Genomic DNA, 71,933 nt, shown 5'->3' on the forward strand with positions numbered 1-71,933 from the left:
TGTAGAGGGAAAATGGCTCGAAAAACACCTATAAACAGCTAGAAAAGCGAGAAACCGAATCGATTTGAACGTATCCAAACACGAGCTGTTGATTTAGGTCATGTGACCCCAAGGTCTGAGCCCATGGTGTCTCAAAACCGCAAATATTGTAACAGCTGCTCCATGGACCAACGAAGTGAAATTAAGTTTCTAACGCCAAATTACAACTGAATAAATATGGTCTATTTCGTATTCAAAGGGTTAATAATAGTAGAAGTTTGGACACTGTCGTGATGTGAAAAAGCGAGTTTTACAATAATATTCGCTCCTGAGATGAAAGACAATTTTGCATTACCTTTGAAACATAATAATGATCATTCTCCGAAGTGGAGAAAGATATCTCGCACCCCTTCCACTGACACTGAGGTGAATAAGTTTTTCTAGCTTATATCACATAGACACTTAAAATAAATAAGTTTTTCAATATACCGGAAAATTGTCGGAAATCAAATTCTAGGAGCGCGAATTTGTCTCATAGGCTGCTCGGGGGTACGCTACTTGCTGTTCATTTCCGAACTAGCCAATCAGTGCGCACGAAAAGAAGTTTCCACTTGCATGTGTGGTATATACTAATAAAGTTTACTATTAGCCAGTCCTGTTCTAAGGCTTTCGATGTACCGCATCGCTGATTAAAAAAGCACTTTTAATTAAATTAATTGGCATTTTAACTTTGAAAAAAGCCAATACTTGGAAAAATTCAATACTTTATGTTCCAGATTCTGCTCGGACACTCTGTCTTGCCGTTGACTGTAACCCATCGTCCAGCAGGTATCCACCTTTTGAAGTAAAACGTATACAGAGGCGAGTGGTTGAAACGCACGGTGGTCTAGAGAAAACAGATAAACATAAATTTTCATAGTCAGTGATACTCTCTCCCCATTCACGCCTTAATTTTGATCAAGCAACTGTTCAATGGATGTGGTGTGGTTATAGCACCACACCGCTCAAGATCACGAGTTTATTTTCCTTAATCAATGGAGTAAATATACAAGATTCGCAAAGTCCTTTCCTAGTCTTTCTACGAACATCCTTTATCTGTAAATTTCCATTTGACGGTAAAGTCGTTGAAATGTAGTAAAGCTGCGTGACACAGCTGCTCCTCAAAATTTTCTACTTAATCTGGGCTCGGCAAATACGTTCTCCTATATTTATACTGGGCCGAGAAAGATTTTTAGTCTGCACTAATAAAAAGAGTCTCAAGTTATCTGGGAAATTCCGTAATAACTCCAAACAGCTCACCCGAGCTACTTTCCAAGCGGGTAAAAATTCTGAGTCGTCACGATGCACTTTGATAGCCTTCAGATGTCCCACTGGGCTTGAATCTCGATAAAAAGTGCCCTTTCTAGAAAATAAAAGAAAACATATAAATGATTTATTGCTTTGGTAAAGGTATCACGGAAGCTAGTCAGGGCTTTAACACCTCCGCATATTACTAATCATTCATCCTACAATCTGAGTTAATGTTCTCAGCACCCAACTATACACATTCTTTACTTTCGTCTGCTGTGGCAAAATGATATTTAATCTTTTACAACTTTGTTCGCATTTTTAGCTATTCCTTTTCAATCGGGTATCATCAACTAAAACCACAATAGTGGCAACGAACTATTAGAGGGAAGGAAATCACCTATACGAATCACTAAGAACTCAAAGTAAAACCAAGGAATCCGCCCAAAGCACCAGAAAACGCGCATGACCAAGTCGTGATTGGGTTTTAGGTTCTGCATCTGATCGATAGAGAGACTGGTACGAGTTTTTTTGGACAAATCATCAAGCAAAGTAAAGCAAAACCAGTGCAATTCCAGATACCTTTAGACACTCGATTACAAATTCTTCTAATAAGCTTTTGTGACTTACATGCAGCTCCTTTAACTATTAACGAATTTTATGGAGGAAAACAAAGAAAATATTTAAAATGCCAGAAAAGACTAATTTAGCTGTCTACTGTCTACCTTCGAGATACGTGATGGAGTACATGAAAGACAAATTGACGAAAATTGCCTAAAAAAAATACACACAAAGTATGAAATTGGATATTTTTGGATCAGGATTGAGTCATTAGACTCTCCGATTACCATTTTTGCCCTTCCTTGCCGAGCTATATCAAGTCCATGGCGAGACCCGACAGACCATATACTCCACATAATTTAAGTATCCTGTGTGTTCCTATGCAGCCAGTACTTTACCTTCCCCTGTCGAAGTCCTGAGCTGACTTATGCAAGTTTATGGAGCCAGTCGAAGCACCATTCACTCCAATTAGAATAACGTGCACACTTGCATTAGTACCAGCAAATATGTCGTCCGATGTCGTCACCTTTATCTCATGTTCTGTAGGCAAAAGAGATTCCTAGCCCCCTTTGTACGCGAATATTACGATCCTTGATTACGAAGGAAACCCACAGGAACTTAGCGGAAAGGGCATTGTCTTTAAACTTCCCTTTACTGGGATTTTCTTTTCAACAATAATGTAGCATTGGCAAGATTAGTAACGAGCATAATTCATGACCAAAACATTTTGAATGAAACATGAATTCGCTTTTAACATTAATGTTGAGACGTGCCGGCCGCACTGAGCCTCCAATATCCCAGTATTTCGTCTATACATTGTATACATTGGCTAAGTATGCATAGGCTAAGCGAGGTCTTAGACCTGTGGAGCTCAGCCTGCTTCTTCATAAGTTCAATTACAGAAGTGAAGCTCTTTTGAACAAAAACCTTACTTGGAGGAGCCAGTCAGTGTACAAATGGAAAATTCTACTTTTTTTGATACTCCCTCATATTTTCAAGACCCATTTTCAATTCAAATGAAGAAGGCCAGTAAGACTCACTAGTCACGCCGTAGACTTGAGATCCAGTTAAAATCATTAGCAGTGGCAGAAATCGAAGCAACAACATTCCGTAGTCAGCAGCCCGTTGTCGGACTGTTTCAGTGAACATCACAATAAATCGACTCACTCTCGATATGCTGAGAACTTCTATCTTTGAGGGAGAGGCAATCTGTAAGCTATGACTAGGAATTTGCGTAGCTGGATGGAATGTTTATGCAATAGTTCTCTTCAATATAAAAATTGATTTGCTTTCACATGGCACTGGTAATATGGGCTGCTGTTAAAATATTGAAATAGCTGAAAATTATTATCACTACCTCGGTAGCAGCTGGAAAATCTGTCTTATAAAGATGATACAACGACATTCTAAACTAACAAAAACGGCCTTTAAATTGAAAAATTTTCACAGCATAATTTCTCGAAATTTTGGATCAAAATTACTAAGTTTACATTTGTGCTTCATATAACCTATTCGCTAATTTGAGTTCTCATACTGTTTTACGAATGCATGTGGCGAATTTCCTTGTTGATGTTTATTAATTTGATGTATTAATTTTGTTTAAATATCATTTTCTATGGATGTTAATCAGAACCTTGTTTTAGTCAACTCTAATTTATTTAGCTAATCCAATAATGACTGAGCTGATACAAATTTTCTAAACTTTTGTTATGTAGTCTTCCCAACAACCATCACATGAAATATATAGTTGGAAGGTCAAAGCTCTGTATGTATAATCTTAATGGAACACTAAATAAGGCAGTTCTACTTTGTGACACTCAGACTTGTTTTTTTTTTTTTTTAATCCATTTCAACATTTTTTGAAATACCATGAAAACGAAAAGCAACGACATGATACATACACATGCATTTGTTCGTTTCCATAGTAACAGGCGGCTTTTCCTGATCTGCAACCATGCAGCTATTCTTTCCTTATTGGCTTTTTTGATACAGGCGGGCGTAGGGCTCATAAATAGGGCAAGCTCAACCTTTAATAATTTCTAAAGATCTGTGTTTCCTTTGAGGATCTGTCCCTTTGAGGATCTGTTATATGAGAAACAAATAAAACCTCCAACTTTACGAGCAACAAGTAAGAGAAAATTAATCGGATTTTTTAAGACTGTCCTGATTTCACACTTCATCCTAAAGATACCATGAATGCCTCTATCCTTCACTCGTATAACGTTTTCAACCTAACCGCTACACTATAGACACAATCGTTTGTTCATAGTCCGTATTCACCTGAAATCTGTAATTTTCTGACCTTCATCGGATTTTTCCCAGGGTACATGGGAAATTGGAAAAGCATTAAGGGAAAGAGATAAGAACTTTTCGTTTTCGACCCAAAATATTCATCCTTCTATTGTAAACCAAATAATTCTGATCTCGTTTGCCATTTTCCTTCTTACCCTAAAATTGACAAATTATCACATAGAGCTAAAGAGGATTTTCTTTGAGAATCTCTTGATCAGGTGTAAAAATGGAAATAAAAGGATTTAAAGCTAAATACGTCTCCTCTGGATAGAATGAAAGAGCCTTTATAACGGAATGGAAAAGAATAGAATGAGTTTCTTGCATTACAACAACTCTATCCAGGTATTAGAAACTGGGTGATTTGACACAATCGTAATTATGAAATTTTAACGTGAGCGAATTTTGGTCAGGTTAAACCTTTGAATTTTCAAGCGGATACAAGAAAGCGGTTCATTAATATGATGACTTTAATTAGCAATTACATCAAAGGTTCTTGGAAACTACGCCTGACGCCACTGAGTTTAATAGTATTCGAAGAAAATTCTGTATCCGTTGTAAATTGCCAAAGAACTTTCTCTTAGTTGAGCAATCGCTCTCGGAAATGTCCCTCGATCCAAGTGACCACTCATTCTAAATTTCGGGTAGTTCGTACTGAAGAAAAGCCAGCCCGTATTTCGTAGCACACTGCCACTCAACTACTGATGATTAATAGCCAAACACAGTTGCAAAAGCAAGAAAGTGCTCTTGACCATGACATTGTGTTTGTGCACAATGGCTTTCTTCCAACGAACTCCAGACACTTTTAAACTCTCCAGTTCACGTGGGTGAAAACTGATAATTCACTCAATTAAGGAATCGTCTTCTGCCTAGTAATGAAAGCATAGAAATTAATCCATTAACATGAACCTCAAAATTCTGGGGTTTTCCGAGTATGTCTCACATGACAATAGACCATTTCCGAAATGCTTCACGCCTTTAAGCCTTTAAGACCTTTTAAATGAAAATATTCCTTTTAGAGTTCATGCCACTACAACTCATTGTCACAAGGAGGTTCTTGCACATGGTCTCATTTAAAATTGAGAGAGGTTTCAGAACTCGGAACTAGAACAATTGAAGTCATCATGAGAGACCTAAGTCTTAAAGGAAGAGTCAAAATTTACATCGCATATGTATATCTCCATATTTATTTTTGCAAACTTTTGAGAAAAATTTACAAATGAATTTTTATCTTTACAAATAGTCTTACTTCGTAAAACATTAACTTACCCAGCGGTCTTTAATTTATTGCGCAAACATATTCCTAACGCAATTTCTTAAGTGGAAAACGCTTTGGCAGTAAATTTCAAGGCGCTTCTACCAACCTCTAGGGATCCTGAACAACGAAAAATTTTAAAAAATGCCTAACCCTGCGGACATAATAACGACGTGAACACATTCATTAAGAAAAACCTGATGGAGCCGTTAGCAACGTTTCGTGCTCTTTGCAAGACGTGTAAAATACTGTCTTCGTTGTGACGACAAGGTAGACTCCCATATTGAACACATTGGAACGGATACTGTAATTGATGGACCAATACCTATTATCAGGCAAACAGGACCCCACAAGCAGTCACAAAAAACAAGATTTGGCCGCCAATTTGAATTCACTTTTTACGAGGGTCTTGGCGAATAAAAGAAGGCAGGTGGAGAGAGAGCTTATACGTCAAAAGAGATTGCTGACACTGAGACAGTTCCGTTTAAGGGCACTGAGGGAGGAAGACAGTGTTAAAAATTCAAATTGAAAAAGGTGCGAGGACCAAGAATGGCTGATCCAATTGAAAGATACTTTTTGGTGAAAGATAAAAGTCCTGAAATCATCGTTATCCTAAACAGTGTTCTCAATGCACCACTCATGCTTATTTCCATAATTGGCAACACTTTGGTGCTCGTCGCTATATTGAGAACCCCTTGGATCCGTTCGCCAAGCACAATTTTTCTCTGCAGTTTGGCTGTGTCCGACCTTCTCGTTGGCTTGGCAATTCAACCACTCTACCTTGCTTCTTTCTTAACGAGAAATCATTCTACACTTAATGCATCAAGAACAATGTCTTTCATTGCAAGTGGCGCTTCTCTGTTCACTATGACAGCTATAGCAGTAGATCGGTTCTTAGCGCTTCATTATCACATGCGATATGCAGTGTTGATGACCACGAGCCGTGCCATATATTCTCTCGCAACCATTTGGACAGTTGCCGTCTTGTTGTCAATCTCAGGTTTCCTGAATAGGAGGGTCTACGAATACATTATCGCCATTTCAATCGCTATTTCCCTTTTTATTAGCACCATTTGCTACATCAAAATCTATAGCATTACTCGACGGCATCAAATACAGATTCAACTTCAACAACGTGCAGTGGAAAGAATGAATATCCAACGGTCGAAAAAAAGGGCCAAGAACACGTTTATCTATTACATTGTGATGATTCTGTGTTACTTTCCTTTATTCATTAACATGTCACTCTCATCTGAGCTGCAAGGGTTGGAGTGGATCCTAGCAGATACCTTAGTGTTTTTAAACTCGTCTATTAATCCATTTCTATACTGCTGGCGTTTCCGCGAGTTTCGAGCAGCTGTGATACAGACAACAAAGACGTGTTTCTGTATACCGACAGAACAAAACTAGTACATTTGTTATATAGGTGGGAAAAACATTGAAAAGCCTTGCAGACGGTGAAACTGAATGGGAACTCACTATGATAACCATAATTATTTTTTTATACCTCCCACCAACGCAACACCTTTATTATTTTGTCAGAAACAGTTTTTTTGTTTTTGGTCCTAAGTCAATTGAAGAACTGCTCACAGATCATTCCATCACCAAAAAGCAGCGTTGTATCACTAGGTTCACAAATGAAACTAGAAATAATCTCTGTTCTTCAGTTTTCTAGGAAGGTATTGTAAATTTTCTTTAGGAGCATTGTCGGTAATGATTATATTGTACTTTTTGAGACTAACTACAATACGTCACCAAGTGATGTATTGCAAGGAAGCACGATAATATAATAGAGGTTTCCCTTTTTCTCTTACAATTATACTCAATTCTAGGGTCTATTGTTGTTTAAGTAAAACAAATAGAACCAATATGAATAAAAGTAAAAGAAAAGAGGGTGGTCAAAATTAGCAAACTAGTGCTTTCATTGCAAGTCATATATTATGAATGATTTTGAGGCCTTTGATGTAATGATCTCTATCATAGGTAAAGTAATACTAATGCAGGTAGTGAAGAGTAACTGACGTATTTCGAATGATTTTTTTTTAAAGTCCCTGTTCACCCCCAAAGGTTTAAATACTGATTGCGATTCTTCGCGTCATCAGGATTAATCTCCAAACAATTTTTTGCGATTCATTAAATATTTCCCTAGATATGCCGCCTCAAAGTTACTCTTTTGGCGACGCCCTTTTGACTTGGTCAGGAGAGAATTACTGGGCCGAGTCTCGGACCTACTACCTCTCTAACATTCAGTGACGTCACAGCAAGAACGAATGTTAACTTCTTGTATAAGAACATGTGTCTTGCTGTAAAATGATGTGAAAATGCCGACTCGTTGCGTGGTCGCTGGTTGCTCAAATACACCAGATTCGTCTCAAATAATGTAGCTTCGCGTAGTCAAGTGAATGTAGGCACATCGATCGAAAGACGTTCTGACTGTGACCTCATGAGCGACTTTTAGTTACCAGTATTAACTTCGCCCGACCAAATCAAAGGACGAACTTTGAGGAGGCATATCTCGGCAAATATTTAATCAATCAAAAAAAAATTTTTTTGCGATTAATCCTGATAACGCAAAGAATGGAATTATATATATACCTCTGGGGGTGAATAGGGACTTTTAATCATAAATAATAAAATAAGGTAATCTGTAATAAATTGCGAATATGCACTCAAATTACGAATAGGGGGATTCACAAGGCTCGTGGTCTTTTGTTTAGGTGTTATCTACTTTTTGATATGAAATCGATTTCAATCTTCAAGTAAATTAAAAATCGTTTTAACTACAAAACTATCCCAATTGACCTCCATTTTGAAAGTGGGAGTTTTTTCAAAATCTGGAATTACCTGTTCAAATGAATATAGTGAAACATGGACATGCTTTCAAATAACGAGCTGCAGCTTTTCAGAGAGACAAATCCCGCAATTGCCTGAACAACACGACAATAATCTACACATCTAATAATAAAAAGCAAAGGCAATTTTTTTATAAATGCTCTGTTTATAAAATTCCCAGTCTAACCTTTGGTCAATACGCATTCCAATCGATTTCGCCGATGGAAGCTGCATCACTGGTTGGTTGTTTACCATGAGAGGTGGACTTTCTGAAAGAGTAGATAGCCTCTGGCTCGACGTAGTTAACCTACACTGATCTAAACTGGGTTTCGCTGAAAGGGACAGTGTCGCGGTTGGGCATGCGCATATCACATCATGAGGGCTCACTCTACTTTGAGAAACTAAACGAAATGAAACCAGACGAGATATGACAAAACCAAAGAAATGAAGCGGTATATTATCGTATAAGGTAAAGATAACCTTTAAAAAGATTTTGGAGTAATTTTCAATCCATAAGAAGGATATTTATTCATTTCGCAAAGAAGGAAGAGTTACTTCTATAAGTGGCACATTTAAATTTTGTTTCATTTATTCGTGTTTGAGCTCCTTGTCAATAAAGTGATGAAATGACTTTTCGCCGTCATGTAAGTAGAAATTAAGACATAAATGGATTAAAAACATCTTTATGGACATTTAACAAAATCAAACTTAACCAAAAGGATCTCTTATACTTCCATCTGGATCAGAAAGATCCCAAAAAATTTTACTGCTGATTTGTGCATGATCTTCATATAACGATTTTTTTCCCCAAAAGGGAACGTAGAAGAAGGTATCCACGAGCAAAGGCAACCGATGAGTCTAAATTAAAAAAATAAGAGAAACAGAGACAGCATTTACTGTTTTGCTCTGGAAGTTAATATCTTTCCTTTGTTTTAATGATAACTTAAGGTCTCATAGAATTTGTTGCATTGTTTGTGGTTTTCTGATCTGGTTCATTTTTTTTTTCTACTTCTTTTAATCGATCATACAACCTTTTCCTTAAATGGGGACGTAAAAGATATTCCTACATATTCGTGTAAGTTAGCGTTTTCGGCCTCGAAAGCACAATAAGAATAATAATTATGCCTTTTATTATGAAAAAGGTTTATTATTAGATAAAGGGCTCTTAGTAATAACAGTTTTTACTTTGTAAGATCTTGTAAGCACCGAAAGTGACACCATAATAGAATGAAATGTACCATACCTTAAAAAAATTCAACCAATCAGAATACAGAAACTCAAACATATATCTGATGCTTTAATTTGGATATATCAACAAAGTTGAAATGGTAATTGGCCACCGTAACGATTACAAAAGCTGACGTTTCGAGCGTTAGCCCTTCGTCTGAGCGAAAGACGAAGGGCTAACGCTCGAAATGTCAGCTTTTGTAATCGTTACGGTGGCCAATTTACCATTTCAACTTTGTTGATATATCCAAATTATTTCGTTACCCCCACCGACGCAGCTCCAAACAGTTTCTTTCGAAACTATCAGCCTTTATTCTATTGTACATAATTACCCATCGAATATCAACTGCTTCATCTCAACCATTTTAGTTTTTGGATGCCTGTCAGTTACTCGTGACGTGAATATGCATCGTCGAGCTTTTCACAATCCAATGCAGTTAGTATAGGTAAGCACATGATTTCGAGTGCAATTTGGAATAAATAAGCATGAGTAAATTTTTTCAAAGACTAACAAAATTGCATGAGCCCGTAGGGCGAGTGCAATTTGTGGTCTTTGAAAAAATTACAAGTGCTCATTTATTTCAAATTGCACGATAAAATCATGTGATTTATCTGTTAATAATATACATGAAAAAATACGAGGTAGCTTTTCAAAACTACGCAGAAGAAAAGCGCGCGCATCATGTGCAAAAATAATTTATTCAAACCCTACAAGTGACATTGACCTTGACATTGACATTGACCAATCATTCTGACCAATCCAGAATGTCTGGTTTGTTTCTTTCTTTGCATTGAATTAACCCTCTTCTGCACTGAACTAACTCTCTTCTGCACTGAACTAACTGAAAACTGCATTCATCTTAACCAATCAGAACTGAGAAATTTTTTCATGTATATTATTATGAGTGGTAACGACAAAATATTTCATCAGAAACATGAACTCGTTGCGGATCAAAGCCAACAACATCACAATTTTGTATCAATAGTGTTTTTCTGTATTTCTTTTGTTTTCAAAGAAACGTATGCTTATTTGGTAAATTAAGTGAAATGCTCAGTTCATCATTCCACTGAAAGCGAGACACGTTCATGGACAAATCAATACCCGTACATGGTAATGATTTTTTTATCACGCTAACTTCACCCAATCACGCTAACTTCACCCAATCAGAAAGCACAACGCGAGCTCATTGGTCATTGGTATCAAGTTTATCAAGCTTTTTGAAGTTGAAAAATAGTTGAAAAACAAAAAAAAAAAAAACAGGTTTAATATAGGGTAGCTTTTTTTTCCCCCTCGCTATTTATTGAAGACATAAGGTGACACATTTAAGTTAAATTACATTTGTTTGTGTTTGGCTTCTCCATCAATAAAATGACAAACGATAACACATTAATAAAGTAATAATGTCGTTCACTAAGTTATGTATCTAGACATAAGGCCATTATAATTACAAGAAGAGTTCAAAATAAAGCGAAAGGATCTCATTTACTTCCAAACGGATAATAGGGATATCAAAATGTTTCTCTGCTGATCTGTTCGTGATCTGCATATATCGACTTTTTACCCAAGAGGAGCCTTATACGCTTTTTGTTTTAACATTTCTCTGATTACTTGTAAACGTTTTTAAGGCTTCATAGAGTTGGTGGCATCGTTCGCAGTTTTCTGGTTATTTTTTGTTTTCTATTTCCTTTTAAAGAATTGCAATTATAAGATAAATAGCTATTGATAATAACAATTTTTACACCGTAAGTGTCGGAAGGGAAGCCATGACATTGGAAAAGAAATATTCACACCTTACCATATCATACAGGAAATCAGTTGTATATTAGACGGTATTGCACCCACCCCTCCCATCTTCCCCTGCGATCTTATTCACAACCTTATTTCTTCATATTAGTAAGGCCCACTCCCTTGACCAAACCAAATTTAGATCGCTTCTCTTTTATACTGAACCATAGTATTTCGCCATTAAATATCATAACAGCACGTAGCTTCGCTTATTTACAATTTATAGTAGCACTCACTTTGCATTGAAGAGAACACCAAGAAATTAGCAGGTTACCTGCCGCTACAATTTTAGCCGAAATTATGCAGAAAACACTCGTTCGTTTCACTTATTTTTAAATTAAGTAAGCTACTTCCGAATACAATTCTGGCTAAATAGGTAGAAAACACCCGCCCTGACTTGCCACCAGGCCCTGTTTAAGTCCAAGATGCCGTATGAAAATGAATAATCATTATCCATGCATAAGATGTTCCATCAAACGCCAAACAAAACCGTCAACTAACGAAAAGATAAAACGCACAATGATGACGAGCAAATTCGAATCAAAGCATTCCACTAACACAGAAACTAGCCCTAAAAATGGTTTAGAGACAGTGGTGATTGCAGATTGCATCCTCAATGCACCTCTGATGTTTCTTTCCATCCTTAGTAATGCTCTTGTGTTAGTCACCATATTGAGGACACCATCGTTTCGTTCACCGTCTGTCATTTTTCTCGAAAATTTGGCTGTTTTAGATCTTCTTGTTGGTGTGGTGGTACAACCAGTTTATATAGCTTCTGAAATAAAAACAAACGCTTTCCTTTACCAAGCACTGAGGGGCAAAGGCATTTGTTGGATGCAGTGTCTCTCTGTCGACAATGACAGCCATAACACTGGATCGTTTCTTACTTCACTGTCACCTGCAGTACCCAAATTTAATGAAAGCAAGCCGGGAAACACATTCATTAATAACTATATGGTGTAGAAATACATTATTCTCTTTTTCAATTCTTTTCCGAGAAGAGATGTTTATCATTTCCATACAGTTTTTTGGATCACAGTTTGCCTTTCAGTTTGTTTTGTTTGTTTCATCAAGATTTACCGAATTGTTCGTCGGCATCAGTTGCAAATTCATGTTCAACAACAAGCAGTGGAAAATTCAACTGATACAAATAACCTGCACATCCGACAATCTAATAGGAGTGCAAAAAGTATTTTTATATATTTCCTCGCGATGATTTTATGCTACTCTCCATCGTTTGTATTACTAGCGTAGATTCAAGAATTCTACCGACGTTTCCACTTACTTTGACCTTTAAAAACTCGTCTATTAATCCATTTTTATATTGCCGCTGGCGTATTCCTAAGCTCCGAGCGGCAGTGTTTAAAACAGCAAAGCCTTTAATGTCGAGAAACGGAAGAAAGTGCTCTAACCTAAAATACGAGTTATTGTACGAAATGTAATGGTGCCGGAGAGGCATTCCAACTGATTCGAACTGAAAGGCAAACTGTGATCCAAAAAACTGTATGGAAATGATAAACATCTCTTCTCGGAAAAGAATTGAAAAAGAGAATAATGTATTTCTACACCATATAGTTATTAATGAATGTGTTTCCCGGCTTGTTTTCATTAAATTTGGGTACTGCAGGTGACAGTGAAGTAAGAAACGATCCAGTGTTATGGCTGTCATTGTCGAGAGAGAGACACTGCATCCAACAAATGCCATTGCCCCTCAGTGCTTGGTAAAGGAAAGCGTTTGTTTTTATTTCAGAAGCTACATAAACTGGTCGTACCACCACTCCTACAAGAAGATCTAAAACATCCAAATTTTCGAGAAAAATGACAGACGGTGAAAGAAACGATGGTGTCCTCAATATGGTTAAAATCGATTCAAAGGATCACCTGAAAACTTTCAGGTGACCCTTTGAATCGATTTTAGCCAAACATCTGTGCATTACCGACAAAGAAAGAAGGACCAGAAATGTGGTGAACTATAGTTCCTTTAGACAATGAAGGAGAACCTGGATTATGGAACGTGGAAAGTAACAATTTAATTTTCTGCTTTGTAATGATATGATGTTCTAGAAATATTTATCTATTTTTAGCCTAAATATTATTGTGGAGGACACTGAATGTTTCTCAAATAATATATTGTATATAAATATGACACTAGTAAAGCCTGCATCAAATTACTTTATGAGGTGTGATAAAACAAAATCAGTTAACATGAACAAACCCTACAAACATCCAGTTAAGCGGTGAGCAATCAGTTTCATTGAGAAAAATCTTCTCGTGAAAATTGCTGTTTCCTTTTGCTATCGTTCTAGAAAATAAAAAGAAACCCACGCTGCATCATGGCAGCTGGACAACACATTATTCGCCATGTCTTATTTTGAAACATTTAAAACAGACATTAAAAACTCTGGATATCGACAACAGAAGATTGATATTCGCAAATTCGGTCCGTCAACTGCTCTTCATCATATTTCTATTACTTTCTTCCATCGAACTCCAATCATTTTTAGCATCACCTAACCATGCTGACGACAACCTGACTTACAATTGAGATAGCGTCCTCCACTTGTTAATGAATGCATAGTAATTAAGCCAAAGATAACTTGGCCAGATGCTGCATGAAACGAAAATGTTGAATTTGTGTCTCAGAACTCCATCAACTCGTTCACCAGCCATGCCTTACATCAGCAATTTAATCCAGTCGGACCTTGTTGCAGTGTTTGCGCAAATAACTGATTCGCCGATCTCTGTTCTACATAAATGGCCATCAGTTATCTATTCCTTTATCTCGACGGTTTTAATTTCAATATGCCTGTCAGTTTCTCGTGAATATGCATGGTCGAGCCTTTCTACATCTAACATAATATGTATGGTAACAACAAAATACTTCTTAGAGGCATGAACTTGACCCAATTGTAAAAAAAATCCTTTAAATTCACGTAAATTAAACCTACCGGCCGCGACAGCATAAAAGAATAATAATTATGCCCGCTATTATGAAAGACTACTATTAGATAAAAAACTTTTGATGATGACAGTTTTTACAACTGTACGTTGTCAGTGCCGAAAGGGACGCCATGTTGAAATAACGTACAATAGAAAATACAGTTAATCAGAATTCAGGAAATCGGTTGTGAGCTATTGGATATCGTCCAATGATAGTATAGTACGAAGCACCGTTAGATACTCATTAACTTTGTCCAGATCACGTGCACTCTTTTCTTATTCCGTAATATCACTTTTAGTTCGCTTTCAACCTGAGAACTCCACTTTGTCATTTGCCCACCCTTTTCCACCCACAGGCTGCATCAGGGAAAAATGGCCACGGACTTATCTCACCCTTGATGGGGCTTTGCTTTTTCCAGCAAACAACTAACCATAATCGTTTCATTTTGCGCGTTCCTGGGCTGTACTTGTAAAGACAAGAGCTCATAAAACTATTGTCTGTAGGTAAGACGTCACTTCTACATATATAAGGAGACGGTTTTCTTAACAACATCTTCGTGAGACACTCAAGCCTCAGACCCAAAAACTAAGGATTTCAGCGTAAGAAAAAAATTTGTGCACGTATGAATGCTGGGATATCTTCAGAAGTTTAGTTTTATCAATGGTACCAAGTCTCTTCTTCTTCTGTTCTTTGTTCTTCGTTCTTTGTTCTTCTGTTATTTTTCCTTCGCTTCATTGTCTATCAGAATGTCACACTATACTACCGGCCTCAATTCTACATCAGCAGGTTGTTCGTCTTGATCAGCCCTAGTACCACTAGAAAAGCAGCTGAGGATATTCTTAAGACCCTGGCGATAATTCCCACTGAAAGTAAAACAGATGCAAGGATTTATAGCACAGTTCGAGCGAGCTAAAAAAAGAGAGAACCATGCAAACTGTGCCAAGCGACATGACTGCAGCATGACCACGTCTGCTGAGAAGAAGACGAGACAAAAGTAGATGGTCATGGGCAGAAAACATACCGCAAACATAGACATGATGGCGATGGCCATTTTCAACACGTTTCGCTCCCTTTTTAAACGTTGTTGCTCAGCGTTGACCGATGTTGCACAGCCCGGGACGATCTGTGTTTTGAGCTTGAGAACGATGATCGTGTAAAGAACGATGATCAACACCACTGGAACATAATAGAGTATTACGATATTACTAAGGCCGTAACCTTTAACGAAGGAGGCATCTCCGAATTCTTTTTCCCAACGATTCAAACACATAAGACTTGCTGAGGGAGGCTGAACAAGTCCAGGAGCAATAGAAAATGGGGACTGAATGGCAACAGCGAAGATCCAAGTGGCGAGGATAAAGAAGGGGCACCGCCTCGAATTGATGACCGGAGAGCGGAGGGGAAATACAACAGCTCCAAATCGATCCACTGCTATTAGGACCAGGCTCTGAATAGACACAGCAGCGGAAACTTCCGGTAAAAAGGTCACCAGTTTACACAAAACTTCACCAAAAGAACCACTGATTAGCCAAGAGTTGGTTTGCATTTGTGTTATCACCCGAGAAAATACAAACAGCGGATACAGAAGATCAAACATGGCCATGTTCACAATTAAAAGGTTGATGGGTTTCCTCATGGTTTTCGTTTTGTAAACAACCACTCCGAGGAATATATTCCCAACCAGAGAAACCACAAATATGAGACAGTAAGCAAAGGTGTATCCTATTCTCCGTGCACCTTTAAACTGCTTTTCAAAGCAGTTTGTAAGCTGGGTGTTATTTATGGCTGTACTTACGTTTGCCGACATTTTGGAGTTACCTAAGAAGTTCAGTTTTAAAGCTAGTTTGGTGACCTGGCTTGGACAAAACACTGCCTCATTCGCATAACGAGCGTCCTTGTGTTCGAACAGATGTATGTTTTGATACGACTGTTAGCTTTTGGTGATTATTGGAAAAAATTAATCAAAGTTAGCCCACTGAAAGCTTAACACTGAGATAAGCCTTACGGGGCCACATCAATCAAGAAAGCAGTGCGAATTATCATATATATATATATAACCATGCTAGACATTTATGTACTTTATCAATACCACTAGCTAATTTTAATTTTGATGGTTTTAGCGTCGCGCTGTTTATATATCCGGGTGAAATTAGCAACTTGCTATTTTTAAAACAGTTTGAAAAACAAGAATAATGCTAGTTTGACAATAAGTTTGACCAGCTGTGTACCAGCTGAGTAGTTTAATAAAATGACTCTTTCATTCAAGGAAGGAGACTTCTCAGACACTTGAGCGATATGTAAATTTTGGTAACAGAGGTGGGCATTGGGGTCTATTAGAAACCGCAAAACCGTAAAAAAAAATAAAGGGTCAGGTGGAAAAGGAGGAGTGTGGAAACTGCGGAGTGTGGAAAGTGTTGAGTGTGGAAAGTGTCGAGTGTGGAAAGTGTGGAGTGTGGAAAACGTTGAGTGTGGAAAGTGCGGAGTGCGGAGTGTGGAAAATGAAGAGTGTGGAAAGTGGGGAGTGTGGAAAATGCTGAGTGTGGAAAGCGCGGAGTGTGGAAAATGAGGATTGGGGAAAGTGCCGAGTGCGGAGTGTGGAAAGTGCGGAGTGTGGAAAATGAGGAGTGTGGAAAATGAGAACTGTGGAAAATGAGGAGTGTGGAAAATGAGGAGTGTGGAAAATGAGGAGTGTGGAAAATGAGGAGTATGGAAAATGAGGAGTGTGGAAAGTGCGGAGTGTGGAAAATGAAGAGTGTGGAAAGTGCGGAGTGTGGAAAGTGCGGAGTGTGGAAAATGCAGAGTGTGGAAAATGAGGAGTGTGGAAAGTGTGGAGTGTGGAAAATGAAGAGTGTGGAAAGTGCGGAGTGTGGAAAGTGCGGAGTGTGGAAAATGCAGAGTGTGGAAAATGAGGAGTGTGGAAAGTGTGGAGTGTGGAAAATGAGGAGTGTGGAAAGTGCGGAGTGTGGAAAATGAAGAGTGTGGAAAGTGCGGAGTGTGGAAAGTGCGGAGTGTGGAAAATGCAGAGTGTGGAAAATGAGGAGTGTGGAAAGTGTGGAGTGTGGAAAATGAGGAGTGTGGAAAGTGCGGAGTGTGGAAAATTTGGAGTGTGGAAAGCACCGAGTACGGAGTGCGGAGTATGGAAAATGGGGTGTGTGGAAAGTGCGGAGTGTGGAAAGTGTGGAGTGTGGAAAGTGAGGAGTGTGGAAAGTGCGGAGTGTGGAAAATGTGGAGTGTGGAAAGTACCGAGTACGGAGTGCGGAGTATGGAAAATGGGGTGTGTGGAAAGTGCGGAGTGTGGAAAGTGTGGAGTGTGGAAAGTGAGGAGTGTGGAAAGTGAGGAGTGTGGAAAATGAGGAGTGTGGAAAGTGCGGAGTGTGGAAAGTGCGGAGTGTGGAAAATGTGGAGTGTGGAAAATGAGGAGTGTGGAAAATGCAGAGTGTGGAAAATGCGGAGTGTGGAAAGTGCGGAGTGTGGAAAATGCTGAGTGTGGAAAATGTGGAGTTTGGAAAATGTGAAGTGTGGAAAAATTTATAATTTTATAAGAGAACTAGTGGGCAGCACACGGTGTGACTGCAGTAATCGTAACCTCACAACACCACCATGATTAAGACGATTTATTCGGTACGAATGATGTTGACGGTCTGTGGGTTTAAACTCAAAACAATAAATGAATACGAAATTACAACAATTGACTAGTAAAAAGTGACAGGAAAGAAATACACTGAACCACTGAACAAACTTGAGATGACAATACATACATTGTTACGATTTCTACGAAACTGCTAGATGAATATAAACTGCCCAAAGGCGAAATAAAGATAAACTGGAGTAACTGCTCAAAGTGAACTACTATACGGCTAACGGAAGACTGAACTTTGAACTGACAAAGACTAAGTTATACATGCGAAAACGACTAGCTAACTTAAAGTGCAATTAACGCCGATATTACGAAATAAACGAATGAACGAAGATACATGACATAGAAACAACAGAAGCTAACTAACCAGTGAAAAAATACTAACGAACGACGAGAAACAGCGACAACACAGAGACACCCTAATGTTTGATTGAATGAGAAAAACAAAACAAAAGCATTCCGCACGCTAAGACCCTACACACAGCAACTTGTCCTGTAGTATTGAGTTTATTAATCGACCGGTTTCGACTTCATCAGGATAAAACTACAAAATATATTATAGGAACTTATTTTATACTAGACCTTGTCAGAACATGTTACGTTCCTAGTTTGGGTGTGAACAACAAAACACCGACAAGAATAACGCACAGGATATGATTATAATCCTGTGCTAGAAGGTGCTTTTGGGGCCTCACGGTTTTAACGTTAAAAACAAAAAGGTAAAAGGTAAACATAAGAATCAAACGAGCGAAACCTTACTCTCAGTATGTTGTATCTTATTAAGCATAGCACTTTTTCACTTTTTTCGAGTGTGATAAATGCGGATGAGTGTAGAATATATATAAAATAAAAAGACGTAAAAATATATACCTGCATAAAGATTGTATCACTTGGGTAATACTGTTATTGTCTGCAAGCAAAATGTCAACCTCGCGCTGATGCTGTTTTCTTTGCCTAGTTAGCCGTGAATATTATAAATTGACAGAAAGCGTCTGGAAAATATTTTTGGTCACGTTCGAAAAGGTGTTACCGTTAACACCTAAATGGCGCAAATCTTGCGAAATACGTTACTTGTAAGCCATGGGTAGATTCAATTTATTTGCATATTCACAGGTGATTACAAGTTCGCATTGATCTCCACGGGGTCAGACTCAGAGAGTGCTATAATGGCCTTTAAAATCCCTCTTGTTCAGCCTGTAAAATCCCTCTTATTCACTGTAGGATTGTATGATTTAACAATAAAATTTCAATGATGCATGGCTAGGACAGATAATTAAAATCGTAAATTTACAATGATTTTCTGATTACCTATTTGTTACTGTTCTTTTTATAAAGCTACAAAATATTTATGTAACAGTTCTTTATGGCTATAAAAAACACTGTAGGATAGTATTTACCAATGAAAATGCAATGGTGCTTGCCTTAAACAGATTATTGTTATCGTTAATACACAATTATGTTTCACGGATTGATTTTTTTTATTACCCATTTTATCCGGTGCTTTTTACATAGCTACAAAATAAATTGCAGTGATCCATCGCTTTTTTAAAGAGCGTGGACTGCTTGTTGTTATTGACAGTAATGTTTCACTCGTTTGATTGTTTTATTCTTTTGTTTACCTTTTTGCGTTCTTTTAAGCTTGAAAAAGTAATGTACGGTTTAGTAGTGAAAACGCAATGATGCATCGCCTTAAAGGAAATGGAGTGCTTGTTATTGCTGTTCATATCGTTAAAACCTACTCCTTACCCACACTCAGCATTTTCCACACTCCACATTTTCCACACTCGACATTTTCCACACTCCTCATTTTCCACACTCCTCATTTTCCACACTCCGCATCTTCCGCACTCCGCATCCTCCACACTCCTCATTTTCCACGCTCGGCCTTTCCCACACTCCTCATTTTCCACACTCCTCATTTTCCACACCCCTCATTTTCCACACTCCTCATTTTCCACACTCCTCATTTCCACACTCCTCATTTTCCACACTCCTCATTTTTCACACTCCTCATTTTCCACACTCCTCATTTTCCACACTCCTCATTTCCACACTCCTCATTTTCCACACTCCTCATTTTCCACACTCCTCATTTTCCACACTTCGCACTCCTCACTTTCCACACTCCTCATTTTCCACCTAACCAAAACAAAAACAGTTTTGCGTAGCGATGAGACCTTGTCGTAATGTATTTGTTGTGGTTCGAACGAGAAGGCAAAGAAAGGAACCTGAATAAGCCGACGCCTGTAGATACACTTCTTAACCTAGACGCACGTAGCATAGAATCGCGAAACTACACAAGGGCTAAAGATAATCATGCCACTCATGAAGCTCACTATAATAATCAAGTAAGTAAAATGGCTTACTTTAGTCTGGCTCCTAGCGGCAATAGGTACCTGATAAGTAGCGGTGAAAAAAAGGTAGCGTGTAGCGAACAAGTAGCGTTACAACGATAAGACCTCTAAAAGAACTACGTCTCTTACATAATGTAATCCGATCGCTAAGCCTGTCGTGCAAGTGTGTACAGTTTCGTGATAAGTGAATCATCAACGAGAATAAGATACGATTCACGGGTAAATATAAACAAACGAATTATTATGTTATGAAAGTAACAACAAAGACACAAGTGAAATCGATTGGCGGCAACAATATCGACTGAGTGGGCTTCTTAAAAACAATGAGTTGGCAATGCAGGAAGCCTTCTTTAATTTGCGAAACGAAACGAAACGAACATCTGTAAATCTGTAAAAAATCGTACACGTATGCTTGAAACTCAGAAAAATCAAAGAGCTTGGGTCGGTTGTATTTTCCAAGCAAACGTGATATTTTATCTAGAAACATGCTGCGACACTTTCCACTTGTATTTTCGGTCAGGAAAGTGTCATCTGTCACGCATCCAAATTATTCATCAACAACATACATTGCTTACACCTTACAGTACAGCTACAGCGGCAGCTAATATTTTAAATTGCATTGGCTTCTTACTGCTTACGCAGATTTTTCATTAGCCTACGTGTAGCCCTGCCCTCCCCCGAGACCCCCCCGAGAAGAAACGGAAGGGGGGAGGGGTACGGCTACACACAAGCTATGCAAATTACAGATTTACAGATAATCTACTGAGCCAAAATGTCGCAGCATCTTTCTAGATAGTATATTACGTTTGCTTGGAAAATGGAACTGATCAAAAGCTACCTGATTTTCATGAGTGTCAGGTATGTTTCTATTTTTTTCAAATTGCCGATTTTTATTTCGTTTAGTTTCACAAATTACAATTGCTCTTCACAGTTATGGCTTGATGGTGCAACTCTTCTTTCACACAGACGACGTATTGAGTGAAAGTACGAAAGTAGTGGAAGATAGAAGTAGTAGAAGGTGACGGTGACATTAAATTAAAGAGATCGAGGGGGAGGATGATTCAAGAAAAGCAGCAGTAAACTTTAAATGCTGCATCACTCGTCGCCCAACTGCCTTAGATCCATCTGAAGAAGGTACGCAACACAAGGATGGAGATGCCGAAGTGTTCACTTCATCGAATTCTTCAGAGAGCGACTTTGAAGTTGGATTTTTTCTGTTTAAGAAGAGGAAACGGGTGTGTGTCTACAAACTTAACTCATAGTCATGTTTTCAACAAATGGTGGTTGAAGCGAATGGTGAAAATTTGATTCTATTGTAAATGAAAAACTTTGTCTCAATTTCCAACTTACATAATACATAAATATTGTGCGCGTTTTACAGGAAACTTCAGGTTCTACCAACAGCCCCCTTTCTTTAGATCGTTTTGTTACATTTCCTTCCATGTTTCACCCGCCAGGAGCGTCAAGATAATATTGCAATGCCTTACACACAAATTTTCAGTTAATTTTTTTGCTGAAGACGGTGATTCCATTTTGTTTAATGTAATTTTAATAATGTTCTTCTACAGGATAAGACGTCTGTGCACGTAAGAAATGCTAGTACGCGCTATAAAAGCTGTATACTTTTCAGTTTAGAACGGGTAACAAAGACTCCTGTGATGAGGTAACTCGCTGATAATGTTATCAATGGATTAATCATAAAATTGTGTCAATATCAAATTGTTCGAATCTGATTGGTTCGTATGACCCCTTCATTTTACAGCAATGAATAGATTTGATTTGACGTGGCCAATTACAAGCAACTTGTGATCAGACCGTTCACTCAGTCATATCGAAAGAGAACGTTTTGTCAGTAAATTGATTGTATCTTTTCTTCTCGAACACTTAACAAGAACCAAGGGAACAAAAATTACCAATGATTATGATGACGAACAACTAAACCTCAGTCTATTTGAAAATAAAAGCAGTAAGTGATGAAACTACGGTCGATGAAACTACTGTTCGATAACTCGAACCTCCTTGTTGGTAAAGTATTCAAGTTCTCAGGCCCCGAGAAAAAAGGACTAAAGAGGTGAATTCTATGTTAATTTGTATTTATACAATGAACACATGGAAAGACAATTTAGTTATTTCAGTTTTTTTAAAATTGGAAAAACTTTATAAATTAAATATCAGGGCGAGTGCAAACACAGACATTGTCATAAATATAAACATACATATATACATACATATTGACATGCACATTCATACACGTAGAAATGGACCAACACATGGACATAAACATAGACGTGAACTCACACATAAACATACACATATTTATGGGTATAGACAAAATAAAACAAAGACCTGCCATACGCATACACATGTGCACCTATATATCGACAAAAAATGCACATAGAAATAAACGCAAACATAGAGAGCGGGTCTATAGACATAAACATACATACACATACCCATTGACATTAACATAAACACACTTTAACATATACATATACCTATAGGTGTACATATGCTCAGCATTAGCTTTTCTTTTCTTTTCATTTGTTTCCACTCCACTATTTGTTCATTTCCATCACAGACCATATCAATGGGTGCCTCGTTTTTCATCGAAGCAAGAAAGGCTCGAAACTCGCTGAAATCTTAGCTGTTTGTGTCGGTGAGAAGGTTCCACAAAATCACATCAGCCGCACAGTGCCCCAGGCTATCAGAGAAAATGTTGTTTTTGTGGTCGATATCGAAGACTACGTTTCCCATCAAGACCTGAGTGTAGATGACAACGGGGTGTACGGCCGTCACTCCTCCCCGCGCGAGTCGTTTCCGAACCGAACCGTTTTCCGATGGATGCCGACGTTAGCGAAGATGTCTGCAAAGTGCGCAGACAATACAGCTGGCACCACACTTCAAAAGAATTTTCCCGCATAATTACCAAAGTAGAAAAGAATGGAACTCTGGCCAAATATGCTGTAGTGCAATACAAAACCCCAGCCAATATGAACAACTTTACTCCGCGAGCACATGGAAATTCCATTAAGAAGAGAGAGCCTTACTTTCGCACGAAGCCTAGCATCATGTAAAGGGCAAAAGCCGCCCCACAATCGAACGAAACACCGAAGCACGTCATCAGCATTATAGAGAAAGCCGTTGGTAGGGTCCTTAACTTAAGTTTACCTTCAGATATCATCCGGAATAGGGAGCAGGTGTACAATCTCATTAGAGACATTGTTGGACGAAAGAAAAGCAGAAACACTGGCCCTCCAAGGCGACCAGACTTTGTCAAACTAGTGAATTATACACCGAATGCAAATATGGCGGACCACTCGGGCGGACCGGGCCGACTTGCGCGAAGTTGAGGCTAGTTAGGCCACGGCTTTTCCATATTGTTTTGGTTGTCACGAATGGCTGCAAGTGCGCTAACCCAGGACGATATCCCACGAGCTTCTCTCGCCGGAAGAGAGCCTCAGGCATTCAAATGCGAAGAAATTCGTTTTTGGCTCAAATGTAGAGGGGTTGAAAACAAAGGCAGCGCTAGTGAAGAGGTTAGGCGCAAGATCGCTTCGTGTTTCGCTATGACTTGTCAAAATATCATTCCAATACATGTGAAAAATTAGATTTTACGGGCTAAAAATAACTTTCTTTTCGGTTTTAAAGGGTCAAATAGTATATCAAAACTGGCCGAGACCAAAATATAGTTGATCCTGATCCTCACAATTTGTACACAAAGTGCAAAGAACGCCGAACAGCGAGTGAAGACAACATTTCAGGTACTGCTAATGCACCGCAACCAAACTACCCTTCGTATGGCTGGTCTGGCGATATAAAACAAATGCCTTTTCTCACGCGTGCTGAGAAGAACAAACTCTTCAGCAAACTCTTCAGCAACGTCTGAGCTGATCCTGGAGGGAATTTTTTCACAATCCTCACCAGGATTGAAAAATTCAAAAATACTTACGAGATTGGCACAATTGGGAAGGCCAGTTTAAAAATTAACATCCGCATCGGACTTGAAGCGATCAAGAGAAAATAAAGGGGAAGGTATTGTCTCCTGGTGCTGTTCCTTTTCGGTAATTTTTCTTTCCAGTTCCTCGTTCTTCTTTCGAAGGATCGCAAGCTCTTTTTCAGATTGCAAAAGTCTAGCCTGAAGATCCTCGACTTTCTTTCCTTGATCCATTTCCACGTTACTCTCAACACTGATATCAGGTTCATTTGTTTGGTTGCCTCCACTTGTACTGGGAAATATTTCATTCGAAATTTCAACAGCTGAAGACGCGATTTTGACTTCAGAAGAAGTGTCGGATATAAACAAGTGCTTCTCCGAACTCAAGGGAATCGGCAAAGGCAGCCTTTTAGTTGGTGCTTTTCTTTTCCTTGGGGATGGGACAGACCAAGAAAATCTTGACGGTACACAGCCATCCACAAGATAAGTTCTTCCAGCGAGCGACTTTCTAAGATCTTCTCGTCTAAAATGCAAAGAGCAAACTTTCGTGTCTCGAGCGATCTGCCAGTTCTTTCCTTCGTCTCTTCGGGTCGCGTGAATCCATCTCTTCCTCAGTAAAGATTGATTTGGAAATTCGAAAAAAGATAATTTCTCTCCCGTTGGCGATTTTACACCTTTTTGGTTACATTCAGGGACACAGAAATGAGTGGGCATCGCGAAAATGAGTATCACTACGCTCAGTGTTTGAAGTTTGTACTGACGCTTCGTCAAAAAAAACACATCGAGGCCTAACTAGCCTCGACTTCGCGCAGCTCGGCCGGGACCGCCTGAGTGGTCCGCCATATTTGCATTCGGTGTATAATAATAATAGTTCTCAATCTAGAAACGACAACTTTAAATTTAAATTTACAAGACATGTTTCGACATTCTCATGTCATCTTCAGTTGCATATGAGCTTTTATTAAAAGCTGGATCATTGGATAATGCAATAACCCTTATCGCATTTACGCCCACTGTATGAGAGCTCAGCGAACTTTAAAGTTTCGAAACGAGGCTATCGGGTCACACACGTAAAACTTTCAAGTAAAATCGAAGCAAAACGGCTACGTCTGGAGGCATTTTTATTCATTTTCTTAAGGATACAGCGTGTTCTCGTCATGGTTAGACATTTTATTGAGTACGGGTACAACAGTCTATTCAGTGAATAGGCAACTGACGAGATCCACAAGATTAGGATCGAAACCGCATTCTTGCCTGACCACCTACAGAAAATGTCGGAAGGCATTTTAACGGAAGATGGGCTACTAAAAGCCCCGGGCCAAAGCAATGCCATTAAGAACGAAGAAAACACGAAAGCCGCATATGACACCACCAGCGAAAATGATCTACTCGGTAAGTCCGAGGATGACGAACAAATCCCTCCGTAGCATATATCTAGCGTGAAAAGAATAAAATCGAATAACGGTGAGATAAATCAGGCTTTGGGACAATCATGCCATTGATACCATACTTATTTGACGAGTCTTCAAGTTCCCCAGAAATCAAAATTTCTGACTGAGGTGGAATCACAAAGCTATGAGAGGCATGGACAGAAGAAATGAAGGCTTCATCAATTAGATCATCGTCGTCATCTACGCGCACACCCTCAAAAGGAAAAGGACTGGGCCCAGAGGGAAGACTAACTAATCCATCCTTAAAATCAACTTTGAAACAAAATCGTTTAAGAAAATCTCTACCCAATATAACATCAAAAGACAGGTCCTCTATCACACATACTTCGAAAGTAAATATACGAGAATCAATAACAAATTCCATCAAAGTCTTTCCTACAGTAGTCAAACGAGAACCATTTACTGTAGTCACACTTTCTGAATCAAGTACACCAAGTTCTGGGTAAGCGTGACATAAGTGTTTTCGCCACACATTAGCGCTTACTGCTGTGACAGCAGCTCCGGAATCTATTAGACATTGAAAATTATGACCCTTTATGCTAACAGGTAGAAGAGCACTTCCAGGCGCAAAAGAAATAGAAATGTCATCAACTTTGTCCTCTACATAATTACTATCGGGCTGTACAAAAGAATTCGCTTCAGCTCTGCTGCTAAAGTTATTTAAAGTCCTCGAGACGGATAAACTTGTTGACCCCTGTTCACTATTCTCTAAATCGCTGCTAGCCAAAGGCGAGTAGTCACTACATAAAGTTTTGTCGCTATCGGCTACCTCATTTTGCTTAGCGTTGTTCGAAATGACCTCCGAAATAACAATATCGTCACTACTTAACACATCATCATTAAAAACATCTGCTTGTTCAAAAACTAGGCTGTTTTCTTCAACAACAGCACTTTCAAAACTTGGAGGCTCTTCTTTTGAGACCTTACATAAAAACTCAGGGGTTCTATCCTGAACAGACAAAGCAGAAAGATTCGGCGTACTGGCACCTGAAAATAAAGTCGCGTGTCCTTTGCTAGACACCGGAGGTTGTTTAAGTACTTCCACAGTACTTGATATGACTACTTCAAACAATTCAAGTACCCTAATAACAATAGCTAAAATAATGGACAAAATAATGACGATACTACTCTCCAAACAAGCGCCTTGTTTTTGTCTACCACTCTGCGGAGGGTGACTAGATGAATGTTTTGGTGAGGTTTGACAATTATCTTTGACAATAATATGTTGCGCTAAATCAACTCTCTCATCTACTGAAATCTCGGCAGGCTTGGCTTTACTGAAAGCAAGTTTATCAGCATTGCACGATCCTCCCGATAAATTTCGGTCTACAAGTTTCATTAAAGGTTTTTGTACAGTATTTGACGCCCCCATCACGGGTTCATTTTCTAACGAGACAGGGGCACTTTTCAGTTTCCCTGCTGCTTAGACTGCCAGTCAGAAGTGTTTTGATCCCTATTTTGATAAAAATTTTGTCTACCACGACCACGACGAAAATTCCTAGGATCAGGTTTTGAACGACAAAAATAATAGGTATGTCCTTTTCGACCACAATTATAGCAAACGGCATCGCCAAAACGAGACCTGGAACTCCTTGGCTGAAAATTCTGGTTTGAGCGCTGATTATAACCATTGGGTCTATTATTGATATTGCTTCTCATTAATTCGCGGAATTCGTCTCTAATAATTTGTTTCATCTCAGATTTGCTCATGTGAGGGTTTTGATCTGAAGCTGGACCCACAGCACTAATTGACTTATCCTTAGGGTTGATTGCTTTTGAGAGTTCTTCCAAAATTTGCGCTGATACTTCCTTAGGGTTAAAGTCTACGCGTTTACTCGACCCTTGCAATACTGACTCTTTTAGCTTAGCGAAGTTTTCTGCCGATTCCAAATTTTCAGGTTGTTGCAAAACAACGTACTCGCGAATCTCGGGAATGAGTCCCTGGACAAAGTAGTGTGTCCATTCAGAATTGGGCAAATTAATTCTGGCACAATGTGTTCGAAGGCTATAGGCATAATCTGCAACTGATTCTTTTTCTAGTTGTCGTCGTTGGCCTAGCGCCTGTCTTACGCGCCACTCACTAGCACCGGAGGCAAAATGCGTAACTAATTCCTCAGACAATTCTTCGAAAGACATCTCGTCGGCCCTTGGCAAAGTTTTAAACCAAGCGCTAGCGAAGGCCTTTAAATAAAGAGGAAGTCCTAATGCTAAACTATCGTCGTCCCAACCATTTAGTCTACCGGCCCTCTTATAATTCCTAACAAATTCATGAGCGTCATCGGATTCGTCACCTCTAAAAATTGGAAATGTAACTGACGATTTTACACATCTGCTTCTATTTTGTGAATTAACCGAAGCTTGCATTCGTTCGACTGCTTGGCATAACTGACTAACTTGGTCTTCCATTTCTGCATAGGCTGGTGCAAGAGACAACTGATTTGAGTCTAAAGAATTATGTCGACTATTAACAACTGAGTCATCACGAGCTTCGAGAGAATCTTCGCTTACATTTTCACGATTGGAAAGATTTTCTCTGGTCTTGACACTCTCATAAATAAGATCTTCTTCGGAGTCAGAACTTTGGCTACCGGTACAAGAAGAAACTAGAGAACATTCACTAGGTGTAGGAATTCCACAAAAAGCCTTCGATTGTTCGTCAGCCCTCGGCGATCTATTAGCTGATTTAAAAAGTGAACGAAAGAATGGTACTCTAAATTGCTGAACGGGTGGAGGAGGGGCTGGCCACTCATTCGAACCCGAACTTACAGTTAAGTTTTCCTGGTGAACGGCTCCTTCAGCCAGGGCTCGCGCTCGCTGTCTAGTAATCAGGATGAATATTTAAGAGATACTACATGAGCCAGATTTCCCAAAAATGAAAGCAACGCAATCGAAAACGGTACTAATAAAGAGAAAACGTTACAGACGCGAAATTGAAAATCCAAACCTTGAAATTGACCATCAACAGCGATAATCAAATCAGAAGCTAACTGATCTATACACTAAATAAACTGTTACATTCTACGCTAGCTAGATCATTATAAAAGAACTCGGCTATCACTCAGATTTAGAAAGTCAAATTAGCTTGCAACGGAAAAGCATGCTGATAAAAGCGAAGTTCCACTCACAATTGTAGGAATTCCAAAAGCGTACTTTACCAACTTGTAGATAATGGGTGCTTCACCGGTTTTGTTGAAGACGGGTCCTCCACCAAATTTGTTGAGGGGTTTTACCACTCGCTTGGCAAATTAACAAGAGGTACTGAGACTCTGTAATTTTCTTCTTTATTCTCTCCCTTGTTCCACCGCTTATTTCTACTACTTATTCCTACTACTTATTTCTACTACTTTCAGCAAGGAGTGCTCCAGTATTAAATACAAAAATCACAGACATGTTTGGGTTAGCTAACCGTGGGAACTTCCAAAACAGGATGTTCAGTGTGGGTAAAACTCAAGGTCAGTTTTACCAACTCAAACATGACCACCTAGCAAACTAGTTATCTTCAACCATAACAAGGGATTAAAATGTCTAGCACGGTAAGTGCTGAGCCAAGTTCAAGCACACACTAAAAATAAATCATCAAAACTATAGATTCATCAAAATAGCACGTAGGGGCGAAAAGGCGAGACTTAATAAAACAAAAGCTAAACCTAAAAATGCTTGAAATATCGAACCTTGAAAACGCTCTACAACAGCAGTACAAGAAACATCACCGCTACAGCCTATCCCCGGAAAGAAGAAAAACGAGCCAAAACCTATCTGCAGAGGACAAGATCAGCCAGGCCGAAAACGCGATCAAGGCGCTACAAAGGCACAAAGAAAAAGGAACTTGCCCAGAATCCCTAAAATATAGGGCGAGGGCCAAACTAAGAGCGGACGAGGATTTCAAAAAAGAGATAAAGCAAATCCGTAACAACGCGCAACAAGAAACAGTAAAGGCGATCATGTGCTTCTATGAATGCGAAATACAGAAAAGAAAACGAGCCAAAACGGCTGGAACACTGAACACTAACATGTAGTACGATCGAATCAGCGCGCGTGGCGCATGCTGAAAGCAGTCAAGACAATGTAACGATAGAGACAGTCAAAAAAATAGCTGTTAATCTCCAGGAACAAATCGCTCAGTTCGGCATTATGATGAAAAGACTAGGAATAATGGAGAATAAAGGATTTGAAAAGTACACACGTGTATTCTCTGGCTCCCAATACAAACATGGGGAAGCGAGAGTAGAAGCGAGAGTAGAAGTGAATGACTTCAGTCTTGGTTGGGTTGCCGCTTTAAGACCGTTCTGCGTGTTCCAACATAGAACATCGTTAATGCAAAGTTCAAGCTGTTCTTAGGCAAGACGACAATTGCTCCGCTTTATTGTGATATAGAGCTGAGAATCATCAACATATATCATCGCATCTATGCCATGAGCTCTTATAACATCTTCGCCAAAAGAGTTACGTTTTGGATCGGAGTAAGTTCTATTAACTACAACAGGTTGAGGTCGTTCCTGAAGATATGACTTTAGCCATTCAAGGGCAAGGCCAGAAATCCCATATTTATTCTCCAATCGTTTGATTAATATTTTGTGGTCGACGGTATCGAAAGCCGCTGATAAGTCCAAAAGGACTACGTCGCATTCATATTCAGTATTGATATCATTAAACACTTTAAGTAGTGCTGACTCAGTGCTGTGACATCACCGGTATGCTGATTGCATCTTGGCATAAAGTTGATGATCGGTTAGGTGATTGTCTAATTGAACGGCAGCAATTCTTTCCAGCGTTTTTGAAAGAAATGACAAGTTGGAGATTGGGCGGAAGTTGTTGTTGTCATCCGGGTCCAGAACTGGTTTCTTTAAAAGCGATAAACAATAGATTCTTTTCATTTTGATGGAAGAAGTCCTTGTTCTAAGGATGAGTTGATGATTTTCGTTATAGTTGGTAGCAGTTGATTGATGCAGCCTTTTAAAATCCAGGTTGGAACAGGATAGAGTTGACAAGATTTCGTTTTCGATGACATGTTAAAGTGTTTTATCACGCTCCACGACACAGGCTGGAAATACGACAAGTTTCATGATCTTCAATTGTTGATGTTGATAACGAACTAGCAGATAAATCACGTCGAATGCTGGCGATTTTCATCTGAAAATGTTCACTAAATCTCTCTCACAAGTTCTTTGTTTGATTCGTGTTTGGGCAAGACTGGAGCCTTTCTTACACAAAGAAATTTGTCAAAAAAAAATTTAACAGCTGATCGTGACTTGCATCCTCAACTTTCTTCCTGAAATATTCAGTTTTAGCAGCTTCAATGTGTTTGGTGTACTCTGTGCATATCGTTTGATACATTTGTTTGTGAACTGTCAGGTTGGTATTTACGTATTTTCTCTCGAATCGCCTTTTCTCCCGTTTAAGTTCTCTTAGCTCGTCACTGAACCAAAGAGCATGTGGCCTCAAAATTATTTCTCTTGACTGTAGTGGAGCGTGTTTGTTGAGAAGAGAGCACAGTATCTCATTGTACTGATCAATCATGATGTCAATATCACTTCCCGCAAGGTTATTCAGTGACGAGGTGGCGAGGTCCTCACTAAATTTTTTTTATGTCAACATTCTGAAATTTACGATATATTACACTCTTCTTGGGTTGGAGCAGGGCGAGGAAAATCAACGTTACAAAGCACGCGTTTGTGATCAGAGGGCAGTTCAGGAAGAATTTTCAACTCTGAAAAAAGGTTATCAGCGCAGCGAGTGATGATAAGATCAAGAGTGTGTCCATCACAGGGAGTTGGGCCTTCAACTTGTTGCTGAAGACCAGTCGAATCCAGCAAATCGAGGAAGTTCCTTACCTCAGTGTTTGTGGTATTATCTACATGAAAGTTAAAATCGCCGGCCAGAATGAGCTTTATGAATTAGCAACATGACAAATTCCTTCAAGGTGTCTCATTTGGGGTTAAGACAAAAAATGGGGGAAGTACACTGCCCCAAATACTTTCGCTATATCAGCAAGGTGGCTATTTTCATGTCATTTGTATAGTTTGCTGTTTGCGGTTTTCATCGCGACAGTGAATGATTTTACCTCCTTGAAAACTCGAAGAAAATTTGATTTGTGTTTTCGTTGGCTGCTTAAGTAAGAGTTTGATCGTTCAACTCTGCCCTTTTCCGTCAACATTCAATGTTCATGTTATTCAGCGAACTCTTGATTTACTCACGAACAAAGTGGAGATTTTGCGAAGTACATTACACAGATTTTCTATTTCTCACTTTCGCTAGTTGTTTTGATTATCATTTGGGAGGCTGCGTATGCAACCCATACTTGCGGTGAACTGACCGACTCATTCTTCTGGCCTGTGGAGTTTTCCTCAGAGATTTGGCTCGTTTCGCAAATAAAAGATCCCTATTCACGCGCATTACAGATTTCTATTTCGCAAATTACGATTTCCATCTCGAAAATTACAGATTTATATTTCGAAAATTACGGATTTCTTTTTCGCAAATCATTAACTGATTTCTATTCCACAAACTACAGGTTTTCATTTCATTTCGTTTCGCAAAATATAGCAATGAGAGGATAATAGTATTAAGCTTTGTTTAGGAATTTCACCGCTCCGCTTTGTAGCTCGAGCTCCTTAAATAATCAAGCAAATAAACTCTAACCTTCAGATATTGTTGTTAGTGTTTTCTTTTTTTTAGTTCTCTAGTAGTGATTTCAGGCCATTTCGTCGCGTTTTAGCAGAGATCCCATCCCACCACTGCCTGAACTAAGAAACTAAGAACTTGGGTTTGTTTATCACGCGGAGGGTTGCAGATATGAGCGCTGTAGGAAACTTTTCCTGTCTTACATTTACGTTGCAATCTTAAGCCAGGTTTTTCATTTCGTCAGTGAAGAAAGCAAAACAAAAAACTAAGAAAATCAGCATTTTGTGTTCACCTTACTTTTTTCTTTCAGTTTTTAAACTCATTGATTTATCTACTATCTTTTTATTTCACTATGATTCATATGGCGCTACTCTTCTGTTTTTTACTCTTTTGATTCTCTCCAATCTGTGCACATGCACTCGGAACATTTAAACAGAGGACTGACATTGCGTTTAGAGATCCCAAAGAATAGCGTAGCTTTTCGTAAATTTCCTCCAAACATGCCGATAAGTCGACTTCGGAAGCAGCCATTTTGGATCTTGCTTGGAAGCCTGGCCGCTCTACCGTGACGTAACAAAGTCTCAAGTCCTCTTTCCCGCCTCAAGGTGAACTGCTTCAACAATTAAAAGCTACATAGAAAGGTGTACCTGAAATCAGACAGCTTTATGACGGCTGACCGGTAACAATTTGTAAGCTGCGTGTTATAAGCTGAGATGTTTTCAAAATGGCGGCATCTACACTCGACTGAAAAAGCACCAGATTTAAAGAAAGTTTCGGAAAGATAAGTTTAAAATTGTATTATAGATACTTTTTGACTTCGCAGATATGAACTACATGATTTAATGGGCGTGCATCTCTGTCATAAGGCTGTTAAGGAACACCCTCATTTCTGAAAAAAAAATCAGAATTACAAAATTTGTATACATAGGGCCTGTCCGGGAGTCGAACCCGGGACCTCTCGCACCCAAAGCGAGAATCATGCCACTAGACCAACAGGCCACTCATATCACATTATGTTAGTTAAGGGTGCCATATCTAAGTGATCAGGTACCTGTTGCAGGATTATATCTACAAGTGATTCAGGCCACCAGTTTGTTGATCTTTACCACTTCGTCTCTGTTCTTCAGTTGTCTTAGTTCACACAGCGACTTTATCATCAATTCAAAATAGAAGGTATGAAGAGTATCATCAATGCTCGATCGGCGGTGCAGTGATAATTATCACTGACGCAAGGGGTGAACTGGGATCAATTCCCCAACGGCGAGTACATAATGCATCACCAATATTAAACTCCCAGGTGAATTCAAATGCTAACTAAAACATACGATCTCCATGTATGTGTTTTTTTTTTTAGTCAGTGGTAAATGGCATACGCTGCAGTCGCTTGGTTGTTACAAAACAATAGGAAAGCCTGTAAAACAGGGGAATAAGTGTACATAAGTTGTTTTAAATGACTGAAAATAGGCAAAAAGCATTTCAATTTGCCGCTGAAGGTTCAATCCTCACAATTGTGCAATTACGTGCAAAAAAAAAAGCTGTTCAATGGCCACCTTCACGTAGGAACGGATCATGAAATAGGGTACAATTTCACATTTTTTCTCTGAAACTAAAACACCAACCACTATGGCAACTTTCTCATACGAGAAACAAATAAACCACCTTTTAATTTTCAAAGGTTCAACAGAATCTCTTTGTTATCCAGGCCTGATACTTGGGTGTCATAATTCTCTCGCTTCAGAAAAGCCTTCTCATGGTCAAAATTCGACGCAGGAACATTTTAATCTAAAAATAATTCAAATTTCTCCAAAAATATCGTCCCCGGGTGGGCTTGAACCACCAACCTTTCGGTTAACAGCCGAACGCGCTGACCGATTGCGCCACGGAGACGACTGTTGGAAAAACCATAAGATTGTGGAAAACCATAATATCCATCCTTCCTGGGAAATCGTCAAGTTGTTTGGTGTATAGTCAGGACGAGGAATCCGTTGCAAACTCCTTTAATGAATTTTTACCTCAGTCGGCCGAAGCACTGTTGACAAAATCAAAGCACTTCCCTCTGAGTGTAATTACGATCTTACAAAAACAACCTTCGTCCCTATGCACTACCCATTGTCTGAACAATTTTCATTCCATTCTGTTAATTGTAAGCAAGTTGAACAGATCATCGCATCTTTACCATCAAACAAAGCGCCGGGCTTTGACAAAATCTCTTACGCGCGTAATCAAGGGCGGGTCTGTCAGTTATTTTGTCGCCGTTCACTCACGTCATAAATGCCTCTCTTGCAAGTGGTGTGTTCCCTGGAGGATGGAGACAAGCAGTACTAATCTCTCCAAAGGAAGGAGATCATGAACAACCATGTAATAACAGACCGATCTCGTCATTACCAATATTGTCAAAGGTATATGAGAACGATCCTTCGCAGTAAAGCACTATTTGAGCAATAGTGAAAATCAGACCTGAAAAAAATTTCAGGCCTGTACGGGACTCGAACCACTGACCTCTGCGATACTAGTGCAGCGCTCTACCAATTGAGCTAACAAGCCAACTGGGAGCAGGCCATCAAATTAATTCGATATAAACCCGTAGATGATAAATCAAACAACAACAAATTTTCACTATTGCTCAAATAGTGCTTTACTGCGAAGGATCGTTCTCATATACGTCTCATAACCGCAGTTCACACATATGTTTCATATGTTTGTTGTTGTTTGATTTATCATCTACGGGTTTATATCGAATTAATTTGATGGCCTGCTCCCAGTTGGCTTGTTAGCTCAATTGGTAGAGCGCTGCACTAGTATCGCAGAGGTCAGTGGTTCGAGTCCTGTACAGGCCTGAAATTTTTTTCAGGTCTGATTTTCACTATTGCTCAAATAGTGCTTTACTGCGAAGGATCGTTCTCATATACGTCTCATAACCGCAGTTCACACATATGTTTCATATGTTTGTTGTTGTTTGATTTATCATCTACGGGTTTATATCGAATTAATTTGATGGCCTGCTCCCAGTTGGCTTGTTAGCTCAATTGGTAGAGCGCTGCACTAGTATCGCAGAGGTCAGTGGTTCGAGTCCTGTACAGGCCTGAAATTTTTTTCAGGTCTGATTTTCACTATTGCTCAAATAGTGCTTTACTGCGAAGGATCGTTCTCATATACGTCTCATAACCGCAGTTCACACATATGTTTCATATGTTTGTTGTTGTTTGATTTATCATCTACGGGTTTATATCGAATTAATTTGATGGCCTGCTCCCAGTTGGCTTGTTAGCTCAATTGGTAGAGCGCTGCACTAGTATCGCAGAGGTCAGTGGTTCGAGTCCTGTACAGGCCTGAAATTTTTTTCAGGTCTGATTTTCACTATTGCTCAAATAGTGCTTTACTGCGAAGGATCGTTCTCATATACGTCTCATAACCGCAGTTCACACATATGTTTCATATGTTTGTTGTTGTTTGATTTATCATCTACGGGTTTATATCGAATTAATTTGATGGCCTGCTCCCAGTTGGCTTGTTAGCTCAATTGGTAGAGCGCTGCACTAGCATCGCAGAGGTCAGTGGTTCGAGTCCCGTACAGGCCTGAAATTTTTTTCAGGTCTGATTTTCACTATTGCTCAAATAGTGCTTTACTGCGAAGGATCGTTCTCATATACGTCTCATAACCGCAGTTCACACATATGTTTCATATGTTTGTTGTTGTTTGATTTATCATCTACGGGTTTATATCGAATTAATTTGATGGCCTGCTCCCAGTTGGCTTGTTAGCTCAATTGGTAGAGCGCTGCACTAGTATCGCAGAGGTCAGTGGTTCGAGTCCCGTACAGGCCTGAAATTTTTTTCAGGTCTGATTTTCACTATTGCTCAAATAGTGCTTTACTGCGAAGGATCGTTCTCATATACGTCTCATAACCGCAGTTCACACATATGTTTCATATGTTTGTTGTTGATTGTCAAAGGTGTGTGAAAGAATTTCGTTGACCCAGCTGACCACATACTTAACAACAAATAACCGTCTCTAAGCGAAACAAAGTGGAAATAAGAAACTTCATTCCACAGAAACAGCAATTATCTGCTCCACAGATGCCATTTTGACTGGTATAGATAAACAGGAACTCTCTGCTACGGTTTTGTTGGAGATGAGTAAGGCTTTTGATAGTATAAATCGTGATATTCTCCTTTTAAAACTACAAGATCTCGGCATTTCTAAACACGCTCTCGCGTGACCAGCTACCTGACCGACAGCATACAGACACCAAGTCGCGCGTATAAACTCGACCCTTTAAGTGCTTAAGGGTGCTCAAAATGCAAAGTAGTGCCCCAAACTCAAAAAAAGTGCTCAAAAGGTGCTCAGCGTAATCGGGAAAGGCCTAAGCGTTAATCAAGAACTTTTATATACTAAGCTTAAGCAGGTACCATTAAATCCATTTATAATCAATCGGTACTTAAGCTTTCTTGAGAAACGTCAACAGCGCGTGATTTACAATAGTTTTCGAGGACGGTGGAAATGTGTTAATAGGGGAACTACTCAGGGTAGCGTGAGTGGGCCATACTTATTTAGTGATTAACGATCCAGAAATTAGCTTAGATAATCATCCCGCTTTGTTTAAATACGTGGACGGTTCAACTCTTATTGTTCCTGTTTGGAGTAGTGGCCACTCTCAAGTTATATTTTATAGCAACAGAGCAATAGCAGAGCGGTTATCTTTGGTGAACTGTAGAAAAGACACTAGGGGAATTGATCTTAACATCCCAAGAAAAAATTGAAATGTTTTTGCAAAAGTGTAAGGAAACGGGCCTGTCCGGGAGTCGAACCCGGGACCTCTCGCACCCAAAGCGAGAATCATGCCACTAGACCAACAGGCCTTTCATGCACTATCATTGGTAAAACACCTGTCCGTATAGCAATAATGAATAAAGGCTGATCGTTTCTAAAGAAACTGTTTGGGGCTGCGTCGGTAGGGGTAACGAAAAAATTTGGATATATCAACAAAGGTGAAATGGTAAATTGGCCGACGTAACGAATACAAAAGCTGACGTTTCTAGCGTTAGCCCTTCGTCGGAGCGAATGACGAAGGGCCAACGCTGGAAACTTCAGCTTTTGTATTCGTCACGGTGGCCAATTTACCATTTCAACTTTGTTGATACATCCAAATCATTTCGTATAGCAATCTGAGGTGGGTAAATTAGTTATTTTTAAAAAAATGTGCTATTTTCCTTCAGTTTTGTTTACTCAGTAACTTGTTAGAATCTCAGAATGATGTAAGATGATGTCTCATAAGCGTCAGCGGTTATTACAAGTGCGCCTGTCCATTTGGAAACTTATATCGTCGATGCTATTCACACGGGAATCGATTTGAGCAAATGCTCCTCTTGAGAAAATTAACGGATCATTCAACGTAGCGTTTTCCTAAGGTCTACAGAAAACAGGCCTAAATAGGTACACAGGGGCTGTTCGTCTTGTTGTACAATTCTCGAATAGGTCCGGCTCTCCACGCATGGAAAGGTCCCATGTTATTCTGATTAGATTCAGAAGGCAGTTTTGATAGCAATTTTTTTAAAAAAGTCAAAATACTTTTGTCTTTAGTGCTGAGCGATTTTAAGAAATTTCCTGGTATTGAATATGTGTGTATACAGTTAAGTTATTCAAAACGTACTATTTCAAACGTACTATCGCTTGCCTAAAGATGTAATGTCATCTGATTTGGATGGCAACGTCTCGTGGAATGCGCACTGTCATTTTGTAATTACCCAATAAGTGACCTTTTCCTTCCCCTTAAACCCAATTTGTTTGTAGTAACGTTTTTCATACTTATTGTCACTCCACTAACTAAAAATTGGCTATAGATCATTGGTTATAGAGCGAGCTTGGGAGAGACTGTCCGTGTTGTGTCGTGACAGTCGCCATTCCAACCTTAAGTCATCCGGTGCCGACAAATAAGGGGTTAAGCCACAACTCTGATATCCGGCAACAAAATAACAGGGTGCTTCTTTTGTGTCAAATTCACAAAGTGCAGTCAGGGGTTTCTCAATAACAAATAACGACAAAGCTTTAAAATCTGTTGGTAAATGACAGTTGAAAAAAACCAAATTGCGACTGATAAATATAAATTTTACATCCACATTTTCACAATAAATGAAGAACTCCTACAAAGCCAAAGGCAGTAACATTTACTCACCTGCGTCTCAAATTGTTTCAAAGTCACTGGAAATGAAATGGGTCAATATAAAGTCTGTTCATGCGCAGAACCAAGGATGCCTCTCTTTAAATATCACTTAAAAGTTTTAATTAATACGAAAAGCTCTGCGTTGATTTTGACTCTTCAAGGAGATTGAACTAAGGCTGCAAAATTTTTGAATTTTGGCGTCCTAAATTCCTTTCAACATGCGTTAACGAACTGCACGAAAGAAATTACGCCTCTCCATGTAACATCTCTCCATAAAGTGCAATAACATCTTATTGTAGTAACATTAATAGCCCATTTCCGAATTGCCTTTAGCCTCTTTTTCAAAGCGAGTTCTGGTGCTCATCCTTTCGTATGGTAATAAGTTTTCATTCACATGCAAATTGAACTCATTTTCATACGTATGGTTGAGCACCAGGCCTCGTTTTGAAAAAGAGGCCAAACGTAATTCGCGCGAAAATGGCCTATTGTCACAGGAAAAAAGAAGAAAAAAAGATAAAAGCCAAAATTAGCATAAAAATACGACATACGCATTAAGATTTATTTTTTAAATTTGTAGAATCACTTTAAATCACTAAGCAACATTTAACTCAGAGGAAATTCTGTGAAAGTTTTGTTCAGCTGTCGGGAACAGCCTGTTTAGCCGCAGGGTCGTTTAATATTCCTATTAGGCTTTTTCTATTTTGATTTTCCTCTTTTAGGACAGCGGTAGGCGTCTATATAAAGTTGGGAAAATGAATCCTTGAGAGCACTACCTTTCAAGTTTTTCTCGCCCAAGAAATTTTGAGATGAGAGACAAGAAAATAAGTTTAGGCAACACTTAAAAAATATATTTAAGTTGTGATGCGTCCGTTCAGAAACAGAGCACAGATAAGGTCAAGAAAAAAAAAGTCACACCAGGCGCTGTGTCGAGCGAGCCGTCGATGTGCTTACCACATTTAGACGTGTTCTGTGATCTATTATTGTACAGACCCAAGGCAACATGAAATCTATCTGTTTTATATGATAGGGAAGCAAAAAAAATTGCCAATGATGATGTTTTCTATGTGTCTCGCGGTCTTCCAATCGATCATATCGAAGAACCAATCAAAATGCGTAAAATAACACAGGTGAAATCACGGGTGTTGTGCCACCCGCCTACCTGACAATTGATATTTGAATTTAATTGAGACCCGATATGTTCATCTGAGGCCTGTTGGTCTAGTGGCATGATTCTCGCTTAGGGTGCGAGAGGTCCCGGGTTCGACTCCCGGACAGGCCCGAAGCTCTATTACTTTTGAAACTCTTATCGTAAAACATTGATTTTTTTTCCGTTTCAAGTTCCAGTTGCTTGTCGTACAATTTTTACAGAAGAGTAATAGTACTGATCTGATCTGAAGAGTTGGTGCGTTGGATGGTAGACCGAATATATTCTACAAGGCAGTGCAATCTCAAGAAAAAGATTGAAAGCCTCTCTTTAGCAAGAGCTTTATTATTGATCTCTGTTCCTAAATGTACGTTTTTAGGTAATAACCCTGAAGTTATGAGGGCAAGAGGAATGTCAGAAACAACTGACCACTTCCGGCGGAAGCCAGCATATAGCAGCTGGTATACATCACAGTAGTCTTACTGAGCTTGCAAGGCTATATAGAGTATCATCCTGCTCATAAACATCGCATAGCAAGTTACAATGACAACGACAACCTAAAGCAGGGACGCGGCATTGAAGCCAACGCCCATGCCTTGAACGATTTCTTTTTCATAGTAAAGTGGAGCGCATCACCAGATGTTTCATTGTAGAAAACGTAGACCAGACTAGAATTCCTGTCTAACTGAATCCGTGAAAAAACTCTTCGGAAAAAATCGTCTTTTCTACATTTGTTTATCCTCAATAATATGAACGTTTTTCGTGTTTTCAAGTTTTGTACATTTTTCCATCCTTCTCTATCAGCGAAAATAACGCCTCGCAGACGAACTAGGGGCATGATGGCAAGGTATTCTTGACTCAAAGAATGCTGAATTTTGCGCAAATCAGAGTTGTAGATGTTTGTGAATCACCCCATGACTGTGCGGCCAGGTTACTAAGTTGGCACCAAAGTGGCGATGTCTTTGGCCAAGTTCAATCTTGTTGATTTAAAAAACAATTCCCAGGTCATTCCCTACGGAATCTCAAAACGTAATTAGAATTTAGTGTTAATGTGTTAAATTCAGCGACTGAATTGAAAAAGGGAAAGAGAAATGGTCACTGGAACATAATTCTTGCTTAGGTCAAAAAGTATTGACAACATCCTTAAAAATAAATCAAGGAAATAGATTCATCCGAACGTTATGACCTTGAACGATCAAAAGGTTTGTTTGAATTAGCCTAACTAGGGTCGCATTTTGCTTTCGTTTGTTTCACGGATAAAGATTACGGTTGTTTGTGATCTTGAAGACTGATTCATACTGTGATTTTCGTCCTTCAATGCATTATTGTATTCACTATATGATGTCAATTGCTGATAGGCTTTGGAAAGTTTCATTCACCCGTTTTAATTAAGGAAGTGTCTGTACTCGAGCCTAATGGTTCATCCAGCTGCTGCATATGTCAGTTTCCTTCAGTATTACTATGAGGCGACCAGGGCCGAGTTGTTCAAAGGTGTGTCAAGATAACCCAGGGTTAGTGTGAAATTTGATTTCAGATCTGAAAGCTCTGAAAGAAAATTCAGCTTAATTCCATTTGTATACAATTTCATGATTGAATGTCCAAAAAAGAACTAGGAAAATTATCCCAAAATGGCTTTTGATTAGAGAAATTTAGAAAACTGGATTAAAATTTAACCCTGGGTTAGAGCTAATCGGCCTATGAACAACTGGGCCCAGGAGTGTAACTACTCCTCCCTGGGTGAGATGCTAGTCCAATGCAAGGTTACATTATAATTTGGATATATCAACGAAGTTGAAATGGTAAATTGGCCACCGTAACGATTACAAAAGCTGACGTTTCGAGCGTTAGCCCTTCGTCGGCACGAATAGAGGAATTGTGGGTTGTGTGTGCTTTTAAAGGCAGAGAATGGAGCTAAGTAATTGGTGGGAACATGGCAACGAGAAAAACAAGAATAAATTAGTGGAATGAAAAGCGTTCGTTGATCCCTGTGGGATTTAGACTGCCGGTTTGAAAGATGATCCCACAGGGATCAACGAACGCTTTTCATTCCACTAATTTATTCATGTTTTTCTCGTTGCCATGTTCCCACCAATAACGTAGCTCCATTTTCTGCCTTTAAACTGAAAGCACACACAACCCACAATCCCTTTATTCGCTCCGACGAAGGGCTAACGCTCGAAACGTCAGCTTTTGTAATCGTTACGGTGGCCAATTTACCATTTCAACTTTGTTGATATATCCAAATTATTTCGTTACTCCCACCGACGCAGCCCCAAACAGTTTCTTTCGAAACTATCAGCCTTTATTCAAGGTTACATTGGACAGAATGGACAGAATGTTAAATGTCTCATTGGACAGAATGTTAAACGTCTCATTGGACAGAATGTTAGGTTGCCTTAGGGCGGGTTGGGGCAATTTCTTCAATTCATTATAATTAAAAGTTTTCCCACCTGATGGGACAATTGCTAGGATTGCATTAGAAGAGTCTCTGGGAACATTTCCTTTCCGGGACAGTGACGCTATCATCGACCTTCTCAAAACCGAGCTTCCTGCTTATTTGGCAGCTGAAGATGTTGTTATCCCGACTGAAGAAAAGAAAGTCAAATGGTGGTGTGGGCACAAGGAGCAACTTCCTCGTTGGGCTTCCGCAGTGAAGCAAGTTCTCCTTGTCCAACCATCGTCTGCTACGGTAGAAAAGAGTATTTTGTATACTGAAGGCGTCCTTCAATGAGCAACAGAGTTGTGCTCTTGTTGACTACCTCCAGGCCAGCGTCATCATTGTCATGTCACAGAACAACAAGAGCTAAGGACTTTTTGCCTGACATAGCTGAGCGACCTGACCCAGCTACCGATGTCGATGAGGATGCCCATTCACATGGTTCAGGCTTCGTTATACCAGATCTCATGTGCTCTAGTGCTAATGTGGGAGAGCTTTTGCTTACCCTTGATGTGAATAAAGCCACTGGCCCGGATGGTTTGTCTGCACGTTTGCTCCGGGAGGCAGCCTCTGTAATTTCTGATCCACTGTCAAAGTTATTCAATATGTCTCTGAATAGAGGAAAACTACCTTGTGACTGGAAGTCTGCCAACATCACCCCAGTTTACAAAAATGGTGGTAAAGAATATGTTTCTAACTATCGTCCAATTTCTCTAACATCGCTTGTAGTTAAGACCCTAGAGAAGCTAGTCACAAGACATATTATGGCTCATCTAGAAGATCATGACTTGTTAAGCCCTCATCAATATGGCTTTCGAGCTGGTTTCTCCTGCACATCCCAACTTATTCGCCTATTTCACTCCTGGGCATCAGCCTTAGATAAAAACAAAACATCAGATGTCGTCTTCTTGGACTTTGAGAAAGCGTTTGACTCAGTCCCACACAAACATCTTATCTCTAAGCTTGGCCGATATGGTATCAATGGTCAGATTCTCGAGTGGCTAGGTGATTTCCTGCAAGATCGTTTCCAACGTGTTGTTCTGGAAGGTGAAAGCTCAGACTGGTCCATGGTTTACTCTGGTGTCCCTCAGGGAAGTATTGTTGGGCCAATGTTGTTCTTGTTGTATGTCAACGATATACCTGAGAACTTATCGTGTTCAAGTGAAATGTTTGCCGACGATACTCTATTGTTTAACTCAGATCATCCATCATCTGTTCATCAACCTGTGTGTGAAAGCTTGTCTCAGATCGTAGACTGGTGTAAAAAGTGGCTTTTGAAACTTAAAGCAACTAAATCCAAATGTATGAAAATCACGAGATCTAGATCTGTAACACCTTGCTCGTACAACATCAATTCAATCCCACTGGAACAGGTTAAAACACACAAACATCTTGGAGTCATTATATCATCTGACTTATCTTGGAAACCGCATGTTCTCTCTGTTGCTGCTAGAGCAAATAAGATACTTGGCCTACTAAAGCGCACATTTGGGAAAAGCTCTGAAGCAATATCAATTGGATACAAGTCTATGGTTCGGCCAATTGTTGAGTATGCCTGTCCTGTGTGGAATCCACATCAACAATATCTTTCTGATAAGCTTGAAAGAGTGCAAAGGAATGCTTCCAGGTGGATCCTTGGTAGTTCTATCGACTATAGTGAACGTTTGAAGTATCTTGGCTGGCCAACACTCAACTCGCGTCGTGAATTTCTTAGTTTAGTGCAATTATTCAAATTCATTAATGGTTTTTCAAGAGTAGACTTATGTAATTACTTAACTTTCTCCAATAGTCGGACGAGATCTACCAACAATGTCACAATCTGGACGCCTTATGCTCGAACAAATATCCTCAAGAACTCTTTTTGGTATAAATATATAAAAATCTGGAATGACTTGCCAAGTGACATAGTTAGCTCTAGCTCTGCTAGTAAGTTTAAAAAAAAACTGAAAGAACACATTTTTAAATAATATCAATAATATTGCACCAATATCCATTTATCAATTAACTTGTTTTTTCAATAATTTTTACCTTTACATTTTAGTTTTATTTTTATTGCATATTGCTTTTATTCTGGGGGCTGCCGTCAATGAGAATTTAGTTCCTCTCTGGCTTGACCCTTTTTGCCTTTTTGCATCTCGATGTTATTTCTATTGTTATCTGTCTGTATTATTATTATTATTATTATTATCTTATTATTTAGGCAAATGAAGTTATTATAAATAAATAAATAAAAAAATAAATATAAATAAAACGAAGCATTTTCTGGAACCAAGTTATTTGGAGAAACGAGGATAATCTCAGCATTTTTTTTATTTTGGCGTAAAACGGAATTTCTCGGAGCACAAAATGCCAGTTTTACTGGCATAATAGGGAAAGGCCTGTTCAGTGACATGCCGGGATGGAGGCTGGGTGTGGGTCGGTACCTGTACCGAGACAACCTGGTAATAAAATATGCTTGCTACGACTTCTGGGTAAAGTCTCAAATATGGCGACCAGAATTATGTCATAACTTAAAACAAATTGCACAACGAAGATCTGTTGGAAAAAGGTCCTAGCTAGAGTATAATTGCTTTTTGAGTGATGGCAGCAGCTCGGGCAGCTCTTAAATTTGTGGAAAAAGCAATCAAAAGCCACAATGTGGTAGTTTTCTCCAAGACAACTTGTCCATTTTGTGTAATGGCAAAGCAGACTCTATCGGAAGCCGGTATTCAGAAAATGCAAGTTTACGAAATTGAAACAAGAGAAGATGGCCCAGATATTCAGGTAGAAGTGTTAAATTAAAGCAGTTTCAGTTGCAATGCGGAAAGATTTCCTTGCAACTCCGTACTATTTTTAAACAGAGCCTCGGTTCTAAGCGCTAGGTGAACATAATTAAGTACTGTTTTCGCCATTGTAATTTTTAGTTAAAAACTGTGTGCATAATGGTTCTACGGAAATCTTTCTTACAATGCTAGGCCAACATTCCCCAGCCATTTCTCCAGCAATGATAAAGTTTTGGTGGTTTTTTTCTTTTTGCTGAAGTCCCAGACGTTACCAACACTCAGGGTCTTAAAAATGATTGGGAAGAATATACTGCGTTTGCTACGACATTCCTGAATGGTTTGACATTGTAGTCTCCTCAGATAAGGACAGCATCTTCTCTGTACTGGTTAACATCTCTGTACTGGACATCTCTGTAACATCTCTGTAACATCTATGTAACATCTATGTAACATCTCTGTAACATCTCTGTACTGAACTGGTTAACATCTCTGTACTGGACAGCATCTTCTCTGTACTGGTTAACAAAGAGAAGAAAATGTAGCTCTGGTGTCATGGTCTGGCTTTGTCATTGTTTATACAGGCTCCCATTTTAACCAGCCTTGTATTTATAGATTTGTACAGTGTACAGGCGAGAGAACAATAGGACATGTAGTCCCTACTGGGTTCATCCACCTAAACCAACCCCAACCCACCCATCCCACCCCGGGGAAGGACATCCATCACACAGTAATCTCGTGTGGGGGAAATTAACGTCTCCTACCCCTAACCCTGTAGGAGACAGGACCTCTATTTATTCATCCCTATTCGAGAAGACTAGAAAATCTAACCATTTCGTGATGTTATAGGAAGGCAGCATATTCTTCTCAATTATTTTAAGACCTTGAGTGTTGGTCCGGCCGGGGCCCGAACCCTCGACCTCCCACACAACAGTCCAGCGCTTTGAGCTGAACTTACCTTGCTGACGGAGGCGTTTATTTTTTAACTTCCCCCTACGGTCCACGTAAAAATAAAGTCCTCTGCGCTCGGCCTGTTAAATCTTCTTCGAGCATGCGTGGCTTGTTGCTTAAAAACAAATTAGTTCCCGGTAGTATTTGCCATAACCATGATTGTGCGCTCACATTTGGTCTTCCTATATAGCTAAATAGGATGCGTGCACATAAAAACGTGTTTAAAAGAGGTTCTGACCGGTTTTGAAAATCAGATTATCCACAAACTTGGATAATTCCCAGGCGCACACTCGAAGAAGATTTAACAGGCTGAGCGCAGAGGACTTTATTTTTACGTGGACCCTAGGGGAAGTTAACAAATAAACGCCTCTGCCAGCAGGGTAAGTTGAACTGGACCAGCCTGTGTAGATATAACAAATACTTACATGTAGACTGAAGAACCCTTAACCCTTTGGCTCCCAGAAGTGATCAACATGTAACTTCTCTCTATAATATCCATACACGATCCAGCAAACAGGTAATGGGAATCCACAAGCTCATCAGTAAAAAGTTGGTAGCTTGATTGAACACCAAATTCTTGTAACCAATTTACAAGGAAATGTGTATCAGCTAGAGGGGAGAATTCACAATCAGATCTTGGGAGTTAAAGGATTAAACCTTAGGCCTCCCAGAGTGACAATCATTTACTTTCTCTTCGCAATATCACCCCTGAATCACACATTGAGGCCACAAGATCAAGGAAACTCTCAGCAACTAAAGGAGCTGTTGATTGCTAAACAAATTCTCCTTGTCAGCACCATAAGAAATATATAGAGAACAGTATGGAGAATATGCATACTGGTGTCAGGGTGTTAAAGGTTAATCCCTCCTTTCACTACCCCCCTCCCACCTTCCCACATCACACAGTTCATCATGACATCAATTATGAATCCTCCCGAATGTTAAGATTCTTTTGTGTTCCGTGGCACTGAGATGATTGAGCCACAGCTCAAGGCTAAGTTGGAATCTTATGAACATGAACAGTCACATCTTGCTGAGGAGTGTGGCTTATCAGTTTGGTAGGGCATGCAAATTTTGCTAAATACACCTCCAACCAAACTCATTTGTGAAAACTCAAAAATCATTCATTCAGCAAATCTGCATAAGGGCTTGATTGGTAGCGATCTTGTTAAACTTGGCTTTCATTCTCAAATTGTGATTGTTAGCTAGGTAATTAACCATCAGTAAGTTGTTTTTCTTCCACAATCTAAACTGAAGGTTTTGTCTTTCTTTGCATGCTGGTATGAACTTGCCTCCATAGAAAAAATAAGTACCAATGCTTTTAATTTTTCAAATTGTCTTTTAGGTGATTTTTCTAATTTTTGGGATTTGTCTGTTCTTTTTCAGGAGGCTTTGAAAAGTTTAACGGGAAGAAGCACAGTGCCGAATGTGTTTATTAAAGGAACAAGTATTGGTGGCGGTTCAGAGACTGCGGAATTATACCAGTCAGGAAAACTAACAGAAATCTTACAGGAACATAGAATTCTCGAGTGAAGATGTTTATTAACCATTCACCCCCCCATGAGTGATCAAGACAGAATTTTTCCGTTCAATAGCAATAACATATCAAGCAGAAAAGTGATGAGAGAAGATAAGGATATAAATTGGGGATTATGATTTGATCCAATTAAAAATTCTCCAAACTAGCATCACAAGAATGGTTTGGCAGACAGTAAGGAGAATTGAATAAGATCTGAGTGAAAGGGTTGAAATTTAATGATTACCGGTACATGGAGCTACTCAAAGGAAAAAGGTTTAATGGAATATGAATTGTTATCATTTCTGCAACTGTCATCAACTTGTTGGTTAGCAGTAGAATGGTGACAGTGGATAATAACAGACAAGAAGTGAAAAACAAGCCGGGCTACATTTGAAATTGGGGCCAATAGATTTTTTTTTTTTTTTTTCTGTTAGGGAATGGAATTGGAGTCTCCATAACATTCACTGTGCTTAGGAATATCAGTTGTTTCACCAATATGTCATTTGACCAACTGTTCGAGACGTGGAAAGGAATGACAAGGACACATCGAAACTGTCGCTAGGCATTTTAATTTACCTAATCATTCTAAGCAACATATGGCAATCTGCGGTCTTTCCTTACACTTAGGTAGCACGGAAAGCCGTAAAAATCTTGAACAAAAGCTCATCTTTCAAACCGGCAGTCTAAATCCCACAGGGATCAACAAACGCTTTTCATTCCACTAATTTATTCTTGTTTTTCTCGTTGCCATGTTCCCACCAATAACGTACCTCCATTTTCTGCCTTTTAAAGCACACAACCCACAATTCCTCTATTTGCTCCAACGAAGGGCTAACACTCGAAACGTCAGCTTTTGTAATCGTTACGGTGGCCAATTTACCATTTCAACTTTGTTGATATATCCAAATTATTTCGTTACCCCTACCGACGCAGCCCCACACAGTTTCTTTCGAAACTATCAGCCTTTATTCATTTGACCAACTGGTTTGCCAACATACGAGGTTGATTCCCGGATGTCTAAGGTCAGTTTGCCAACCCCTAAATGTCAGTTTGCCAACATCCAAAATACATTTTAGATGTTTTTCAAAAATATATTTTGAACATCAGCAAACTGACATATTAGCGATATTAGCAAACCATCTTCATATGTTGGCAAACTGGTTGGTGGCCAACTGATATGTAAGCTGATTACTGTTCTTAATATAGGTTCTTGATAAATGTATCTAGAATTTTTCTTTTTTAGATTGATCAATTATTTTTGCCAACCACCTTCCAGGACTCCTTTGTGGGCAAGGCTATTTATTACATGTCTCAGTTAAGATGTGCACCATAAATGGTCAATTTTGCAGGCCTTATTTCACTGTGCAGCCCACTTAATTCAGATTGAAACCCTCCCCCTCTACTTGAAGCCAGATTTAAAATAAATCTTTCTAACCTCATTTCTCCATCTGAACTGTAAGTTACAGAACCTAATTTTTCCACTCAGATTGATAGCCTGTATGCTTTGTACTTTGGCTATAAATTCAAGCAAAAAAACTTGGGTCTATAACCTAAAGTTAGTAAGAGGTATATACCAGGTTCAATTGTGACAAGCATCCTGTGTACTTCTAGGATAAATAAGTTCAAAAACATCATCAAATAGTCTTGAAATCAAGCTTGATCTCCTTAAGAATTAATGTAAGTGACTAGCATCAACAAAATTTTTTTACGCCCATCATTGCAGACTTTATTTCCATAACTTGTTTTTAATTCAGTAACACAATATGTATACAACCAGCATAACACAACATACTTTGACACATGTTCTCAATTGTAAAGGTCAACTTTAACATTGTAATTACCTACATCAATAAACTTGAACTAGCCTCTACAAAATGTAACTTATAGAAAATCTAGAACTAGAACCAATATTAATTTACAAACCAGATATAAAAAAACTCATACAAAAAATAATACACTCTAAATTATACAATTAAATGATATCCAGTAATAACTTCATTCAAGAGCCCATTGTTGATGGATTCCTGTTTCATTACATTTTAATGATTTAACTTTTGTTTTGTTTGATAATATATTATGTTACTCTGTAATGTAATACCCATAAATCTTAATAATCTAAATAAGTATGATTTAATATAATTTTCCGTAAAGTTCAACTAAATTCTGGTTTGTTATCCTTAGCTTCTTTGTTCTTGAAATATTCTTAATACATCATAACCATTCTTAAGTTTTGGAAATAATATTTATTTGTAGTATCTAATCACTGCTGTTCAAATGTTTGAAATTTTGCAACTATTTCAAGGGTAGTTTGAGCAATCCCAGGTTTGAATTTCTAACAGAAACATATAAAAGCAGCTGCAAAAAGTGACTTTGAAAACAAATGCAAGTGATAACTTTGCTGAGGCCTGCTCTCTTCATCAAATAAATCACAGTAAAAACTCATGGTCATCAAAATGCTACAAAACTGTAATACTACACAAAAATTTTTAATAATAATTTTCACCAAACACTACCTGACCTAGGCAATTATTCAACTACAACAATAGTTTAAAGGCCAGCCTAAGACTTTGCATCATATTTTCAACTCTTATTTCAAATTTCCAAAGCATTATATTTACTGCTTTTAAACTGCAAAACTTAAGATTACATTGTCACCAAATTCCTCTATCATGATAATTACTGTATTCAAACAGCAAACATTCCTAGCAAACTATGTCAATTATCTACAAAGGCTAAATACATTTCTTGACCCTTGAACTAGAAGCCTGAAGAGTTCATTCTTTTCACTAGCCTTTACTACTAATTACACACCTATCCAACTTAATCTGTTCAAAATTAATAAGCTTCTATCTCTCCAATTCATTAACAACCAACATCTCTGATTTTTAACATTCAGTTTTGATGTGATATGTTGTTCAGTTCAGCTGTCAATCAAATTGATGGCCAATAATGTATAAGGGTAAAGGAAACCAAAACCTTGTCATAATCATCAAAGTGTAGACAAAATCCTTTCATTTACTTTTCTTCTCTCTTCGATGTTTACTCATTTATTTACCTAATAAATAATTAAAACTTCTTCAAAATTTCACCACTTGTCTCTGAACTTCACTTGTTCCCAATCAATCACTTCCCTCAATCATTCGGTCATTCAATTATTTATTTGTACATCCCTTCCTTCCCTCACTCATTCAATCCATCATTCATCCTATAACTGCAGTAAAAGTATACAAAAATAATATTCTATTTCAAAAATAATAAAAACATTTGTATAAAAAACAAGTCCTTAAATTGCTAACATTGAAAGCAGAGAACATGACAAACATTGCTTTCCATTTCAAAGGGAAGGTAGCTCATTCACATCTTGATAGATCATTTACCTTTGTTCCTTTTTCCACACCATTCATTTCTTTCCTTGAAAATTCATTACCCACAATGACCAGAAAGTAAAATCTCCTCTTCAATTGCAAATTTCATTTGCTTCTTGAACATGTTTTTCATACTTAAGTCAATTGAAACAGGACACCAACAACTTTTGATGCCTTTGCTTAGAGAGCACATAAAACAAAAGACATTGCTTTACAGAAAATCAAAGTGATTTGATCTACCATTCAGATGGTAATAATCACAACTCAATTGAATTAATGAATTATGTTCACATAAATTTTGCTCAACCAAGAATAACTTCTCTCCTCCGCAATACATGAAAATGAATTACAGTAACTAACATTACTTTAAGGTATTAATCAAAATGCTACTGGGTTTACTGTATTATTTAATGGGACTGTACTGTAGAATTTTCTCTGGTATTCACAATGTTTCATGAATGGCTGCAACAATTGGCCCAGCTTTAGTCTGAAACATTGAAAACAAAAAATGTTGCAATCAAAGAACTCTTAACTTTGAACTTCAGTGATAAGCTTAATTGTTTAATGCATTACAGTTCTAAGGCAAGTATGAAAAATTTAACAGCAGAGAAGAAAAAAATACTTTCAAAGAGTAACTAGGTATTTAGGCTAGATCACCCACAAATGTTTAGTGGGAGGTACTGTGGCCTCATGGTTAGTGCACTTGACTCTGGATTGAGTGGTTCGGGTTCAAGCACAGGCTGGGGACATTGTGTTATGTTCTTGGGTAAGACACTTTAGTCTCACAGTGCCTCTCTTCACCCAGGAGTAGAAATTGTTAGGGAGGAATAGAAATACTCCTAGTCGCTTCATGCTACTGAAACTGGATTTGAGTGCTGGTCCAATGGGCCACTTGGCTCGTAAACAGGCTTTACCTTACCCACCAATTTTTGGGAGGAATAAAGACTTAAATTCACCCCTTTGTTTCCCGTGAGAGTGACTAGCATCCAATTTCTCCTCACAACATCAAACATAAAGGTCTCAAGAACACAGGAAATGATTATCAACTGAAGAAGCTCTTGATTGTTGAACAAATTCTCCTGGTCACTACTATAGGAAATGTATAGAGAACAGTATGGAGAATATGGATACTGATGTTAGGGCGTGGAGGGTTAAAAGAGTGGCATTAATCAGGCCTTAAACGTATATAACCCAAACAAAAGGAATGGTTCACCACAAACATGACTAAAAGTAGTTTTTTTTTTTTTTTGTTTTTTTTGTTTGTTCAGTATGAAATTAATCCAGAATTGTTTTAATTGTGTTTAATACCATGTTCAGTTACCCAAAAGATGTGAAATGTAGAAAGGAAATAAAAAATGAACTTTTATTAGTTATTCACCTTGTACTCTGCAAAGACGTGGCAAATGTATTTTCCTCCTCCCATGCTTTGGATGAGTCCAAAATGGCTTCTATTACTGTTACAAAAAAAAAAAAGAAAAGAAAAGAAGAGTTATAAACAATATCCTCAATCAAAACCTACAGAATTGCAAAAGTCAATGAAGAAGTGTATGGCAGACAGTATAGAGAATTAACATCATGATGGTGATCTTAAGAATAAAAGGGATATGCCCAGTAAAACATGAAAGGCCAAGTGGCCATTGCATTTAGCTTTGTGTCTGATTTGTCAAGAGGCTGTTCAGTACAGATTCCTTCATCGAGACTAAAAAACTCAAAATGGGCATTGCTGATTTAATTTGTAATTCATGACATCGAAGCTTGTAGTGGTAACCAATTCTGCTACATACAGATGCCCATGAAAGAGTTGGTTTATATTACCTTGTAAGACCGCAGTATGATATTGTATCAGCATCTAAATTTCTCTTTGAAAGAGAACTTCTCTGACTGTCATAAAGTGTTACTCCATTGAGGGCAACATCAAGTTGGCAAATCAGTAATGTTCCTCCAGCCAAATGCTGAAAAATAAGAATTAGAACTTTGTCTCAGGGACTGTTCAACAATATTATCTTAAGTTTGCTACTGCAAATAACATTAGAACATAACCAAAGTAAAGCGCACGCTCTGATTGGTCAATTTAGCATCCCCCATTTGCCCATGGGTGTACACTGCTGATGTGAGCAAATGCAAAGACTATTTTTTTCTGGTTGTGTAAGATTTTTTAAATAAAAGGGAACTCTTTAGCGACAATGGATCAATGTTATGTTATAAAACAAATGGTATACACCACAGTGTACACTATTGAGTTATGGATGCACTTGGGAGGTTCGCTAAGCACTCAAGAAGCTAGAGTTGCTCTTGGCTATTGCCTTGAGCGACTCTTATGCTTCTTTCGTGCTTAGCAACCTCCTGCGTGCATCCATAACTCAATAGTGTACGTTGTGGTGTTTACCATTTGTTAAATCTTGTTAAAAAAAACTTCTTAAATAACCGAGATATAATCAGCACCCTGATTGGTAAAAAAACCTATCATCTCTTACAAAAATACACCCATTGAAACATTCAAATGGGTGTACCATTAAGATTGTAAGTAAAGTATAGTATTGTGAAGGTGCAGTTTATTGTAAGTACATGTAGTGCTCACCTGTAAAATAAAATTTAAAAAATAATAAAAAAATAAATAAAAACAAAATTTTACATTTATTTTATAAAACTCCAAAAGTTAATAATTAAAATCACCAGCCTCTGTAACATAATTTACAAACTCTTCTTGTGTCATCCCAACATCCCACACAGGTAATAAAGCTGGTAAAAAGAGGTAAAGCAGGGCTTCAAACTAACCCTCCAACTTTTTAGCCAGGGTCCAGTTGTTCGAAGGCCGATTAGCACTAATCCAGGGTTAAATTTTGATTAAGGTTTCCTTATTTCTCTATTCAAGAACCTTTATGAGATAATTTTCCCTGTTCTTTTAAGAGCATCCGATCATCAAATTGTAGACACAAAATAATTAAACTGAACTTTCTCCTAAAGCTTTCAGATCTGAAATCAAATTTCACGCTAACCCTGGGTTAACTTAACTCAGCTTTGAACAGCCCGGCCCAGGTGGCTAGTGACAACTTAGATGTTACAACAATTTCAGTTTGTTTACTAGCCAAACTGGCCAGTCAAAATTGAAAACCACTAGCCAAAACTGAGTTTCTACTAGTCTGTGGCTAGTTGGCTACTGTTAGTGTTGAGCCCTGTAAAGTGCAGTTTCTTGCTTAAATCTAAGGCAAAAATAAGGCATTATATTCACAATGAGGTCATAGTAACCAGATGTCACTTAGCCAGGTTCCAGAGATAAAATGGAATAAAAATTATAATTATAACATAACCAAAGTAAAGCGCGCGCTCTGATTGGTCAATTTAGCATCCCCCATTTGCCCATGGGTGTACGCTGCTGACGTGAGCAAATGCAAAGACTATTTTTCCGCGTGCGATTGTTTTTTCTGGTCACGTAAGATTTGTTAAATAAAAGGGAACTCTTAGCTACAATGTATCAATGTCATGTTATAAAACAAATGGTAAACACCACAGCGTACACTATTGAGTTATTGGATGCACTTGGGAGGTTTGCTAAGCACTCAAGAAGCTAGAGTTGCTCTCGGCTATCGCCTCGAGCGACTCTTACACTTCTTTCGTGCTTAGCAACCTCCTGCGTGCATCCATAACTCAATAGTGTACGCTGTGGTGTTTACCATTTGTTAAATGTCAACTGCTATCATTAGTAATCACCTTTGCTGCCTCCTCCACAGTCTCTATCCCTGTACCAACAGCCACTGGCAGTGCACCATAGTACTTCACCATGAAAGTGTGAGTTGGTTTGCATGTTATCACAGGAACTGAAGATTGTTTGCTATCTGTTGTGCTACTTTCCTCCTGTTACATAGACAAGAGAAATTTCCTCACATCAGCAACAGAACATTAATTTTAGGTAGTTAAAGTTTTAAAATTAAAATTTAAGTTGACTCACACAAACAAGAAGCAAAACAAAAAATGTTGCATACATTTAGTGAAAATAACTCATTCCACATGGTCTTCTTACTATAACTAGCATGAACACAGCCAAATATCAGACAAGTATGATGGAAAACAGAAATGGCAATACTCATACATACTGTACACTCTTATTGGGCCCCGCAAGGGGACAAGAGACTTTTTTAGCCATAGCCAAAGAGAGATCATTGGTCATAGCTTTCAAACTGTGTGGGGGGAGAGTGGGTACTTACATGTATCAAAATCTGACTAAAGGCCTTTCTGCACTAGTGGACAAAACTAGAAATGTCTCCAAAAAATCAAAATGACAAATTTTGTCACTGCAAAGTTCTGTCTCTTCTTCTGCATCTGCGCTCAAAATTTAGACAAGGTTTACACTAGAGGAAATTGTTCCAGATTCATGATGAATCCGAAATGTTTTAGTACTGGATTGATGTTGCCGTTTACACGAAAGTGGACGAATCCAAAATAAAAACTCCCCAGTTTGGTCGTGTCTGTGGAGATTTTGAATCCGGAATTTAAAGTGGGAACTTTGAATCCGATAACTTTTGAATCTGGAAAGTTTTGTCGTGTAACCGCTTTTTTTCTCGAATCCGGATATTATTTCCGCCTGCAATCTTTTGAGTTTGCAGTGAAACCAAAATGGAGGATCTGGTGCTAACATTGCTGGCGGTCTCCAGTTGCCTAATCTTGTTGCAGGTTCAGGCAATAAATTTTATCATGTGTACCACAGTATTTCTGAGGAAACGCAAATTATTATTGCAAGGAAGTTTAACGTCAGCCACACTTAATCGCCAACGACGTAGATGGCAGGATCGAAGACCGAAACGGTTTTGGGTTAGGCCAGGTCAAACAAGTGCCTGGTGGGACAATATGATGGGAAATGTCACGGTAGCTAGCGAGTGGAGAGAAAATTTTAGAATGTCCCACCCTACCTTTATGGAACTTTGTGAAGATCTTACGTCCCTACTTGAGAGAAAATCAGAAAAAAAAAAACCCGGAGTTGTCGTCGTGTGTAAACGGTCAGGAATCCGAACATCCTACAAATCCGAATACTCCAAAATTGATGAATCCGGAAACATTTGTGAATCCGGAAAACTCTCCTCTAGTGTAAACCTAGCCTTAAAAGCCGCCAGATTCCATCAGCACCTGATCTGCTCATAAGACCAGCTGGTCTAGTCATCAAAGGATTCAAACTCCAATTTGCATAGTTCATCTTTTTCAAGTTTCAAAATCCCCAAGTTTTGAGACAAAAGAACATTATTGCCTACCTTGCAATATGAACTCAGTTCATTTCCATGCTGGTGGTAGATTTAATTTAAAATGATTGATTGACAAGTTTATCACTGAAAGCATTGTTTATTTAGTCCAGTTTGTCCAGTTTTCACCTGGGACAAATTTTGTAAGCGCTGGATTTGAACATTTTGTCCACTTCGGCCAAAATTTGTCAAGTCATGACAAACCATTTGCATTTGTAAAGTGTTGATGATGACAGAAAATTTATCCAAATAAACAACTTATTTACTAGTGCAGACAGGCCCTAACAGCCAAAATTGCATATCATTTAATTTTTCTTCTCAATCATCTTACAAACGAATGATGAAGAATCGATGAATGATAAAAGGTAATAAAGTATGAATTTCTTTGTTTGGAAACTCCCTGATATTCAGAGAGGAAACTAACACAAGTCTCTAGAGTATAATTTGAACTGAAATGCTTCCTGCCCTAAATGAATGCAAAGAAAACTTTTTTGTTTGTTTGTTTTTATTTGTGGAGAGCTTGTGGGGGTGTTTAAGGTACGAACATGAGTTGTCAATGCATTTGCTCTGCTGTACTGACCTTTTTCCCTCCCCCTTTCTTTGTCCCAAGTTTTCCAAGCAAACCCTGAACACTTGTCATGAAACCAGCCTGTTACAAAATTAATTAAATTGGATAGAAAGTGAAGCAAACTGAAGGAAACAATGTATGCAGACACAAAGCACATGAGCAAACAAACACATACATGATAAAACATGTGAGCAAACAATAAAAACATTCTAGTTAAGATTACTAACATCTACTTTGATTCCTCCTTTTGTGTGAGTTTCAAATATCACAGGAAAAGGATCAGAAAATCACAGACTGCTTTGAAATTCTTCTTTCTACTTTGTAATTTTATTTAGTATAATTTCAGAGCTGAACAAAGAGTTTCCAGCAATCTGATTGGTCGAGCGGTTCCTTATATGACGCTATATAAACCGTTCCGCGTGGTTTATATAAAGTGTTAAACTAAAATGTTTATAAATGTTACTAAAATGTTATGATTTTAGAAATTTCTCTGTTGTTCAGCTCTGAAATTATACTAAAACAATTATTCACCTCAGGTTTGGTGAATATTGTCGAATAATCCCCTCGACTTCGTCTCGGGGATTATTCGACGATATTCACCTCACCTTTGGCAAATAACTGTTAAATACAAATGTAATTGATTATATTATAATTATAAACTGTATTTTTGACTAACATACAGCCTTCTTGTACCTTATCTTTTTCTTTGTCAGATTTTTCTCGCACCTTCTCCTGCTCAGCTGCTGCTTTTTTCTGTATAATATTTGGATGAGCATCAACACATTTTTGGAAACGCAGCTGCAATTGTTGCAAAAAATTAATTTTTTCAGACAAAGAGACAAACAGCTAGACAAACAGAAAGACTGATTGACTGGATAATTGACTGACAAGTTACTAGAAACAAAAAACAAACAGAAAATGAAGGAAAAAGACAAGGGAAAAAAAAAACACTGAAAATTATAACCAAAAAGATAAAAAAAAAAAAAAGAATTGAAAGAATGTATAATGTATAATCAAAAAAGTTTGTTCCATAACACGCTGGGCAGTAAAGTGCAGGAGGAAATCAGAGTACAGCTCCTGAGGACAATTTCTTTATTTCTTAAGGGAAATGAGACAACAGAATTTACTAATCTTACCTCACATGCTTCAGCCAATGCTTTTGTAAGAGGAGCAGCATTGGGTGAGCACTGGAACACATGGCACACAAATACATCTGGGGCAGTGCTCACAATGTAACCACAGAGTCTATTTTGGGATAAAAATAAGATATGTCATGGATCTATTAACTGCAAATTGAGCCATGATAAAATAAGACTTCTGAAAAAATCTAGTCTTCAATAAAGACTGAAACAGTGCCAGATGCCAGTTGGGCAAGACTGCCAAGTAAGCCACAAAGTCACACATTATAAGTCAGGAAAATTAGGTGTGTTCTTTGTTTCCCATGAAGGAAATCTGATAGCAAACAATACAATTATTTATTACACGACTTGGGCAGTCAGAGGGCCAATAACTAAAATCAGCCAATCAAAATGCTCTATTGCCGGTCAATATTCTCTCAGTATTGGACCAGACACTGTCCCAAATGGTCCCCAATGATACCACACTTGTGTCCCTTTGAACTTCAGTCGTATAATAAATCTCTTATTAACCAAGCTTGCTCGGGACTGTACTGGAAGAATATCGGCCCTTGGTCTTTTTTGTACGGACCACAGTGCGCTTGGTCCGTACTGTCAAGACCTCGGGCCGATATTCTCCCAGTACAGCCCTCGTGCTCAGTTAATAAGATATATATAAAATAATCATCTTTAGACCTGTAGATAAGATGATAAGTGACAAATTGACCTCCACATTTATTTCATGGTTGGTGTGGATTTGTTTAGGAATCAAAATACATTTCAGATTTTATAACAACAATTTGCAGTCAGACTATCAGCAAAGATGAAATTGATGTTATACAAGAATACAGGAAGGAATGTATGTAGGTATGTATGTATAAGTAATATTTAGACAGGCTAGCCTTCTTCACCTCAAAGCTGATTTAGTTGGGGCCTGTAAAAACAAAGACAAGGCCAGACCACAACATTTGGAGCCACTTTCCCTACTCTTTGTGAAAAGTGTGTGGATTCTTTAACAAATTCAATTTGCTTGCATTATTTCACATACAACAAATTTTAGAAGGAAAATTACACCTCTCAACTTTTGTTGCCTTTCTGTAACACTCACACATCACACATTATCTTTGGGCTGAATCATGCATCACTTATAAACCCTTTGCTTTGCCACCCTCTATATCAAGGCCAGTACCATCATGAGTGCAATGTGATCAAAATGGTGACTTTAAATGCATCTAGTAATTCATTTACCTTTCATCTTTTCCAACACCAAAGAAAGACATGAATCTAACTCGGTCTTCAGAAATTAGTTCTTGGGTCTGGCAAAGAAAAAATTTGAGAACTGTCACTAAGTAGGAACAATTATAGTGATATTTGCAAAGTAAAGTGTGATTCGCTGTTCAGACAAGTCCAATCAAAATGTGCGATTTCTCCCATATCCTTAGGAGCTTGCTTGGGTAACAATTTTCTGGCTAAGTGTTATTGAAAACCCAGAGGCCCAAAATCATTACTGACAGGTTTATTACAGCATGCACTATCACATTCACCCATCTTGAATTTTTCTGGTTATCATGAAGCTGGGAAGCGATAGAAAGTAACTCACAGTGCAATCTGTTATCCTGATGTTCGATACACTGATTTCAATGAGAATGGTTTTCCATCCACTAGCACTGCCAGCTTTATTTGTTACTTTACTTATTGCTTTGTTCAAAACTTCCACCCCTGAAAAATGAACAAATTAAAGTGTTTCAAAAAACACTATTAAACAAACAAAGCCATTCCAGTTATGTTAACATCCAAATTCCTGAACTTAAATGAAACAAATCTAACCCTCTACAAACTTAATTAGCTCCACAGCCAATTTTATCAGTAATAATACCTCCATATTGAGATCAGTCCCAAGTAAAACTCAAACAAGGAATTGCCATTATCTAACCTGTTGGTTTTGGAACATCTATGCTCCCAACATATCTAGCAGAAAAGCTCTTCTTTGCTTCTACATGGGGTTTTTCATTAAAACTGGCATTATCTGCAAAACAACATTGAACAATATCCACTGACTTACAGAAAGTGAACATTACATTGTATTTCCTTGTAATGATGCCTAACTTACAGAAAGTGAACATTACATTGTATTTCCTTTCAACGATGCCTAACTTACAGAAAGTGAACATTACATTGTATTTCCTTTTAATGATGCCTAACTTCAACAATTCCTGAGGCTCGGGGTGGCACACACAAAGCATGCTACCTTGAAATGGAATCCTACTTCGTATTTTTTTTCCAATTCCATGTTTTCATCAAATTTCCTTTCTGAATTTAATTACATGAATGTAGCCTAAAGGCTGTATCACATTTGGATTGACATTTAACTGATGTATAACAATATTTAAAAAACAATAATTTGCTAGGATAGCCAAACACTAACATGATAGGCCTAGGATTAACAAAAATAAAAAAAAGAAAAGGAAGGGCAACCATTAAACAACCCATAACAACAGTATGCATATTCTCTATACTGTTCTCTTTACATTTTCCATGATAATGTAAGGGAGAATTTGTTCGATAATCAAGGGTTCTGTTTGTTGTAATATATTCCTATATTCTGATGACATGGTTGTTTGATACAAGGGAGATATTATATGGCTGTGTCTCAAAAGGACTGGGAACTACTGAGTTCACAAATTTGATTGGGTGAAATCAATATTGAAAGCAGTCTAGTTTTTGCCATCTAGAACGGCATCTAGACTGGTCTGGAAAAAAAAGGTACAAAGAATATAAAAAATTGGCATATAAGATACAGCCATACAAAAAACATCTTATTAATCGAGCTAGGTCGGTCTGTATGGGAGAATCTTGACCTCGGTTGCTGGTACAGACCTTACTGCATTCGGTCTGTACTGGCGACCTTGGTTAAGATTCTCCCATACAGACCTCCCACTCGGTAATAAATATATCTTATTAACCAAGCGCGAGGGCCATACTGGGAGAATATCGGCCCGAGGTCTTGACAGTACAGACTTCGCTGCGCTCGGTCCGTACAAAAAAGACCGAGGGCCGATATTCTTCCAGTACGGTCCTGAGCAAGCTTGGTTAATAAGAGTATTATTATATGACTGAAGTTCAAAGGGACACAAGTGCAGTATCATTCGGGACCATTCGGGACAGTGCCCGGTCCAATACTGAGAGAATATTGACCGGCAATAGAGCATTTTGATTGGTTGATTTTAGTTATTGGCCCTCTGACTACCCGAGTCGTGTAATAAGAACAGTTACTAAATAATGTCAGGAGAATTTAGAAGACTTAACAGGAGATAGGGTCTCTGTCATGGATACAATCCTTTTACAGGACTTTTCTCAACTGGGGTGATCAGGTGACGTGATCAGGGAAGGGATCACAAAGATCAACAAAAAATGCAAATGACGAGAAAATATTTACAAATGTACGGGGCACATTTGAAGACCATGACTAGCCAAGCTGCATTAATCAATATTTTCTTCAATCAATATTTGAAAATATTATTTATTAATAACAATGTACCTCTCGCAGAACAAGGAGGTGGTGTATTAATAATATCTGACCAAGGCTTCTGAGCAGATATTTTCCGAGTGCTTTCCTGTGCCTTTTTCTTTTCCTCTAGGATCTTGCTACACATATCATGTAAGGCATTGGTGATTGCACGACCAGATATGTTCCCATGACAACGGAACATGTGACATTTGTGCTTACCAGTTGAAGGATCTCGGGCAACATAGGCAAAGTCCCTAAAATACACACAATTGGCGATATAAATATCGTGAATAAACAGCAATTATGGGCAGCTACAGTCTGTGCATGTTCAGATAATTTGCTTTTAACAACTGAGTTGTTAAATAAATGTGAATGGACAATGTAAAGAGCTTCTAAAACTGGCTGACATTTCAAGCATTTCATGCCCTCCATCAGAGTAAAGTACATTTCACTCTGACAGAGGAACAACACTTCATTCATTCATTTTATTTGCCATTACCAGAAAAAAATTTACCGAATACAAAATTTATGATACACCAAAGATAAAAAGAACTGTTCTAACTAAATTAACTTCAAAATCAAAGGAACTGAAAAGGTAACAGCAAGGAAGCCTATTAGAAGCTAGGGGCTTATAAAGTATAGGCTTCCTTAAACTATAGGATAAACCATACAAATCAAAGGTGCTGAATGAAAATTTAGATTAAGTTAAAAAAAAAGAGAAAAAAAAAAAAAAAGAAAGGAAAGGTGTGTAGCTTTGCAAAGAATATACCTACCTTGAAACATCAGCTCTTACAGCTTTTATAATGGCCATTTAATACACAGGGTTCATACCCTTTTTCAAAAACAAATTTCAAGGAATTTTCCAGGACTTTTCCAGGTTCAGACTAATTTTTCCAGGACTCCAAACTTCACATTTCACCCTTTCATTCTTAAGATTTTAAAATCAATTCTCCTTGCAGTCTATAAAAAACATTTCTTATAACGTAAATTCTGAAAACCTTATTGCCTGATTTTTAGCCAATTTCAAGGACTATCCAGAGCCTGTAGTCTTTTTCCAGGACTTTCCAGTCCTGGAAAATGTCAAAATAAAATTCCATAGCTTTCCAGGTTTTCCAGGACCCGTATGAACCCTGAATACAATTAACAACTCAGTTGGTGTAACCAAATTATTTAAACAATAGAGTGTTTCTATTGAGGAACTATCGGCTGATAGTTGCCCCGTGGAAATTTGATGTTCTTAAAACAAATATGCTTGTTTTAAGAACATCAAATTTCCAAGGGGCAACTATCAGACCAATAGTTCCGAGACATAAACACTCTATTATTTTTATTGTTCACCACTAAATTTTCTTCCGCGCTTACAGCTTGTCACAAATGTCAATAATTCGCAACTGTACATTGGCCAAATAATACGTTATACCTGTCAGAATTGAAAAGTCACTGTTTTTCCGATCTGCCTAACTTTGTGGCCGTCAAACTATTCAAAACTTTTCACGGATGAGTACTATCAATCCTGGTATTTTCCGCAGACGGGCACTATCCATCCAGGTATTTTCTGCGGGCGGGCACTACAGGCTGAAAGTGTCTCTCCACAGATGAACACTATCACATCACGTGATCGATTTAAACCAATAAGAACCGGAGAAAATTTAGTGGTGAACTATAACTTGTCATATTTAACAAATGGTAAACATCACAGCATACACTATTGAGTTATGGATGCACGCAGGAGGTTGCTTAGCACGAAAGAAGCGTAAGAGTTGCACGAGGCAATAGCCAAGAGCGACTCTAGCTTCTTGAGTGCTTAGCAAACCTCCCAGGTGCATCCATAACTCAATAGTGTACACTATGGTGTTTACCATTTGTTTTATAACATAACATTGTAGCTAAAGAGTTCCCTTTTATTCAACAAATCTTACGCGACCAGAAAAAACAATCGCATGCGGAAAAATAGTCTTTGCATTTGCTCACGTCAGCAGCATACACCCATGGGCAAATGGGAGATGCTAATTTGACCAATCAGAGCGCACACTTTACTTTGGTTATGTTATAACACTCACCAGGATGCAGGGACCACAGTCCCTTTTATCAGAAACCAACCCCCATTATACAGAGTGTTCAGACTCACAATTCAGAAAAAAAAACATCAAAAATCAAAAAGCTCTGTTTTCATTGAGAGCTGAAGTTGTTAAAGGGATGGTGAATATTTCTATCAATGTGTTGTTTGTTTAACTACCAGTACACACCAAATAACATTTTTTTATTGTCCATCAAGTTTATGTTCTTTTTTTCTACAACAGGAAACTTACAGTAATGTCATGTCAACAAACCTTCCACAAATTTACTTTATACTAAAATCTTGAGATAACAAAACACTTACCTCTGATCCTCTTTGCCGACGCCCCACACCCTCATCTTAGAGACAGGTTGGACAAGCAGGGTGGCCTTGGTCCTTGGTTCTGCAAGCTTGAGAGTATCTCCTTCCAGCAACAATCTTATGTCCTTACCCTGGGGGGGGTGGGGTGGGGGGGAGGGGGGTGGGATGATTTAAATAACCATTAAAACAAGGAAGGCAAATTTAAAAATTAACACTTAATAAAAAAACATATGCATTTAACAAGGCAGTCTGCCACCAATGAACCATGAACAAAGAATAGGTAACTTTTTAGGTTCTTGAAAAAAGTTTAAAAGGTGATAATTTTTTTGTGTTCAAAAGTCATGATCTTAAAACAAACCCTTTTTGCCACAAACAGAGCATAATTGGTAGGACAAGTCCAAGCTTAAATGCAACTGAATGCTTACATGTATCAAATAAATAAATTAGTTAATTAATAAGCATTTACCTCTCCCCAAGTTTCTCCAGTATGCCAGAGATCCTTTCTCTTCTGTGCCAGTGTAGAAATACAATCAGAGATAGTTTCACTCATGTTATGCGGTGCAACTTGGCTCTCTTCAAGCTCAATCCAACCCATGGAGTGCACAGGAAAACTCAAAACCTACACAAAAAAATTCACAAAATAAAATATTTAGTCCTTTCACTCCCTCAGGTGACCTACAAGTAATTAATTTACCTTACAATGTAAATACATTATCAAGTAGACATTTGATGTGGAGAACAAATAAAACTGGGATATGTTGTTTGATTTAAAACCTAATCCCCACAGCTAAAATTACAAGAAACGCATATTGAGCAGTGTGAAGAAATGATAAACAATACAATTTTGGGATTGAAGGAAATAAACAATCCCAAGTCCTTTGACCTTTGTTTCCTTAGCTGCAATGCAGCAGAGAAAAAGCTTAATATGTATTCATTTACTCCTAAAAATTCTCTAAAATGTCATTTACATGCATTTTTTATTGCGCAGAGAGGTACATCTAAGTCACAGCACACAATATCAAATTGTAGCCCACATCCAAAGTCTTCAAACTTTGTAAACATCAGGTATGAAAAAAGAATTATGTGGAATATTGGTACCTTTTGTCTTTCTGTGCTTTCTGCTGGTTTGGCTTCTTCAGTTGATTTCTTCTAGATCATATTAGAAAAAGTACGTTTTAAGTTATATTTGCCTTTGAAACAGAACTTGATCTATTTTTCATCCCTCACATGCTTTCAATGAAAATAATCTAAAAAAATAACTGTATGAGGGCTGTACAAGATGGCAAGAGAAGGGTCAGACAAAAGACCTTCTGGCCCTGCCAGATGAGGGGTGAAAGAAAGAAGGTAAGAGAAAGAGTGGGGATGCTTACACTCAATCCGTCAATACCTGCAGCCAAATATTTTCCTTTATTACACGCCTTGGGAAGTCAGAGGGCCAATAACTAAAATCAACCAATCAAAATGCTCTTACTATTACCGTTCAATATTCTCTCAGTAATGGAACAGGCACTGACCGGGCACTGTCCCGAATGGTCCCGAATGATACCGCACTTATGTCCCTTTGAACTTCAGTTGTGTAATAAATCTCTTATTAACCAAGCTTGCTCGGGACCATACTGGAAGAATATCGGCCCTCGGTCTTTTTTGTATGGACCTCGCTGTGCTTGGTCCACACTGTCAAGACCTTGGGCCGATATTCTCCCAGTACAGCCCTCGCACTTGGTTAATAAGATATATGTATTACCCCCGCCCTCTACTTAAATAGCTATTATACATATTCCAGACTGTAAGCACAAAAAAATCCAAAACAAATTAAAGACCTAGCATTACCAAAAAAAAGGCCTCACCTTAGGTCTGGTTGCAACCTGAGGCATGGTCCACTGAGTTGTTCCAGATGCAACATGCCAGTAATAAGTACCATTATCTCCATTCACTTCCTTCCAGCCCTCAGGTAGCTCATAGGAAACATTTTGATCCTCACTATCCCCTCCCATGGATGTTACCTCTTTGTTAAAATCTGTAGGTGTCGAGGGAGGCTCTGTTATGTCAACTTCCAAATAAGGTTGGACAGGTGTAACTTTGTCTGAGGAATTCTTTGTTTTATTGGATGGAATTATTATTTCCGAGTAATTTTCAATGGTGTTTCTGGGACTCAATGAGCCGTCACCCGTTTCTTCAAGTGTCACGATGTCCGCATGTGATTTTGATCTACGATGATGGAATTGGTTCTTTTCAGTTTGGCACGCAAGACTATCACTGTTTCCAGTGTCCTGTTTTAACTGAGCAGTTACATTTCCATCAGAAAGTTGTCTGCAGTGTTTCTTTTTAAATAATTTGAAACCACCCTCCTTTGACTTTTCTTCTAGTTTTGGTACTTTATCAAACTGGCAAGTATTCTGAGAAGGATCTGTCCTTTTCATGGTGTGTTCAAGGTTTGGTAACCTTGAAGGGAGTGGTGGTGGCATCTCTTCATCACTGGAGTCGTCATCATCATCACCAGATGCTCCTGGTATTCTAAGCTGATCAAGAGATTCAACTGAACCATTCAGTTCTGGCTTTGGGATCTTCTGCACCACAGCATAGGTAGGCTGGTTACCTGGTGCCTTCATATCTGTTAAGTGCAAATTCAATCACTATGTATCTATTTTTGTAACTGAGAAGGGTGGGGGGAGGGGTGGGGAAGGGAAGGGGAGGGGAAGGGGTGAGGAGGGGAAGGGGTGAGGAGGGGAAGGGGTGAGGGGGGGAAGGGGTGGGAAGAGGAAGATGGAGGAAGAGGGGAAGGGGAAGGGGGAGGAGGAGGGGAAGGGGAAGGGGGAAAAGGGGAAGGGGAAGGGGGAGGGGACGGAATGGAATGGGAGGGGAAGGGGAGGGGAAAAGGAACAGGAGGGAAAAAAGGAGGGGAACAGGAAGGGAAAGGGGAGGGGAATTGGAGGGAAAGGGGGAGGGGAAGAGGGAGGGGGTGGGGAAAGGGAGAGGGAGGAGAAGGAGGATAAGTTTCAATCCTCTTATTCCCAAGACTATAGACTGCTCATCTCTTTCATCGTTCATTAAAATGAAAAAGAAAATTTAAAAGATCTCTTTTCAACAATCACTGAACCTATTATTATAGTTTACAAATACTCTTTTCAAGACATAACCTACACCTTCATCTCCTGTCTACATTTCATTGTGTTTTAATGCCAGATTTGATATTTTTCCACAACACAATAAATCTAAAGTAGATGGTTTACACAACAGTTGGGGCACTTAAGAAAATAAATCAAGACATTACCTGCAGGTGTTGTGTCACTGATTTCTTCTGAGGATTTATCATTCAATTTTTCGTTTTGTTTCTTCTGGACAACAGCGTAAACTGGCTGTGATGGAACCTCTGCAGGTTCTGTGGACCACACATAAAAATCAACATGAACATGTAACAAAATATTTCATTTTCAAGAAATCAGGTGTCATGTACGCCTAGAATCATAAAATTAAATGTGCCTCCAAATGATGAGCCAGACTGATCACAGAGAGCAAATAATAAACACTTTGTCTGGCAGGCAAGTCCTCAAGATTCTAAAAGAGTGTTGAAGACACTGTGGTGGATTGGTAAGATTAGGGAAAAGCTGGGGGAAGACACAAAGCATTTGCCAAACCCCCTTCCCCTTCGTTGGCTTTTCATTCTCACCAAAACCTTCCTGATGCTCTAATTCATTTGATCCCATCCTTGCCACTAGGCTCTCTCTCTCTCTCTCTCTCTCTCTCTCTCTCTTACTCCTTGGAGATCTTAACCTCACTCCCAGGCTCTCTATCTCTCTTGTTACTAGGAGATCCAACCTCACTCCCAGGCTCTCTATCTCTTGTCTCACTCTCAGGCTCTCTCTCTCTGTTCCCTCAAAGAAAAGTATGGGGGAGGGGGGGTTCCAAATCTTTGTGGGGGCTTCAACCACCAATCACCACAGTTGGAAATCACCAAATTCAAAAATCATTTGTCAAATAATATGCCTGCTAGAAAGACAGGCACATCTGACTAATATGTCAAACTGATTATGGAATCTGACCATCCAGTGAGAGAAGTCCATTCTAAGGGCAGTTCTAGGGGTTTTTATGAGGGAAGAGGGGGTCTAGACTACGATTTGGGAAAAGATGGATTTTTTTCCTACAATAGAACCTGCACGTAAAAGAGCTAAGAGATCGCTCAAGATAAGTAAGTTTTGAAAAATTCAAGTTGTGTGGTGATACACTGTTATTGGAAGAATCTGAGTTTCAGAAAAGTGGTTTAAAAACCCACAGGTTGTATGGGGGGGGGGGGGGAAGGGGGTTGACACCCTCTAGACCCTGCCCCCACTGCCACTCAGTCCTGAGAGGAGATTGTGTGAATGGTGACGGTGACTGAACAGAAGTCTTATCAGAGTTAACAATTACCAAGGAGCAAGGAATTCTCTTACAGTTGATAATCATACTACACAAAAGACTTATCTGCCAGTTTAGGCATAGCTCAGTTGTAATTTGGATATATCAACAAAGTTGAAATGGTAAATTGGCCATTGTAATTACAAAAGCTGATGTTTCGAGTGTTAGCCCTTCGTCGGAGCAAATGATTGTGTTTGATAGCTCAATTGTGTTTAACTGTAAACGACTACCAACAGTAACTGAAAATATAACCATACAGATAAAACAAAACAAAAAAAACAAAAAAAACAAAACAATAAAACCAGAGATGTCTATGAAACATGGCTCTCAGAATTTCAGATACATCTTAATACCTTTTGCTGTCCACCTTCCAAGCTGGCCACGATATCAGAACAACAAAATTCAAGATAACTATATATTTTCCTTAAGCCAAAAACAAACCAAAGGTTTCTGCTTCTCATATCTAGAATTCTCTCATTAAAATACTTTAACACTGTACCTCTATCAGAATTTTCTGACAGTTCTTTCATTACTGGTTCCTTTGATGCTTGAGAGTTCAGGCCAGGTCCTGAATAAGGTTTTGGAATAGGCGGTGGAACCTTCCTATCTCCTGAAGAACTTTTTCTCTCATCAACACTAGTCCTGGATGACATCTGATCTAGAGACACCTCATCACAAGCCATAATCATATTCTGAAGCTCTCCTGTTATAGCTTCATACATACTGGAGTCTTTCCGTCCACCTGGGATTGATGGGGCAACATCACCCAGCTCAAGAGTAGGCCTCTGTGTTGAACTATTTTGTTTCTGTCCTCCACTATCATTACAATCAGTTTCCTTTGGCTTTTTCTGCACTACAGCATAAACATCATTTAATGGACCCAAAGTATGTGAGTTGTCAGTCTCTGCCGTATTCCTTTGATTGGCGGATGTCACTTTTATGTTTGTTCTGTCATAACCACCATCAATGACCTCAACCTCTTCATATTCCATTACCATTTTTTTTCTGCCCCCTGCACTTTGCCTGTCACCATTGCTATTTTCATCTCTAGAGCTCTTAGAGCTCTTCTTTGCCTCAACAGGGGCAGAGATTCCCCCTTGTTCTGTCACAATCAATGGTCGGAACTCATCTCCTGCATAAGTGTAAGATTTGTGATCACTAATTGCACTGCTGTCCACTACAACTAACTCCCCCCCTCCTGAATCAAATTTCTCTGAATTCTTTGCAGCCACATCTCCTTCCTTTGATGCCAAAACTTGTCCAAATTCAACTTCAGCATATAAATAACCAGTCTTTCTACTTTGGTCAGTTGTTAAAATAGTCTTATTCTCATCTCTGGCTGATGGACTAAGCAACTCCCCTGTTGATACATCACTGTCGTCAAGGGAACCAGTCTCATAGCCAAAGTCACCATCAGTGTTGAGTCGATCTATGCTGCCATTCTCAGAGTCACTATCACTGGCATCATAACTATTCTCTTTTTTAATTTCACTTTTCTTTTTGTTGTTTGGTTCTTTCACAGGCTTTTGAGATAATGGCTTTGTAATAGCTGTTGTTTTTGTGCGTGGCAAAGGATTTACACCTTGACTGGTTGACCTTTTTTTAGTTGCTGAGGTATCTGCAAAGGAAAATTTATTTTAGATTCAAAATAATACATAATTAGTATCAATCTTTTGGGCATTAAAGCACATTTTGCAGGCTACAATATGAATTTTGGCTTGCCCCCTTGCAAGTTTGTTTGATTGTTCAGACTGTTTAGCTTTAATTTTTTTATCAGTTCATATTTTCTCTGTGACCTCCTGAGTGACAATAATAATTATTATAGAGTTCATGTTCTTGGGCATTACCATAAAAGCCTGCGGATAAGCTGCACCCGCAGATAAGCTGCATCCTCAATTTAGCAGCTCAAATTTTGGAAAAAAAGTTTTTTGATAGAAATCAAAAGAAATCCAAAGTCAGGTCTTGAGAAGTCTTCTTCCTCCACTGTTCATCAAATGTAAACTCAATATTAATATTGCAGCAGAAAATACTTCAAAGTGTTACCCGCAATTTTAGCACTTTAGTATAATGAACATCGTATCTACCTACTTTGACATAAGATTGGTCTTTTTCTGGTATTTGTTGACAGGAATTTCTTCATTCAACACAGTTTTTTCATAGATTTTGCATTACAACAAGAACGTGAGGAGAACATTCAAAGCTTAGTAACCAGGCATTCGATCGGATGCGAAAATGGACATTCACAACACCTTTTTCAAATATTCCCGCAGATACGCCGCACCCCCTATTTCTAGTGACAATTTTTGGAAAAAAAAGTGCAGCTTGTCCGCAGGCTTTTACTGTAATATCTTTGAGGTGTCCATCAATGTCTTTTGCAAGACTAACAAATACCTTGTCATTGGGGACTAAAATCATCAGTGCATTGTGTAAATGCCTCACTAGCCCTTCTCAGATTTGAGTCACAAAATTATTTTATGTAACTCTACTATTTTATTATGTGTACTAGATAAAAAGATTTAGCTGCCTCAAGTTTGAGAGTACAATTAACCCAAAATTCAGGAGTTACCTGTAATTGAGCCAGGAGATTGCTTGTCCTGCTGAGAAGCTGCACAACTCTGCAAAAAAATCACAAATAATAAGCATATAGAAAATGTACCAATTTCTGTCAATTTTTAAACTTTATCTGCATACCACATTTTTTCATTGGCTAAGAGCCTGTCACAACCCAGGTAAAAAGTCAGCAGTGATTTAGGCGGGATCCTGCCAATCCCATCTGGGATCCCAGGTGGGAATGGCAGGATCCCAACAATACAGGTGGCATCCCATCTATCCCACCTGGGACAAGGTTATCCCACCTGGGATCCCAGGAAGGATAAGAGAGATCCCATCTGGGACTTAAGGTGATCCTGACAGGGATCCCACCTCCCACCTGGGATTCTAGGCAGTATAAGAAGAATCCCATCTGGCCCACATGTGAAACACTTTTAAAATTTAAGAAATGTGATTCAAGGTGTGTGATGAACCTGCATCTGAGAGTTTCACATGCATTAAGATTTAGAAAAGTCCTGGTTCCAACATTTGAAAATATAATGTGAAAGAACACCATGTGAAAGTATAATGTGAAAGAACACCATGTGAAAAAATCATGTAAAAAAAAATTGCTCTCAAAAGTGTGAAGTTACCCATGTAAGACTCAGTCTGCATGTTTGATTGTTTTGACCCAAATTTGCTAATTTAACATGCAAGTGAACTTTGAACAACCTGCAAAAATCTACCTACAAATAATGGTCTTTTCATATATTCATCATCATCTAACTTTCTTATATGTATGTGCTAAATAATGCACTAGGGTAAGTTATACCAAAGCTCCTTGAAAAAGTAGGTAGATCACTTTGCTTTGCTTTCAGAGAGTGATTTTATCCCATCAAAATTATTATGAAGAACAAATTTGATTACAGTAAACAGATTACAATACATTTCCAGTAAAGCTATGAAATTGCAAGTTAAGTAAATCAGAATGAACTTTTAGTAAGAGAAAAGGAGACGATCTAAGCTGGAAAGAGGAAAATGCCAAAGAGATGAGAAATTAATCATTATTATAATAATAACTGCAAAATGATCACATTAAAATAAATGCAATCAACATTAAAATAAATGCAATCAACATTAAAATATGCAGAATTAAAGTGAAAATTAAGGTTCCTGATAGTGACTGTGTTTTAGAGAGTTTTATGATTAAGCAGAATTCAAAGTTGACTGATCCCATTTTTTGCAAGTCCATGTAACAGATGACCAAAGATATTTATTCTGAAAAAACTAACCAAGATATTCTCTACTTGCAAGAAATAAAAATTGTGTATATTTCATTTTGCCTAAAAACACAAAATTAAAGCGCAATTTAATTCTGACAGAGTTAATTCTGATCAACAGTCTGCAGTTAAAAGGATACTAGCTGGTATTAAATTTAATAAAAAAAATATAATTTAGATACACAGACAGACTCTCTACATTCAGCTTTGCACTAGAAACAAGAACCTATCTAAAACATTTTATCATTATGATAATCTTTATTCAGAGTTACATCTGCTAGCAAACAAAACACCAACCATGATGTATTTATTGTAAAGAAGAAAATATCTGTATTAAGCTGAAACAGCAGCTCAGCATTAAGAAAGATTTAAGTTTTCAGGACTATGCACGTATTCTCTGAACAGCCCTTTAACATGTGCTTGGTGCTTTGTTCAGAATAATCTCT

At 38.5% G+C, this 71,933-nt stretch overlaps 4 protein-coding genes and 4 non-coding genes across 12 annotated transcripts in view; 3 read left to right on the forward strand and 5 right to left on the reverse strand.

The window, feature by feature from the left end:
- The first annotated feature begins 5,947 nt into the window (after positions 1–5,947).
- Positions 5,948–7,197, forward strand: LOC148723138 (adenosine receptor A2b-like). The gene has a single exon (XM_088732038.1). It carries the CDS (start codon positions 6,011–6,013, stop codon positions 6,779–6,781), a length of 771 nt encoding a protein of 256 aa, XP_088588164.1. The 5' UTR covers positions 5,948–6,010; the 3' UTR covers positions 6,782–7,197.
- A 5,568-nt stretch (positions 7,198–12,765) lies between these two features.
- Positions 12,766–16,079, reverse strand: LOC148723139 (orexin receptor type 2-like). The gene has a single exon (XM_088734344.1). The coding sequence runs from the start codon at positions 15,962–15,964 to the stop codon at positions 14,912–14,914; it is 1,053 nt and encodes a 350-aa protein (XP_088590470.1). The 5' UTR covers positions 15,965–16,079; the 3' UTR covers positions 12,766–14,911.
- A 17,002-nt stretch (positions 16,080–33,081) lies between these two features.
- Trnap-ugg (transfer RNA proline (anticodon UGG)) lies at positions 33,082–33,153 on the reverse strand. Its single transcript has one exon. It is a non-coding gene; the product is annotated as a tRNA-Pro (tRNA).
- Positions 33,154–33,967: 814 nt separating this feature from the next.
- Trnan-guu (transfer RNA asparagine (anticodon GUU)) lies at positions 33,968–34,041 on the reverse strand. The gene has a single exon. It is a non-coding gene; the product is annotated as a tRNA-Asn (tRNA).
- A 2,901-nt stretch (positions 34,042–36,942) lies between these two features.
- On the reverse strand, positions 36,943–37,014 carry Trnap-ugg (transfer RNA proline (anticodon UGG)). The gene has a single exon. It is a non-coding gene; the product is annotated as a tRNA-Pro (tRNA).
- A 2,508-nt stretch (positions 37,015–39,522) lies between these two features.
- Trnap-agg (transfer RNA proline (anticodon AGG)) lies at positions 39,523–39,594 on the forward strand. The gene has a single exon. It is a non-coding gene; the product is annotated as a tRNA-Pro (tRNA).
- Positions 39,595–44,356: 4,762 nt separating this feature from the next.
- LOC111341615 (uncharacterized) lies at positions 44,357–48,485 on the forward strand. The gene is made up of 2 exons (XM_022948603.2): positions 44,357–44,659; positions 46,993–48,485. The coding sequence occupies exons 1-2, from the start codon at positions 44,477–44,479 to the stop codon at positions 47,137–47,139; spliced, it is 330 nt and encodes a 109-aa protein (XP_022804338.1). The 5' UTR covers positions 44,357–44,476; the 3' UTR covers positions 47,140–48,485.
- A 340-nt stretch (positions 48,486–48,825) lies between these two features.
- The window catches only part of LOC111341611 (uncharacterized), a 36,119-nt gene continuing 13,011 nt past the window's right edge, over positions 48,826–71,933 (reverse strand). For 3 of the 5 annotated variants that reach the window (XM_088732371.1, XM_088732373.1, XM_088732375.1), the window contains 18 exons: positions 70,245–70,293; positions 68,178–69,296; positions 66,558–66,665; positions 65,134–65,897; positions 64,385–64,435; positions 63,753–63,905; positions 63,290–63,417; positions 60,940–61,163; positions 59,335–59,427; positions 59,002–59,120; positions 58,650–58,717; positions 57,423–57,531; positions 56,980–57,084; positions 56,299–56,367; positions 54,199–54,342; positions 52,306–52,442; positions 51,869–51,944; positions 48,826–50,977 (listed from right to left, as the gene is read on the reverse strand). In XM_088732371.1, coding sequence (XP_088588497.1) covers positions 50,933–50,977; positions 51,869–51,944; positions 52,306–52,442; positions 54,199–54,342; positions 56,299–56,367; positions 56,980–57,084; positions 57,423–57,531; positions 58,650–58,717; positions 59,002–59,120; positions 59,335–59,427; positions 60,940–61,163; positions 63,290–63,417; positions 63,753–63,905; positions 64,385–64,435; positions 65,134–65,897; positions 66,558–66,665; positions 68,178–69,296; positions 70,245–70,293 — 3,561 coding nt within the window. In that variant the 3' untranslated portion in view covers positions 48,826–50,932. The remainder of the gene's footprint in view (positions 50,978–51,868; positions 51,945–52,305; positions 52,443–54,198; positions 54,343–56,298; positions 56,368–56,979; positions 57,085–57,422; positions 57,532–58,649; positions 58,718–59,001; positions 59,121–59,334; positions 59,428–60,939; positions 61,164–63,289; positions 63,418–63,752; positions 63,906–64,384; positions 64,436–65,133; positions 65,898–66,557; positions 66,666–68,177; positions 69,297–70,244; positions 70,294–71,933) is intronic. The other 2 variants (XM_088732372.1, XM_088732374.1) reach the window with 2 other exon arrangements.

This window comes from Stylophora pistillata, chromosome 9 (genome assembly GCF_964205215.1).
Source record: "Stylophora pistillata chromosome 9, jaStyPist1.2, whole genome shotgun sequence".
NCBI lineage: Eukaryota > Metazoa > Cnidaria > Anthozoa > Scleractinia > Pocilloporidae > Stylophora > Stylophora pistillata.

What these genes read in the sequence shown, in the direction of transcription:
- LOC148723138 (XM_088732038.1), top strand. Translation starts at nt 6,011, where the DNA reads ATGCTTATTTCCATAATTGGCAACACTTTGGTGCTCGTCGCTATATTG.
- LOC148723139 (XM_088734344.1), bottom strand. Translation starts at nt 15,964, where the DNA reads ATGTCGGCAAACGTAAGTACAGCCATAAATAACACCCAGCTTACAAAC.
- LOC111341615 (XM_022948603.2), top strand. Translation starts at nt 44,477, where the DNA reads ATGGCAGCAGCTCGGGCAGCTCTTAAATTTGTGGAAAAAGCAATCAAA. An exon ending in AAGATGGCCCAGATATTCAG is followed by an intron (nt 44,660 to 46,992) that starts GTAGAAGTGTTA and finishes GTTCTTTTTCAG; the next exon opens with GAGGCTTTGAAAAGTTTAAC.